This window comes from Anopheles nili, unplaced genomic scaffold (genome assembly GCF_943737925.1).
Source record: "Anopheles nili unplaced genomic scaffold, idAnoNiliSN_F5_01 scaffold_11, whole genome shotgun sequence".
NCBI classification, from domain to species: Eukaryota; Metazoa; Arthropoda; class Insecta; order Diptera; family Culicidae; genus Anopheles; species Anopheles nili.
The window spans coordinates 296,927-357,874 of NW_026525528.1; the positions used below are offsets into that span (position 1 = coordinate 296,927).

General features: G+C 38.4%; 3 protein-coding genes across 3 annotated transcripts; all 3 read right to left on the minus strand.

Moving 5' to 3' along the window:
• Positions 1–33,549: 33,549 nt before the first annotated feature.
• On the minus strand, positions 33,550–40,627 carry LOC128730031 (putative epidermal cell surface receptor). The gene is made up of 2 exons (XM_053823110.1): positions 37,884–40,627; positions 33,550–33,559 (listed from the first exon to the last, which is right to left on the minus strand). The coding sequence occupies exons 1-2, from the start codon at positions 40,625–40,627 to the stop codon at positions 33,550–33,552; spliced, it is 2,754 nt and encodes a 917-aa protein (XP_053679085.1).
• A 3-nt stretch (positions 40,628–40,630) lies between these two features.
• Positions 40,631–44,940, minus strand: LOC128730032 (putative epidermal cell surface receptor). The gene is made up of 2 exons (XM_053823111.1): positions 42,197–44,940; positions 40,631–40,679 (listed from the first exon to the last, which is right to left on the minus strand). Exons 1-2 carry the CDS (start codon positions 44,938–44,940, stop codon positions 40,631–40,633), a joined length of 2,793 nt encoding a protein of 930 aa, XP_053679086.1.
• Positions 44,941–44,943: 3 nt separating this feature from the next.
• LOC128730033 (putative epidermal cell surface receptor) lies at positions 44,944–49,245 on the minus strand. Its single transcript, XM_053823112.1, has 2 exons — positions 46,502–49,245; positions 44,944–44,992 (listed from the first exon to the last, which is right to left on the minus strand). Exons 1-2 carry the CDS (start codon positions 49,243–49,245, stop codon positions 44,944–44,946), a joined length of 2,793 nt encoding a protein of 930 aa, XP_053679087.1.
• Between the last annotated feature and the right edge of the window lie 11,703 nt (positions 49,246–60,948).

Below are 60,948 nucleotides of genomic sequence, written 5' to 3' on the forward strand. Positions count from 1 at the left end.
ACATTTGCTATGGATAAAAATCACATTTATATCATCACAAGGACTTTTAATTGATATCGCAGCATCGTTCCTAATTCAAAGCCAGATTGCGAGGCTTTTATAACTGAAATCATGGAATCATTTAGAAGCCCACAAACAAAAGTATTAGATTTAAAACCAACATGTAGATCAATCGATTTGATCGTATTGTTGAATGGTCATGGATTTAAAATCCAGTCTGCATGAAAATCTAATGCAACTAGCAACGTAGAACGTTTTCATTCAATCTTAATTGAATTGTTCAAGACAGCAGAATTCAAATGTCATAGCATTTCACTATCAGATCAATTAACTGTAATGATCGATAAATTCAGTAACACATTTTATGAAATCGACGCACACGTACAAACTTAAACAGTGTGGTGTTGATTTCATCATAAACTAAATCCGTGAACCATTTCTCAAACATTTGCTTCTGATTTAAATCACATTTATATCGTCATAAGGACTTTTGATGGATATGGCAACACCGTTTCCAATCCAAAACCAGATAGCGAAGCTGCTATAACTCAATACATGGGGTCATTTGGAAACCCACAAACAAAAGTAAAAGGTTAAACCATTTCAGAAGCATTTGCCATTCATTAAGAAGCCCACAAACAAAAGTAAAAGGTTAAACCATTTCTGAAACACTTACTAAGGATAGAAATCACATTTATATCATCACAAGGACTTTCAATGGATATCGCAACATCGTGCCTAATCCAAAGCCAGATAGCGAGGCTTTTATTACTGAAATCATGGGATCATTTAGAAGCCAACAAACAAAAGTATTAGATTTAAAACCAACATGTAGATCAATCGATTTGATCGGATTGTTGAATGTTCTTGGATTTAAAATCCAGTCTGCATGAAAATCTAATGCAACTAGCAACGTAGAACATTTTCATTCAATCTTAATTGAAATGTTCAAGACAGCAGAACTCAAATGTCATATCATTTCACCATCAGATCAATTAACTATAATGATCGATAAATTCAGTTAGACAGATTATGAAACCGATGCACACAAAAAAAATTAAACAGTTTGGTGTAAATTTAATCAGAAACTAAATCCGTGAAGCATTTCTCAAACATTTGCTTATTATAAAAATCACATTTATATCCTCATAAGGACGTTTGATAGATATGGAAACACCGTTCCCAATCCAAAACCAGATAGCGAAGCTGCTATAAGTTAATACATGGGGTCATTTGGAAGCCCACCAACAAAAGTAAAAGGTAAAACCGTTTCTGAAGCATTTGCCGTTCAGTTAGAAGCCAACAAACAAAAGTAAAAGGTAAAACCGTTGCTGAAACATTTGCTAAAGATTAAAAGCTTATTTATATCGTCACAAGGACTTTTAATGGATATCGCAACATCGTTCCTAATTCAAAGCCAGATTGCGAGGCTTTTATTACTGAAATCATGGGATCATTTAGAAGCCCACAAACAAAGGTTTATTATTTAAAACCAACATGTAGATCAATCGATTTGATCGGATTGTTGAATGATCTTGGATTAAAAATATAGTCTGCATGAAAATCTAATGCAACTAGCAACGTAGAACATTTTCATTCAATCTTAATTGAAATGTTCAAGACAGCAGAATTCAAATGTCATATCATTTCATTATCAGATCAATTAACTGTAATGATCGATAAATTCAGTAAGACATTTTATGAAATGGACGCACACGTACAAACTTAAACAATTTGGTGTTAATTTGATCAGAAACCTAATCCGTGAATCATTTTTCAAACATTTGCTAATGATTTAAATCACATTTATGTCGTCATAAGGACGTTTGATGAATATGGCAACAACGTTCCCAATCCAAAACCAGATAGCGAAGCTGCTATAAGTTAATACATGGGGTCATTTGGAAGCCCACAAACAAAAGTAAAAGGTTAAACCGTTTTTGAAACATTTGCTAAGGATTAAAATCACATTTATATCGTCACAAGGACTTTTAATGGATATCGCAACATCGTTCCTAATTCAAAGCCAGATAGCGAGGCTTTTATTACTGAAAACATGGGATCATTAAGAAGCCAACAAACAAAAGTATTAGATTTAAAACCGACATGTAGATCAATCGAATTGATCGGATTGTTGAATGATCTTGGATTTAAAATCCAGTCTGCATGAAAATCTAATGCAACTAGCAACGTAGAACATTTTCATTCAATCTTAATTGAAATGTTCAAGACAGCAGAATTCAAATGTCATATCATTTCACTATCAGATCAATTAACTGTAATGATCGATAAATTCAGTAAGACATTTTATGAAATCGACGCCCACGTACAAACTTAAACAGTGTCGTGTTAATTTGATCAGAAACTAATTCCGTGAACCATTTTTCAAACATTTGCTACTGATAAAAATCACATTTATATCGTCATAAGGAATTTTGATGGATATGGCAACACCGTTCCCAATCCAAAACCTGATAGCGATGCTGCTATAAGTTAATACATGGGGTCATTTGGAAGCCCACAAACAAAAGTAAAAGGTAAAACCGTTTTTGAAACATTTGCTAAGGATTAAAATCACATTTATATCGTCACAAGGACTTTTAATGGATATCGCAACATCGTTCCTAATTCAAAGCCAGATAGCGAGGCTTTTATTACTGAAATCATGGGATCATTTAGAAGCCCACAAACAAAGGTTTTATATTTAAAACCGACATGTAGATCAATCGATTTGATCGGATTGTTGAATGATCTTGGATTTAAAATCCAGTCTGCATGAAAATCTAATGCAACTAGCAACGTAGAACATTTTCATTCAATCTTAATTGAAATGTTCAAGACAGCAGAATTCAAATGTCATATCATTTCACCATCAGATCAATTAACTGTAATGATCGATAAATTCAGTAAGATATTTTATGAAATCGACGCACACAAACAAACTTACACAATTTGGTGTTAATTTTATCAGAAACTAAATCCGTGAACCATTTCTCAAACATTTGCTACTGATAAAAATCACATTTATATCGTCATAAGGACTTTTGATGGATATGGCAACACCGTTCCCAATCCAAAACCTGATAGCGATGCTGCTATAAGTTAATACATGGGGTCATTTGGAAGCCCACAAACAAAAGTAAAAGGTAAAACCGTTTTTGAAACATTTGCTAATGATTAAAATCACATTTATATCGTCACAAGGACTTTTAATGGATATCGCAACATCGTTCCTAATTCAAAGCCAGATAGCGAGGCTTTTATTACTGAAATCATGGGATCATTTAGAAGCCCACAAACAAAGGTTTTATATTTAAAACCGACATGTAGATCAATCGATTTGATCGGATTGTTGAATGATCTTGGATTTAAAATCCAGTCTGCATGAAAATCTAATGCAACTAGCAACGTAGAACATTTTCATTCAATCTTAATTGAAATGTTCAAGACAGCAGAATTCAAATGTCATATCATTTCACCATCAGATCAATTAACTGTAATGATCGATAAATTCAGTAAGATATTTTATGAAATCGACGCACACAAACAAACTTACACAATTTGGTGTTAATTTTATCAGAAACTAAATCCGTGAACCATTTCTCAAACATTTGCTACTGATAAAAATCACATTTATATCGTCATAAGGACTTTTGATGGATATGGCAACACCGTTCCCAATCCAAAACCAGATAGCGAAGCTGCTATAAGTTAATACATGGGGTCATTTGGAAGCCCACAAACAAAAGTAAAAGGTAAAACCGTTGCTGAAACATTTGTTAAAGATTAAAAGCACATTTATATCGTCACAAGGACTTTTAATGGATATCGCAACATCGTTCCTAATTCAAAGCCAGAAAGCGAGGCTTTTATAACTAAAATCATGGGATCATTTAGAAGCCCACAAACAAAAGTTTTAAATTTAAAACCAACATGTAGATCAATCGATTTGATCGGATTGCTGAATGGTCTTGGATTCAAAATCCAGTCTGCATGAAAATCTAATGCATCTAGCAACGTTGAACATTTTCATTCAATCTTAATTGAAATGTTTAAGCAGAATTCAAATGTCATATCATTTCACTATCAGATCAATTAACTGTAATGATCGATAAATTCAGTAAGACATTTTATGAAATCGACGCCCACGTACAAACTTAAACAGTGTCGTGTTAATTTGATCAGAAACTAAATCCGTGAACCATTTTTCAAACATTTGCTACTGATTAAAATCACATTTATATCCTCATAAGGACGTTTGATAGATATGGAAACACCGTTCCCAATCCAAAACCTGATAGCGATGCTGCTATAAGTTAATACATAGGGTCATTTGGAAGCCCACAAACAAAAGTAAAAGGTAAAACCGTTTTTGAAACATTTGCTAAGGATTTAAATCACAATTATGTCGTCACAAGGACTTTTAATGGATATCGCAACATCGTTCCTAATTCAAAGCCAGATAGCGAGGCTTTTATTACTGAAATCATGGGATCATTTAGAAGCCCACATACAAAAGTATAACATTTAAAACCAACATGTAGATCAATCGATTTGATCGGATTGTTGAATGATCTTGGATTTAAAATCCAGTCTGCGTGAAAATCTAATGCAACTAGCAACGTAGAACATTTTCATTCAATCTTAATTGAAATGTTCAAGACAGCAGAATTCAAATGTCATATCATTTCACCATCAGATCAATTAACTGTAATGATCGATAAATTCAGTAAGACATTTTATGAAATCGTCGCTCACGTACAAACTTAACCAGTTTGGTGTTATTTTCAACAGAAACTATATCCGTGAACCATTTCTCAAACATTTGCTATTGATACAAATCACATTTATATCGTCATAAGGACTTTTGATGGATATGGCAACACCGTTCCCAATCCAAAACCAGATAGCGAAGCTTCTATAACTCAATACATGGGGTCATTTAGAAACCCACAAACAAAAGTAAAAGGTTAAACCATTTCAGAAGCATTTGCCATTCATTTAGAAGCCCACAAACAAAAGTAAAAGGTTAAACCTTTTCTGAAACACTTACTAAGGATAGAAATCACATTTGTATCATCACAAGGACTTTTAATGGATATCGCAACATCGTTCCTAATCCAAAGCCAGAAAGCGAGGCTTTTATAACTAAAATCATGGGATCATTTAGAAGGCCACAAACAAAAGTATTAGATTTAAAACCAACATGTAGATCAATCGATTTGATCAGATTGTTGAATGGTCTTGGATTTAAAATCCAGTCTGCGTGAAAATCTAATGCAACTAGCAACGTAGAACATTTTCATTCAATCTTAATTGAATTGTTCAAGACAGCAGAATTCAAATGTCATATCATTTCACCATCAGATCAATTAACTGTAATGATCGATAAATTCAGTAAGACATTTTATGAAATCGTCGCTCACGTACAATCTTAAACAGTGTGGTTTTGATTTCATCAGAAACTAAATCCGTGAACCATTTCACAAACATTTGCTAATTATAAAAATCCCATTTATATCCTCATAAGGACTTTTGATGGATATGGCAACACCGTTCCCAATCCAAAACCAGATAGCGAAGCTGCTATAAGTTAATACATGGGGTCATTTGGAAGCCCACAAACAAAAGTAAAAGGTAAAACCGTTTTTGAAACATTTGCTAAGGATAAAAATCACATTTATATCGTCACAAGGACTTTTAATGGATATCGCAACATTGTTTCTAATTCAAAGCAAGATAGCGAGGCTTTTATTACTGCAATCATGGGATCATTTAGAAGCCCACAAACAAAGGTTTTATATTTAAAACCAACATGTAGATCAATCGATTTGATCGGATTGCTGAATGGTCTTGGATTCAAAATCCAGTCTGCATGAAAATCTAATGCAACTAGCAACGTAGAACATTTTCATTCAATCTTAATTGAAATGTTCAAGACAACAGAATTCAAATGTCATATCATTTCACCATCAGATCAATTAACTGTAATGATCGATAAATTCAGTAAGACATTTTATGAAATCGACGCACACGTACAAACTTAAACAATTTGGTGTTAATTTGATCAGAAACCTGATCCGTGAATCATTTTTCAAACATTTGCTAATGATTTAAATCACATTTATATCCTCATAAGGACGTTTGATAGATATGGCAACACCGTTCCCAATCCAAAACCAGATAGCGAAGCTGCTATAAGTTAATACATGGGGTCATTTGGAAGCCCACAAACAAAAGTAAAAGGTAAAACCGTTTTTGAAACATTTGCTAAGGATTAAAATCACATTTATATCATCACAAGGACTTTTAATGGATATCGCAACATCGTTCCTAATTCAAAGCCAGATAGCGAGGCTTTTATTACTGAAATCATGGGATCATTTAGAAGCCCACAAACAAAGGTTTAATATTTAAAACCAACATGTAGATCAATCGATTTGATCGGATTGTTGAATGATCTTGGATTAAAAATATAGTCTGCATGAAAATCTAATGCAACTAGCAACGTAGAACATTTTCATTCAATCTTAATTGAAATGTTCAAGACAGCAGAATTCAAATGTCATATCATTTCATTATCAGATCAATTAACTATAATGATCGATAAATTCAGTAAGACATTTTATGAAATCGTCGCACACGTACAATCTTAAACAAAGTGGTTTTGATTTCATCAGAAACTAAATCCGTGAACCATTTCACAAACATTTGCTAATTATAAAAATCACATTTATATCCTCATAAGGACGTTTGATAGATATGGCAACACCGTTCCCAATCCAAAACCAGATAGCGAAGCTGCTATAAGTTAATACATGGGGCCAATTGGAAGCCCACAAACAAAAGTAAAAGGTTACACCGTGTTTAAAACATTTGCTATGGATAGCAATCACATTTATATCATCACAAGAACTTTTAATGGATATCGCAACATCGTTCCTAATTCAAAGCCAGATAGCGAGGCTTTTATTACTGAAATCATGGGATCATTTAGAAGCCCACAAACAAAGGTTTAATATTTAAAACCAACATGTAGATCAATCGATTTGATCGGATTGTTGAATGATCTTGGATTAAAAATATAGTCTGCATGAAAATCTAATGCAACTAGCAACGTAGAACATTTTCATTCAATCTTAATTGAAATGTTCAAGACAGCAGAATTCAAATGTCATATCATTTCACCATCAGATCAATTAACTGTAATGATCGATAAATTCAGTAAGACATTTTATGAAATCGACGCACACGTACAATCTTAAACAGTGTGGTTTTGATTTCATCAGAAACTAAATCGTGAACCATTTCACAAACATTTGCTAATTATAAAAATCACATTTATATCCTCATAAGGACGTTTGATAGATATGGCAACACCGTTCCCAATCCAAAACCAGATAGCGAAGCTGCTATAAGTTAATACATGGGGTCATTTGGAAGCCCACAAAAAAAAGTAAAAGGTAAAACCGTTTTTGAAACATATGCTATGGATAGAAATCACATTTATATCATCACAAGGACTTTTAATGGATATCGCAACATCGTTCCTAATCCAAAGCCAGAATGCGAGGCTATTATAACTGAAATCATGGGATCATTTAGAAGCCCACAAACAAAGGTTTTATATTTAAAACCGACATGTAGATCAATCGAATTGATCGGATTGTTGAATGATCTTGGATTTAAAATCCAGTCTGCATGAAAATCTAATGCAACTAGCAACGTAGAACATTTTCATTCAATCTAAATTGAAATGTTCAAGACAGCAGAATTCAAATGTCATATCATTTCATTATCAGATCAATTAACTGTAATGATCGATAAATTCAGTAAGACATTTTATGAAATCGACGCACACAAACAAACTTAAACAGTTTGGTGTTACTTTCATCAGAAACTCAATCCGTGAACCATTTCTCAAACATTCGCTAATGATAAAAATCACATTTTTATCGTCATAAGGTCTCTTGATGGATATGGCAACAACATTTCCAATCCAAAACCAGATAGCGGAGCTGCTATATCTCACTACATGGGGTCATTTAGAAGCCCAAAACAAAAGTAAAAGGTTAAACCATTTCTGAAGCATTTGCCATTCATTTAGAAGCCCACAAACAAAAGAAAAAGGTTAAACCATTTCTGAAACATTTGCTAAGAATTAAAATCACATTAAAAACATCACAAGGACTTTTAATGGATATCGCAACATCGTTCCTAAATCAAAGCCAGTTAGCGAGGCTTTTATTACTGAAATCATGGGATCATTTAGAAGCCCACATACAAAAGTATAACATTTAAAACCAACATGTAGATCAATCGATTTGATCGGATTGTTGAATGATCTTGGATTCAAAATCCAGTCTGCATGAAAATCTAATGCAACTAGCAACGTAGAACATTTTCATTCAATCTTAATTGAAATGTTCAAGACAGCAGAACTCAAATGTCATATCATTTCACCATCAGATCAATTAACTGTAATGATCGATAAATTCAGTAAGACATTTAATGAAATCGACGCACACAAACAAACTTAAACAGTTTGGTGTTACTTTCATCAGAAACTCAATCCGTGAACCATTTCTCAAACATTCGCTAATGATAAAAATCACATTTTTATCGTCATAAGGTCTCTTGATGGATATGGCAACAACGTTTCCCAATCCAAAACCAGATAGCGGAGCTGCTATATCTCACTACATGGGGTAATTTAGAAGCCGAAAACAAAAGTAAAAGGTTAAACCATTTCTGAAGCATTTGCCATTCATTTAGAAGCCCACAAACAAAAGTAAAAGGTTAAACCATTTCTGAAACACTTACTAAGGATAGAAATCACATTTATATCATCACAAGGACTTTTAATGGATATCGCAACATCGTTCCTAATCCAAAGCTAGAAAGCGAGGCTTTTATAACTAAAATCATGGGATTATTTAGAAGGCCACAAACAAAAGTATTAGATTTAAAACCAACATATAGATCAATCGATTTGATCGGATTGTTGAATGGTCTTGGATTTAAAATCCAGTCTGCGTGAAAATCTAATGCAACTAGCAACGTAGAACATTTTCATTCAATCTAAATTGAATTGTTCAAGACAGCAGAATTCAAATGTCATATCATTTCACTATCAGATCAATTAACTGTGATGATCGATAAATTCAGTAAGACATTTTATGAAATCTACGCACACTTACAAACTTAAACATTGTGGTGTTGATTTCATCATAAACTAAATCCGTGAACCATTTCTCAAACATTTGCTAATGATGAAAATTACATTTATATCGTCATAAGGACTTTTGATGGATATGGAAACACCGTTCCCAATCCAAAACCAGATAGCGAAGCTGCTATAAATTAATACATGGGGTCATTTGGAAGCCCACAAACAAAAGTAAAAGGTAAAACCGTTTTTGAAACATTTGCTAAGCATTGAAATCACATTTATATCGTCACAAGGACTTTTAATGGATATCGCAACACGTTCCTAATTCAAAGCCAGATAGCGAGGCTTTTATTACTGAAATCATGGGATCATTTAGAAGCCCACAAACAAAGGTTTTATATTTAAAACCAACATGTAGATCAATCGATTTGATCGGATTGTTGAATGATCTTGGATTTAAAATCCAGTCTGCATGAAAATCTAATGCCATTAGCAACGTAGAACATTTTCATTCAATCTAAATTGAAATGTTCAAGACAGCAGAATTCAAATGTCATATCATTTCATTATCAGATCAATTAACTGTAATGATCGATAAATTCAGTAAGACATTTTATGAAATCGACGCACACAAACAAACTTAAACAGTTTGGTGTTACTTTCATCAGAAACTCAATCCGTGAACCATTTCTCAAACATTCGCTAATGATAAAAATCACATTTTTATCGTCATAAGGTCTCTTGATGGATATGGCAACAACGTTTCCCAATCCAAAACCAGATAGCGGAGCTGCTATATCTCACTACATGGGGTAATTTAGAAGCCGAAAACAAAAGTAAAAGGTTAAACCATTTCTGAAGCATTTGCCATTCATTTAGAAGCCCACAAACAAAAGTAAAAGGTTAAACCATTTCTGAAACATTTGCTAAGGATTAAAATCACATTAAAAACATCACAAGGACTTTTAATGGATATCGCAACATCGTTCCTAAATCAAAGCCAGTTAGCGAGGCTTTTATTACTGAAATCATGGGGTCATTTAGAAGCCCACATACAAAAGTATAACATTTAAAACCAACATGTAGATCAATCGATTTGATCGGATTGTTGAATGATCTTGGATTCAAAATCCAGTCTGCATGAAAATCTAATGCAACTAGCAACGTAGAACATTTTCATTCAATCTTAATTGAAATGTTCAAGACAGCAGAACTCAAATGTCATATCATTTCACCATCAGATCAATTAACTGTAATGATCGATAAATTCAGTAAGACATTTAATGAAATCGACGCACACAAACAAACTTAAACAGTTTGGTGTTACTTTCATCAGAAACTCAATCCGTGAACCATTTCTCAAACATTCGCTAATGATAAAAATCACATTTTTATCGTCATAAGGTCTCTTGATGGATATGGCAACAACGTTTCCCAATCCAAAACCAGATAGCGGAGCTGCTATATCTCACTACATGGGGTAATTTAGAAGCCGAAAACAAAAGTAAAAGGTTAAACCATTTCTGAAGCATTTGCCATTCATTTAGAAGCCCACAAACAAAAGTAAAAGGTTAAACCATTTCTGAAACACTTACTAAGGATAGAAATCACATTTATATCATCACAAGGACTTTTAATGGATATCGCAACATCGTTCCTAATCCAAAGCTAGAAAGCGAGGCTTTTATAACTAAAATCATGGGATTATTTAGAAGGCCACAAACAAAAGTATTAGATTTAAAACCAACATATAGATCAATCGATTTGATCGGATTGTTGAATGGTCTTGGATTTAAAATCCAGTCTGCGTGAAAATCTAATGCAACTAGCAACGTAGAACATTTTCATTCAATCTAAATTGAATTGTTCAAGACAGCAGAATTCAAATGTCATATCATTTCACTATCAGATCAATTAACTGTGATGATCGATAAATTCAGTAAGACATTTTATGAAATCTACGCACACTTACAAACTTAAACATTGTGGTGTTGATTTCATCATAAACTAAATCCGTGAACCATTTCACAAACATTTGCTAATTATAAAAATCCCATTTATATCCTCATAAGGACTTTTGATGGATATGGCAACACCGTTCCCAATCCAAAACCAGATAGCGAAGCTGCTATAAGTTAATACATGGGGTCATTTGGAAGCCCACAAACAAAAGTAAAAGGTAAAACCGTTTTTGAAACATTTGCTAAGGATAAAAATCACATTTATATCGTCACAAGGACTTTTAATGGATATCGCAACATTGTTTCTAATTCAAAGCAAGATAGCGAGGCTTTTATTACTGCAATCATGGGATCATTTAGAAGCCCACAAACAAAGGTTTTATATTTAAAACCAACATGTAGATCAATCGATTTGATCGGATTGCTGAATGGTCTTGGATTCAAAATCCAGTCTGCATGAAAATCTAATGCAACTAGCAACGTAGAACATTTTCATTCAATCTTAATTGAAATGTTTAAGCAGAATTCAAATGTCATATCATTTCACTATCAGATCAATTAACTGTAATGATCGATAAATTCAGTAAGACATTTTATGAAATCGACGCCCACGTACAAACTTAAACAGTGTCGTGTTAATTTGATCAGAAACTAAATCCGTGAACCATTTTTCAAACATTTGCTACTGATTAAAATCACATTTATATCCTCATAAGGACGTTTGATAGATATGGCAACACCGTTCCCAATCCAAAACCAGATAGCGAAGCTGCTATAAGTTAATACATGGGGTCATTTGGAAGCCCACAAACAAAAGTAAAAGGTAAAACCGTTTTTGAAACATTTGCTAAGGATTAAAATCACATTTATATCATCACAAGGACTTTTAATGGATATCGCAACATCGTTCCTAATTCAAAGCCAGATAGCGAGGCTTTTATTACTGAAATCATGGGATCATTTAGAAGCCCACAAACAAAGGTTTAATATTTAAAACCAACATGTAGATCAATCGATTTGATCGGATTGTTGAATGATCTTGGATTAAACATACAGTCTGCATGAAAATCTAATGCAACTAGCAACGTAGAACATTTTCATTCAATCTTAATTGAATTGTTCAAGACGGCAGAATTCAAATGTCATATCATTTCACCATCAGATCAATTAACTGTGATGATCGATAAATTCAGTAAGACATTTTATGAAATCGACGCACACTTACAAACTTAAACAGTGTGGTGTTGATTTCATCAGAAAATAAATCCGTGAACCATTTCTCAAACATTTGCTTCTGATTTAAATCACATTTATATCGTCATAAGGACGTTTGATAGATATGGCAACACCGTTCCCAATCCAAAACCAGATAGCGAAGCTGCTATAAGTTAATACATGGGGTCATTTGGAAGCCCACAAACAAAAGTAAAAGGTTAAACCGTTTCTGAAGCATTTGCCATTCAGTTAGAAGCCCACAAACAAAAGTAAAAGGTAAAACCGTTGGGGAAACATTTGCTAAAGATTCAAAGCACATTTATATCGTCACAAGGACTTTTAATGGATATCGCAACATCGTTCCTAATTCAAAGCCAGATAGCGAGGCTTTTATTACTGAAATCATGGGATCATTTAGAAGCCAACAAACAAAAGTATTAGATTTAAAACCAACATGTAGATCCATCGATTTGATCGGATTGTTGAATGATCTTGGATTAAACATACAGTCTGCATGAAAATCTAATGCAACTTGCAACGTAGAACATTTTCATTCAATCTTAATTGAAATGTTCAAGACAGCAGAATTCAAATATCATATCATTTCACCATCAGATCTATTAACTGTAATGATCGATAAATTCAGTTAGACAGTTTATGAAACCGACGCACACAAACAAACTTAAACAGTTTGGTGTTAATTTAATCAGAAACTAAATCCGTGAACCATTTTTCAAACATTTGTTAATGATGAAAATCACATTTATATCGTCATAAGGACTTTTGATGGATATGGCAACACCGTTCCCAATCCAAAACCAGATAGCGAAGCTGCTATAAGTTAATACATGGGGTCATTTGGAAGCCCACAAACAAAAGTAAAAGGTAAAACCGTTTTTGAAACATTTGCTAAGGATTGAAATCACATTTATATCGTCACAAGGACTTTTAATGGATATCGCAACATCGTTCCTAATTCAAAGCCAGATAGCGAGGCTTTTATTACTGAAATCATGGGATCATTTAGAAGCCCACAAACAAAGGTTTTATATTTAAAACCGACATGTAGATCAATCGAATTGATCGGATTGTTGAATGATCTTGGATTTAAAATGCAGTCTGCATGAAAATCTAATGCAACTAGCAACGTAGAACATTTTCATTCAATCTTAATTGAAATGTTCAAGACAGCAGAATTCAAATGTCATATCATTTCACTATCAGATCAATTAACTGTAATGATCGATAAATTCAGTTAGACATTTTATGAAATCGACACACACGTACAAACTTAAACAGTTTGGTGTTATTTTCAACAGAAACTATATCCGTGAACCATTTCTCAAACATTTGCTACTGATACAAATCACATTTATATCGTCATAAGGACTTTTGATGGATATGGCAACACCGTTCCCAATCCAAAACCAGATAGCGAAGCTTCTATAACTCCATACAAGGGAACATTTAGAAACCCACAAACGAAAGTAAAAGGTTAAAGCATTTCAGAAGCATTTGCCATTCATTAAGAAGCCCACAAACAAAAGTAAAAGGTTAAACCATTTCTGAAACACTTATTAAGAATTAAAATCACATTTATATCGTCACAAGGACTTTTAATGGATATCGCAACATCGTTCCTAATTCAATGCCAGATAGCGAGGCTTTTATTACTGAAATCATGGGATCATTTAGAAGCCCACAAACAAAGGTTTAATATTTAAAACCAACATGTAGATCAATCGATTTGATCGGATTGTTGAATGATCTTGGATTAAACATACAGTCTGCATGAAAATCTAATGCAACTAGCAACGTAGAACATTTTCATTCAATCTTAATGGAAATGTTCAAGACAGCAGAATTCAAATGTCATATCATTTCACCATCAGATCAATTAACTGTAATGATCGATAAATTCAGTAAGACATTTTATGAAATCGACGCACACAAACAAACTTAAACAATTTGGTGTGAATTTTATCAGAAACTAAATCCGTGAACCATTTCTCAAACATTTGCTAATGATGAAAATCACATTTATATCGTCATAAGGACTTTTGATGGATATGGAACCACCGTTCCCAATCCAAAACCAGATAGCGAAGCTGCTATAAGTTAATACATGGGGTCATTTGGAAGCCCACCAACAAAAGTAAAAGGTAAAACCGTTTCTGAAGCATTTGCCATTCAGTAAGAAGCCCACAAACAAAAGTAAAAGGTAAAACCGTTGCTGAAACATTTGCTAAAGATTAAAAGCACATTTATATCGTCACAAGGACTTTTAATGGATATCGCAACATCGTTCCTAATTCAAAGCCAGATAGCGAGGCTTTTATTACTGAAATCATGGGATCATTTAGAAGCCAACAAACAAAAGTATTAGATTTAAAACCAACATGTAGATCCATCGATTTGATCGGATTGTTGAATGATCTTGGATTTAAAATCCAGTCTGCATGAAAATCTAATGCCATTAGCAACGTAGAACATTTTCATTCAATCTAAATTGAAATGTTCAAGACAGCAGAACTCAAATGTCATATCATTTCACCATCAGATCAATTAACTGTAATGATCGATAAATTCAGTAAGACATTTAATGAAATCGACGCACACAAACAAACTTAAACAGTTTGGTGTTACTTTCATCAGAAACTCAATCCGTGAACCATTTCTCAAACATTCGCTAATGATAAAAATCACATTTTTATCGTCATAAGGTCTCTTGATGGATATGGCAACAACGTTTCCCAATCCAAAACCAGATAGCGGAGCTGCTATATCTCACTACATGGGGTAATTTAGAAGCCGAAAACAAAAGTAAAAGGTTAAACCATTTCTGAAGCATTTGCCATTCATTTAGAAGCCCACAAACAAAAGTAAAAGGTTAAACCATTTCTGAAACACTTACTAAGGATAGAAATCACATTTATATCATCACAAGGACTTTTAATGGATATCGCAACATCGTTCCTAATCCAAAGCTAGAAAGCGAGGCTTTTATAACTAAAATCATGGGATTATTTAGAAGGCCACAAACAAAAGTATTAGATTTAAAACCAACATATAGATCAATCGATTTGATCGGATTGTTGAATGGTCTTGGATTTAAAATCCAGTCTGCGTGAAAATCTAATGCAACTAGCAACGTAGAACATTTTCATTCAATCTAAATTGAATTGTTCAAGACAGCAGAATTCAAATGTCATATCATTTCACTATCAGATCAATTAACTGTGATGATCGATAAATTCAGTAAGACATTTTATGAAATCTACGCACACTTACAAACTTAAACATTGTGGTGTTGATTTCATCATAAACTAAATCCGTGAACCATTTCTCAAACATTTGCTAATGATGAAAATTACATTTATATCGTCATAAGGACTTTTGATGGATATGGAAACACCGTTCCCAATCCAAAACCAGATAGCGAAGCTGCTATAAATTAATACATGGGGTCATTTGGAAGCCCACAAACAAAAGTAAAAGGTAAAACCGTTTTTGAAACATTTGCTAAGCATTGAAATCACATTTATATCGTCACAAGGACTTTTAATGGATATTGCAACACGTTCCTAATTCAAAGCCAGATAGCGAGGCTTTTATTACTGAAATCATGGGATCATTTAGAAGCCCACAAACAAAGGTTTTATATTTAAAACCAACATGTAGATCAATCGATTTGATCGGATTGTTGAATGATCTTGGATTTAAAATCCAGTCTGCATGAAAATCTAATGCCATTAGCAACGTAGAACATTTTCATTCAATCTAAATTGAAATGTTCAAGACAGCAGAATTCAAATGTCATATCATTTCATTATCAGATCAATTAACTGTAATGATCGATAAATTCAGTAAGACATTTTATGAAATCGACGCACACAAACAAACTTAAACAGTTTGGTGTTACTTTCATCAGAAACTCAATCCGTGAACCATTTCTCAAACATTCGCTAATGATAAAAATCACATTTTTATCGTCATAAGGTCTCTTGATGGATATGGCAACAACGTTTCCCAATCCAAAACCAGATAGCGGAGCTGCTATATCTCACTACATGGGGTAATTTAGAAGCCGAAAACAAAAGTAAAAGGTTAAACCATTTCTGAAGCATTTGCCATTCATTTAGAAGCCCACAAACAAAAGTAAAAGGTTAAACCATTTCTGAAACATTTGCTAAGGATTAAAATCACATTAAAAACATCACAAGGACTTTTAATGGATATCGCAACATCGTTCCTAAATCAAAGCCAGTTAGCGAGGCTTTTATTACTGAAATCATGGGGTCATTTAGAAGCCCACATACAAAAGTATAACATTTAAAACCAACATGTAGATCAATCGATTTGATCGGATTGTTGAATGATCTTGGATTCAAAATCCAGTCTGCATGAAAATCTAATGCAACTAGCAACGTAGAACATTTTCATTCAATCTTAATTGAAATGTTCAAGACAGCAGAACTCAAATGTCATATCATTTCACCATCAGATCAATTAACTGTAATGATCGATAAATTCAGTAAGACATTTAATGAAATCGACGCACACAAACAAACTTAAACAGTTTGGTGTTACTTTCATCAGAAACTCAATCCGTGAACCATTTCTCAAACATTCGCTAATGATAAAAATCACATTTTTATCGTCATAAGGTCTCTTGATGGATATGGCAACAACGTTTCCCAATCCAAAACCAGATAGCGGAGCTGCTATATCTCACTACATGGGGTAATTTAGAAGCCGAAAACAAAAGTAAAAGGTTAAACCATTTCTGAAGCATTTGCCATTCATTTAGAAGCCCACAAACAAAAGTAAAAGGTTAAACCATTTCTGAAACACTTACTAAGGATAGAAATCACATTTATATCATCACAAGGACTTTTAATGGATATCGCAACATCGTTCCTAATCCAAAGCTAGAAAGCGAGGCTTTTATAACTAAAATCATGGGATTATTTAGAAGGCCACAAACAAAAGTATTAGATTTAAAACCAACATATAGATCAATCGATTTGATCGGATTGTTGAATGGTCTTGGATTTAAAATCCAGTCTGCGTGAAAATCTAATGCAACTAGCAACGTAGAACATTTTCATTCAATCTAAATTGAATTGTTCAAGACAGCAGAATTCAAATGTCATATCATTTCACTATCAGATCAATTAACTGTGATGATCGATAAATTCAGTAAGACATTTTATGAAATCTACGCACACTTACAAACTTAAACATTGTGGTGTTGATTTCATCATAAACTAAATCCGTGAACCATTTCACAAACATTTGCTAATTATAAAAATCCCATTTATATCCTCATAAGGACTTTTGATGGATATGGCAACACCGTTCCCAATCCAAAACCAGATAGCGAAGCTGCTATAAGTTAATACATGGGGTCATTTGGAAGCCCACAAACAAAAGTAAAAGGTAAAACCGTTTTTGAAACATTTGCTAAGGATAAAAATCACATTTATATCGTCACAAGGACTTTTAATGGATATCGCAACATTGTTTCTAATTCAAAGCAAGATAGCGAGGCTTTTATTACTGCAATCATGGGATCATTTAGAAGCCCACAAACAAAGGTTTTATATTTAAAACCAACATGTAGATCAATCGATTTGATCGGATTGCTGAATGGTCTTGGATTCAAAATCCAGTCTGCATGAAAATCTAATGCAACTAGCAACGTAGAACATTTTCATTCAATCTTAATTGAAATGTTCAAGACAACAGAATTCAAATGTCATATCATTTCACCATCAGATCAATTAACTGTAATGATCGATAAATTCAGTAAGACATTTTATGAAATGGACGCACACGTACAAACTTAAACAATTTGGTGTTAATTTGATCAGAAACCTGATCCGTGAATCATTTTTCAAACATTTGCTAATGATTTAAATCACATTTATATCCTCATAAGGACGTTTGATAGATATGGCAACACCGTTCCCAATCCAAAACCAGATAGCGAAGCTGCTATAAGTTAATACATGGGGTCATTTGGAAGCCCACAAACAAAAGTAAAAGGTAAAACCGTTTTTGAAACATTTGCTAAGGATTAAAATCACATTTATATCATCACAAGGACTTTTAATGGATATCGCAACATCGTTCCTAATTCAAAGCCAGATAGCGAGGCTTTTATTACTGAAATCATGGGATCATTTAGAAGCCCACAAACAAAGGTTTAATATTTAAAACCAACATGTAGATCAATCGATTTGATCGGATTGTTGAATGATCTTGGATTAAACATACAGTCTGCATGAAAATCTAATGCAACTAGCAACGTAGAACATTTTCATTCAATCTTAATTGAATTGTTCAAGACGGCAGAATTCAAATGTCATATCATTTCACCATCAGATCAATTAACTGTGATGATCGATAAATTCAGTAAGACATTTTATGAAATCGACGCACACTTACAAACTTAAACAGTGTGGTGTTGATTTCATCAGAAAATAAATCCGTGAACCATTTCTCAAACATTTGCTTCTGATTTAAATCACATTTATATCGTCATAAGGACGTTTGATAGATATGGCAACACCGTTCCCAATCCAAAACCAGATAGCGAAGCTGCTATAAGTTAATACATGGGGTCATTTGGAAGCCCACAAACAAAAGTAAAAGGTTAAACCGTTTCTGAAGCATTTGCCATTCAGTTAGAAGCCCACAAACAAAAGTAAAAGGTAAAACCGTTGGGGAAACATTTGCTAAAGATTCAAAGCACATTTATATCGTCACAAGGACTTTTAATGGATATCGCAACATCGTTCCTAATTCAAAGCCAGATAGCGAGGCTTTTATTACTGAAATCATGGGATCATTTAGAAGCCAACAAACAAAAGTATTAGATTTAAAACCAACATGTAGATCCATCGATTTGATCGGATTGTTGAATGATCTTGGATTAAACATACAGTCTGCATGAAAATCTAATGCAACTTGCAACGTAGAACATTTTCATTCAATCTTAATTGAAATGTTCAAGACAGCAGAATTCAAATATCATATCATTTCACCATCAGATCTATTAACTGTAATGATCGATAAATTCAGTTAGACAGTTTATGAAACCGACGCACACAAACAAACTTAAACAGTTTGGTGTTAATTTAATCAGAAACTAAATCCGTGAACCATTTTTCAAACATTTGTTAATGATGAAAATCACATTTATATCGTCATAAGGACTTTTGATGGATATGGCAACACCGTTCCCAATCCAAAACCAGATAGCGAAGCTGCTATAAGTTAATACATGGGGTCATTTGGAAGCCCACAAACAAAAGTAAAAGGTAAAACCGTTTTTGAAACATTTGCTAAGGATTGAAATCACATTTATATCGTCACAAGGACTTTTAATGGATATCGCAACATCGTTCCTAATTCAAAGCCAGATAGCGAGGCTTTTATTACTGAAATCATGGGATCATTTAGAAGCCCACAAACAAAGGTTTTATATTTAAAACCGACATGTAGATCAATCGAATTGATCGGATTGTTGAATGATCTTGGATTTAAAATGCAGTCTGCATGAAAATCTAATGCAACTAGCAACGTAGAACATTTTCATTCAATCTTAATTGAAATGTTCAAGACAGCAGAATTCAAATGTCATATCATTTCACTATCAGATCAATTAACTGTAATGATCGATAAATTCAGTTAGACATTTTATGAAATCGACACACACGTACAAACTTAAACAGTTTGGTGTTATTTTCAACAGAAACTATATCCGTGAACCATTTCTCAAACATTTGCTACTGATACAAATCACATTTATATCGTCATAAGGACTTTTGATGGATATGGCAACACCGTTCCCAATCCAAAACCAGATAGCGAAGCTTCTATAACTCCATACAAGGGAACATTTAGAAACCCACAAACGAAAGTAAAAGGTTAAAGCATTTCAGAAGCATTTGCCATTCATTAAGAAGCCCACAAACAAAAGTAAAAGGTTAAACCATTTCTGAAACACTTATTAAGAATTAAAATCACATTTATATCGTCACAAGAACTTTTAATGGATATCGCAACATCGTTCCTAATTCAATGCCAGATAGCGAGGCTTTTATTACTGAAATCATGGGATCATTTAGAAGCCCACAAACAAAGGTTTAATATTTAAAACCAACATGTAGATCAATCGATTTGATCGGATTGTTGAATGATCTTGGATTAAACATACAGTCTGCATGAAAATCTAATGCAACTAGCAACGTAGAACATTTTCATTCAATCTTAATGGAAATGTTCAAGACAGCAGAATTCAAATGTCATATCATTTCACCATCAGATCAATTAACTGTAATGATCGATAAATTCAGTAAGACATTTTATGAAATCGACGCACACAAACAAACTTAAACAATTTGGTGTGAATTTTATCAGAAACTAAATCCGTGAACCATTTCTCAAACATTTGCTAATGATGAAAATCACATTTATATCGTCATAAGGACTTTTGATGGATATGGAACCACCGTTCCCAATCCAAAACCAGATAGCGAAGCTGCTATAAGTTAATACATGGGGTCATTTGGAAGCCCACAAACAAAAGTAAAAGGTAAAACCGTTTTTGAAACATTTGCTAAGGATTGAAATCACATTTATATCGTCACAAGGACTTTTAATGGATATCGCAACATCGTTCCTAATTCAAAGCCAGATAGCGAGGCTTTTATTACTGAAATCATGGGATCATTTAGAAGCCCACAAACAAAGGTTTTATATTTAAAACCGACATGTAGATCAATCGAATTGATCGGATTGTTGAATGATCTTGGATTTAAAATGCAGTCTGCATGAAAATCTAATGCAACTAGCAACGTAGAACATTTTCATTCAATCTTAATTGAAATGTTCAAGACAGCAGAATTCAAATGTTATATCATTTCACTATCAGATCAATTAACTGTAATGATCGATAAATTCAGTTAGACATTTTATGAAATCGACACACACGTACAAACTTAAACAGTTTGGTGTTATTTTCAACAGAAACTATATCCGTGAACCATTTCTCAAACATTTGCTACTGATACAAATCACATTTATATCGTCATAAGGACTTTTGATGGATATGGCAACACCGTTCCCAATCCAAAACCAGATAGCGAAGCTTCTATAACTCAATACATGGGGTCATTTAGAAACCCACAAACAAAAGTAAAAGGTTAAACCATTTCAGAAGCATTTGCCATTCATTAAGAAGCCCACAAACAAAAGTAAAAGGTTAAACCATTTCTGAAACACTTACTGAGAATTAAAATCACATTTATATCGTCACAAGGACTTTTAATGGATATCGCAACATCGTTCCTAATTCAAAGCCAGATAGCGAGGCTTTTATTACTGAAATCATGGGATCATTTAGAAGCCCACAAACAAAGGTTTAATATTTAAAACCAACATGTAGATCAATCGATTTGATCGGATTGTTGAATGATCTTGGATTAAACATACAGTCTGCATGAAAATCTAATGCAACTAGCAACGTAGAACATTTTCATTCAATCTTGATTGAATTGTTCAAGACGGCAGAATTCAAATGTCATATCATTTCACCATCAGATCAATTAACTGTGATGATCGATAAATTCAGTAAGACATTTTATGAAATCGACGCACACTTACAAACTTAAACAGTGTGGTGTTGATTTCATCATAAACTAAATCCGTGAACCATTTCTCAAACATTTGCTTCTGATTTAAATCACATTTATATCGTCATAAGGACGTTTGATAGATATGGCAACACCGTTCCCAATCCAAAACCAGATAGCGAAGCTGCTATAAGTTAATACATGGGGTCATTTGGAAGCCCACCAACAAAAGTAAAAGGTAAAACCGTTTCTGAAGCATTTGCCATTCAGTTAGAAGCCCACAAACAAAAGTAAAAGGTAAAACCGTTGCTGAAACATTTGCTAAAGATTAAAAGCACATTTATATCGTCACAAGGACTTTTAATGGATATCGCAACATCGTTCCTAATTCAAAGCCAGATAGCGAGGCTTTTATAACTAAAATCATGGGATCATTAAGAAGCCAACAAACAAAAGTATTAGATTTAAAACCAACATGTAGATCAATCGATTTGATCGGATTGTTGAATGTTCTTGGATTTAAAATCCAGTCTGCATGAAAATCTAATGCAACTAGCAACGTAGAACATTTTCATTCAATCTTAATTGAATTGTTCAAGACAGCAGAATTCAAATGTCATATCATTTCACCATCAGATCAATTAACTGTGATGATCGATAAATTCAGTAAGACATTTTATGAAATCGACGCACACTTACAAACTTAAACAGTGTCGTGTTGATTTCATCAGAAACTAAATCCGTGAACCATTTCTCAAACATTTGCTACTGATTTAAATCACATTTATATCGTCATAAGGACTTTTGATGGATATGGCAACACCGTTCCCAATCCAAAACCAAATAGCGAAGTTGCTATAAGTTAATACATGGGGTCATTTGGAAGCCCACAAACAAAAGTAAAAGATAAAACCGTTTTTGAAACATTTGCTATGGATAAAAATCACATTTATATCATCACAAGGACTTTTAATTGATATCGCAGCATCGTTCCTAATTCAAAGCCAGATAGCGAGGCTTTTATAACTGAAATCATGGAATCATTTAGAAGCCCACAAACAAAAGTATTAGATTTAAAACCAACATGTAGATCAATCGATTTGATCGTATTGTTGAATGGTCATGGATTTAAAATCCAGTCTGCATGAAAATCTAATGCAACTAGCAACGTAGAACGTTTTCATTCAATCTTAATTGAATTGTTCAAGACAGCAGAATTCAAATGTCATAGCATTTCACTATCAGATCAATTAACTGTAATGATCGATAAATTCAGTAACACATTTTATGAAATCGACGCACACGTACAAACTTAAACAGTGTGGTGTTGATTTCATCATAAACTAAATCCGTGAACCATTTCTCAAACATTTGCTTCTGATTTAAATCACATTTATATCGTCATAAGGACTTTTGATGGATATGGCAACACCGTTTCCAATCCAAAACCAGATAGCGAAGCTGCTATAACTCAATACATGGGGTCATTTGGAAACCCACAAACAAAAGTAAAAGGTTAAACCATTTCAGAAGCATTTGCCATTCATTAAGAAGCCCACAAACAAATGTAAAAGGTTAAACCATTTCTGAAACACTTACTAAGGATAGAAATCACATTTATATCATCACAAGGACTTTCAATGGATATCGCAACATCGTGCCTAATCCAAAGCCAGAAAGCGAGGCTTTTATAACTAAAAAGCATGGGATCATTTAGAAGCCAACAAACAAAAGTATTAGATTTAAAACCAACATGTAGATCAATCGATTTGATCGGATTGTTGAATGTTCTTGGATTTAAAATCCAGTCTGCATGAAAATCTAATGCAACTAGCAACGTAGAACATTTTCATTCAATCTTAATTGAAATGTTCAAGACAGCAGAACTCAAATGTCATATCATTTCACCATCAGATCAATTAACTATAATGATCGATAAATTCAGTTAGACAGATTATGAAACCGATGCACACAAAAAAAAATAAACAGTTTGGTGTAAATTTAATCAGAAACTAAATCCGTGAAGCATTTCTCAAACATTTGCTTATTATAAAAATCACATTTATATCCTCATAAGGACGTTTGATAGATATGGAAACACCGTTCCCAATCCAAAACCAGATAGCGAAGCTGCTATAAGTTAATACATGGGGTCATTTGGAAGCCCACCAACAAAAGTAAAAGGTTAAACCGTTTCTGAAGCATTTGCCGTTCAGTTAGAAGCCAACAAACAAAAGTAAAAGGTAAAACCGTTGCTGAAACATTTGCTAAAGATTAAAAGCTTATTTATATCGTCACAAGGACTTTTAATGGATATCGCAACATCGTTCCTAATTCAAAGCCAGATTGCGAGGCTTTTATTACTGAAATCATGGGATCATTTAGAAGCCCACAAACAAAGGTTTATTATTTAAAACCAACATGTAGATCAATCGATTTGATCGGATTGTTGAATGATCTTGGATTAAAAATATAGTCTGCATGAAAATCTAATGCAACTAGCAACGTAGAACATTTTCATTCAATCTTAATTGAAATGTTCAAGACAGCAGAATTCAAATGTCATATCATTTCATTATCAGATCAATTAACTGTAATGATCGATAAATTCAGTAAGACATTTTATGAAATGGACGCACACGTACAAACTTAAACAATTTGGTGTTAATTTGATCAGAAACCTAATCCGTGAATCATTTTTCAAACATTTGCTAATGATTTAAATCACATTTATGTCGTCATAAGGACGTTTGATGAATATGGCAACAACGTTCCCAATCCAAAACCAGATAGCGAAGCTGCTATAAGTTAATACATGGGGTCATTTGGAAGCCCACAAACAAAAGTAAAAGGTTAAACCGTTTTTGAAACATTTGCTAAGGATTAAAATCACATTTATATCGTCACAAGGACTTTTAATGGATATCGCAACATCGTTCCTAATTCAAAGCCAGATAGCGAGGCTTTTATTACTGAAAACATGGGATCATTAAGAAGCCAACAAACAAAAGTATTAGATTTAAAACCGACATGTAGATCAATCGAATTGATCGGATTGTTGAATGATCTTGGATTTAAAATCCAGTCTGCATGAAAATCTAATGCAACTAGCAACGTAGAACATTTTCATTCAATCTTAATTGAAATGTTCAAGACAGCAGAATTCAAATGTCATATCATTTCACTATCAGATCAATTAACTGTAATGATCGATAAATTCAGTAAGACATTTTATGAAATCGACGCCCACGTACAAACTTAAACAGTGTCGTGTTAATTTGATCAGAAACTAATTCCGTGAACCATTTTTCAAACATTTGCTACTGATAAAAATCACATTTATATCGTCATAAGGACTTTTGATGGATATGGCAACACCGTTCCCAATCCAAAACCTGATAGCGATGCTGCTATAAGTTAATACATGGGGTCATTTGGAAGCCCACAAACAAAAGTAAAAGGTAAAACCGTTTTTGAAACATTTGCTAAGGATTAAAATCACATTTATATCGTCACAAGGACTTTTAATGGATATCGCAACATCGTTCCTAATTCAAAGCCAGATAGCGAGGCTTTTATTACTGAAATCATGGGATCATTTAGAAGCCCACAAACAAAGGTTTTATATTTAAAACCGACATGTAGATCAATCGATTTGATCGGATTGTTGAATGATCTTGGATTTAAAATCCAGTCTGCATGAAAATCTAATGCAACTAGCAACGTAGAACATTTTCATTCAATCTTAATTGAAATGTTCAAGACAGCAGAATTCAAATGTCATATCATTTCACCATCAGATCAATTAACTGTAATGATCGATAAATTCAGTAAGATATTTTATGAAATCGACGCACACAAACAAACTTACACAATTTGGTGTTAATTTTATCAGAAACTAAATCCGTGAACCATTTCTCAAACATTTGCTACTGATAAAAATCACATTTATATCGTCATAAGGACTTTTGATGGATATGGCAACTCCGTTCCCAATCCAAAACCTGATAGCGATGCTGCTATAAGTTAATACATGGGGTCATTTGGAAGCCCACAAACAAAAGTAAAAGGTAAAACCGTTTTTGAAACATTTGCTAAGGATTAAAATCACATTTATATCGTCACAAGGACTTTTAATGGATATCGCAACATCGTTCCTAATTCAAAGCCAGATAGCGAGGCTTTTATTACTGAAATCATGGGATCATTTAGAAGCCCACAAACAAAGGTTTTATATTTAAAACCGACATGTAGATCAATCGATTTGATCGGATTGTTGAATGATCTTGGATTTAAAATCCAGTCTGCATGAAAATCTAATGCAACTAGCAACGTAGAACATTTTCATTCAATCTTAATTGAAATGTTCAAGACAGCAGAATTCAAATGTCATATCATTTCACCATCAGATCAATTAACTGTAATGATCGATAAATTCAGTAAGATATTTTATGAAATCGACGCACACAAACAAACTTACACAATTTGGTGTTAATTTTATCAGAAACTAAATCCGTGAACCATTTCTCAAACATTTGCTACTGATAAAAATCACATTTATATCGTCATAAGGACTTTTGATGGATATGGCAACACCGTTCCCAATCCAAAACCAGATAGCGAAGCTGCTATAAGTTAATACATGGGGTCATTTGGAAGCCCACAAACAAAAGTAAAAGGTAAAACCGTTGCTGAAACATTTGTTAAAGATTAAAAGCACATTTATATCGTCACAAGGACTTTTAATGGATATCGCAACATCGTTCCTAATTCAAAGCCAGAAAGCGAGGCTTTTATAACTAAAATCATGGGATCATTTAGAAGCCCACAAACAAAAGTTTTAAATTTAAAACCAACATGTAGATCAATCGATTTGATCGGATTGCTGAATGGTCTTGGATTCAAAATCCAGTCTGCATGAAAATCTAATGCATCTAGCAACGTTGAACATTTTCATTCAATCTTAATTGAAATGTTTAAGCAGAATTCAAATGTCATATCATTTCACTATCAGATCAATTAACTGTAATGATCGATAAATTCAGTAAGACATTTTATGAAATCGACGCCCACGTACAAACTTAAACAGTGTCGTGTTAATTTGATCAGAAACTAAATCCGTGAACCATTTTTCAAACATTTGCTACTGATTAAAATCACATTTATATCCTCATAAGGACGTTTGATAGATATGGAAACACCGTTCCCAATCCAAAACCTGATAGCGATGCTGCTATAAGTTAATACATAGGGTCATTTGGAAGCCCACAAACAAAAGTAAAAGGTAAAACCGTTTTTGAAACATTTGCTAAGGATTTAAATCACAATTATGTCGTCACAAGGACTTTTAATGGATATCGCAACATCGTTCCTAATTCAAAGCCAGATAGCGAGGCTTTTATTACTGAAATCATGGGATCATTTAGAAGCCCACATACAAAAGTATAACATTTAAAACCAACATGTAGATCAATCGATTTGATCGGATTGTTGAATGATCTTGGATTTAAAATCCAGTCTGCGTGAAAATCTAATGCAACTAGCAACGTAGAACATTTTCATTCAATCTTAATTGAAATGTTCAAGACAGCAGAATTCAAATGTCATATCATTTCACCATCAGATCAATTAACTGTAATGATCGATAAATTCAGTAAGACATTTTATGAAATCGTCGCTCACGTACAAACTTAACCAGTTTGGTGTTATTTTCAACAGAAACTATATCCGTGAACCATTTCTCAAACATTTGCTATTGATACAAATCACATTTATATCGTCATAAGGACTTTTGATGGATATGGCAACACCGTTCCCAATCCAAAACCAGATAGCGAAGCTTCTATAACTCAATACATGGGGTCATTTAGAAACCCACAAACAAAAGTAAAAGGTTAAACCATTTCAGAAGCATTTGCCATTCATTTAGAAGCCCACAAACAAAAGTAAAAGGTTAAACCTTTTCTGAAACACTTACTAAGGATAGAAATCACATTTGTATCATCACAAGGACTTTTAAAGGATATCGCAACATCGTTCCTAATCCAAAGCCAGAAAGCGAGGCTTTTATAACTAAAATCATGGGATCATTTAGAAGGCCACAAACAAAAGTATTAGATTTAAAACCAACATGTAGATCAATCGATTTGATCAGATTGTTGAATGGTCTTGGATTTAAAATCCAGTCTGCGTGAAAATCTAATGCAACTAGCAACGTAGAACATTTTCATTCAATCTTAATTGAATTGTTCAAGACAGCAGAATTCAAATGTCATATCATTTCACCATCAGATCAATTAACTGTAATGATCGATAAATTCAGTAAGACATTTTATGAAATCGTCGCTCACGTACAATCTTAAACAGTGTGGTTTTGATTTCATCAGAAACTAAATCCGTGAACCATTTCACAAACATTTGCTAATTATAAAAATCCCATTTATATCCTCATAAGGACTTTTGATGGATATGGCAACACCGTTCCCAATCCAAAACCAGATAGCGAAGCTGCTATAAGTTAATACATGGGGTCATTTGGAAGCCCACAAACAAAAGTAAAAGGTAAAACCGTTTTTGAAACATTTGCTAAGGATAAAAATCACATTTATATCGTCACAAGGACTTTTAATGGATATCGCAACATTGTTTCTAATTCAAAGCAAGATAGCGAGGCTTTTATTACTGCAATCATGGGATCATTTAGAAGCCCACAAACAAAGGTTTTATATTTAAAAATAACATGTAGATCAATCGATTTGATCGGATTGCTGAATGGTCTTGGATTCAAAATCCAGTCTGCATGAAAATCTAATGCAACTAGCAACGTAGAACATTTTCATTCAATCTTAATTGAAATGTTCAAGACAACAGAATTCAAATGTCATATCATTTCACCATCAGATCAATTAACTGTAATGATCGATAAATTCAGTAAGACATTTTATGAAATGGACGCACACGTACAAACTTAAACAATTTGGTGTTAATTTGATCAGAAACCTGATCCGTGAATCATTTTTCAAACATTTGCTAATGATTTAAATCACATTTATATCCTCATAAGGACGTTTGATAGATATGGCAACACCGTTCCCAATCCAAAACCAGATAGCGAAGCTGCTATAAGTTAATACATGGAGTCATTTGGAAGCCCACAAACAAAAGTAAAAGGTAAAACCGTTTTTGAAACATTTGCTAAGGATTAAAATCACATTTATATCATCACAAGGACTTTTAATGGATATCGCAACATCGTTCCTAATTCAAAGCCAGATAGCGAGGCTTTTATTACTGAAATCATGGGATCATTTAGAAGCCCACAAACAAAGGTTTAATATTTAAAACCAACATGTAGATCAATCGATTTGATCGGATTGTTGAATGATCTTGGATTAAAAATATAGTCTGCATGAAAATCTAATGCAACTAGCAACGTAGAACATTTTCATTCAATCTTAATTGAAATGTTCAAGACAGCAGAATTCAAATGTCATATCATTTCATTATCAGATCAATTAACTATAATGATCGATAAATTCAGTAAGACATTTTATGAAATCGTCGCACACGTACAATCTTAAACAAAGTGGTTTTGATTTCATCAGAAACTAAATCCGTGAACCATTTCACAAACATTTGCTAATTATAAAAATCACATTTATATCCTCATAAGGACGTTTGATAGATATGGCAACACCGTTCCCAATCCAAAACCAGATAGCGAAGCTGCTATAAGTTAATACATGGGGCCAATTGGAAGCCCACAAACAAAAGTAAAAGGTTACACCGTGTTTAAAACATTTGCTATGGATAGCAATCACATTTATATCATCACAAGAACTTTTAATGGATATCGCAACATCGTTCCTAATTCAAAGCCAGATAGCGAGGCTTTTATTACTGAAATCATGGGATCATTTAGAAGCCCACAAACAAAGGTTTAATATTTAAAACCAACATGTAGATCAATCGATTTGATCGGATTGTTGAATGATCTTGGATTAAAAATATAGTCTGCATGAAAATCTAATGCAACTAGCAACGTAGAACATTTTCATTCAATCTTAATTGAAATGTTCAAGACAGCAGAATTCAAATGTCATATCATTTCACCATCAGATCAATTAACTGTAATGATCGATAAATTCAGTAAGACATTTTATGAAATCGACGCACACGTACAATCTTAAACAGTGTGGTTTTGATTTCATCAGAAACTAAATCGTGAACCATTTCACAAACATTTGCTAATTATAAAAATCACATTTATATCCTCATAAGGACGTTTGATAGATATGGCAACACCGTTCCCAATCCAAAACCAGATAGCGAAGCTGCTATAAGTTAATACATGGGGTCATTTGGAAGCCCACAAAAAAAAGTAAAAGGTAAAACCGTTTTTGAAACATATGCTATGGATAGAAATCACATTTATATCATCACAAGGACTTTTAATGGATATCGCAACATCGTTCCTAATCCAAAGCCAGAATGCGAGGCTATTATAACTGAAATCATGGTATCATTTAGAAGCCCACAAACAAAGGTTTTATATTTAAAACCGACATGTAGATCAATCGAATTGATCGGATTGTTGAATGATCTTGGATTTAAAATCCAGTCTGCATGAAAATCTAATGCAACTAGCAACGTAGAACATTTTCATTCAATCTAAATTGAAATGTTCAAGACAGCAGAATTCAAATGTCATATCATTTCATTATCAGATCAATTAACTGTAATGATCGATAAATTCAGTAAGACATTTTATGAAATCGACGCACACAAACAAACTTAAACAGTTTGGTGTTACTTTCATCAGAAACTCAATCCGTGAACCATTTCTCAAACATTCGCTAATGATAAAAATCACATTTTTATCGTCATAAGGTCTCTTGATGGATATGGCAACAACATTTCCAATCCAAAACCAGATAGCGGAGCTGCTATATCTCACTACATGGGGTCATTTAGAAGCCCAAAACAAAAGTAAAAGGTTAAACCATTTCTGAAGCATTTGCCATTCATTTAGAAGCCCACAAACAAAAGAAAAAGGTTAAACCATTTCTGAAACATTTGCTAAGGATTAAAATCACATTAAAAACATCACAAGGACTTTTAATGGATATCGCAACATCGTTCCTAAATCAAAGCCAGTTAGCGAGGCTTTTATTACTGAAATCATGGGATCATTTAGAAGCCCACATACAAAAGTATAACATTTAAAACCAACATGTAGATCAATCGATTTGATCGGATTGTTGAATGATCTTGGATTCAAAATCCAGTCTGCATGAAAATCTAATGCAACTAGCAACGTAGAACATTTTCATTCAATCTTAATTGAAATGTTCAAGACAGCAGAACTCAAATGTCATATCATTTCACCATCAGATCAATTAACTGTAATGATCGATAAATTCAGTAAGACATTTAATGAAATCGACGCACACAAACAAACTTAAACAGTTTGGTGTTACTTTCATCAGAAACTCAATCCGTGAACCATTTCTCAAACATTCGCTAATGATAAAAATCACATTTTTATCGTCATAAGGTCTCTTGATGGATATGGCAACAACGTTTCCCAATCCAAAACCAGATAGCGGAGCTGCTATATCTCACTACATGGGGTAATTTAGAAGCCGAAAACAAAAGTAAAAGGTTAAACCATTTCTGAAGCATTTGCCATTCATTTAGAAGCCCACAAACAAAAGTAAAAGGTTAAACCATTTCTGAAACACTTACTAAGGATAGAAATCACATTTATATCATCACAAGGACTTTTAATGGATATCGCAACATCGTTCCTAATCCAAAGCTAGAAAGCGAGGCTTTTATAACTAAAATCATGGGATTATTTAGAAGGCCACAAACAAAAGTATTAGATTTAAAACCAACATATAGATCAATCGATTTGATCGGATTGTTGAATGGTCTTGGATTTAAAATCCAGTCTGCGTGAAAATCTAATGCAACTAGCAACGTAGAACATTTTCATTCAATCTAAATTGAATTGTTCAAGACAGCAGAATTCAAATGTCATATCATTTCACTATCAGATCAATTAACTGTGATGATCGATAAATTCAGTAAGACATTTTATGAAATCTACGCACACTTACAAACTTAAACATTGTGGTGTTGATTTCATCATAAACTAAATCCGTGAACCATTTCTCAAACATTTGCTAATGATGAAAATTACATTTATATCGTCATAAGGACTTTTGATGGATATGGAAACACCGTTCCCAATCCAAAACCAGATAGCGAAGCTGCTATAAATTAATACATGGGGTCATTTGGAAGCCCACAAACAAAAGTAAAAGGTAAAACCGTTTTTGAAACATTTGCTAAGCATTGAAATCACATTTATATCGTCACAAGGACTTTTAATGGATATCGCAACACGTTCCTAATTCAAAGCCAGATAGCGAGGCTTTTATTACTGAAATCATGGGATCATTTAGAAGCCCACAAACAAAGGTTTTATATTTAAAACCAACATGTAGATCAATCGATTTGATCGGATTGTTGAATGGTCTTGGATTTAAAATCCAGTCTGCGTGAAAATCTAATGCAACTAGCAACGTAGAACATTTTCATTCAATCTAAATTGAAATGTTCAAGACAGCAGAATTCAAATGTCATATCATTTCATTATCAGATCAATTAACTGTAATGATCGATAAATTCAGTAAGACATTTTATGAAATCGACGCACACAAACAAACTTAAACAGTTTGGTGTTACTTTCATCAGAAACTCAATCCGTGAACCATTTCTCAAACATTCGCTAATGATAAAAATCACATTTTTATCGTCATAAGGTCTCTTGATGGATATGGCAACAACGTTTCCCAATCCAAAACCAGATAGCGGAGCTGCTATATCTCACTACATGGGGTAATTTAGAAGCCGAAAACAAAAGTAAAAGGTTAAACCATTTCTGAAGCATTTGCCATTCATTTAGAAGCCCACAAACAAAAGTAAAAGGTTAAACCATTTCTGAAACATTTGCTAAGGATTAAAATCACATTAAAAACATCACAAGGACTTTTAATGGATATCGCAACATCGTTCCTAAATCAAAGCCAGTTAGCGAGGCTTTTATTACTGAAATCATGGGATCATTTAGAAGCCCACATACAAAAGTATAACATTTAAAACCAACATGTAGATCAATCGATTTGATCGGATTGTTGAATGATCTTGGATTCAAAATCCAGTCTGCATGAAAATCTAATGCAACTAGCAACGTAGAACATTTTCATTCAATCTTAATTGAAATGTTCAAGACAGCAGAACTCAAATGTCATATCATTTCACCATCAGATCAATTAACTGTAATGATCGATAAATTCAGTAAGACATTTATTGAAATCGACGCACACAAACAAACTTAAACAGTTTGGTGTTACTTTCATCAGAAACTCAATCCGTGAACCATTTCTCAAACATTCGCTAATGATAAAAATCACATTTTTATCGTCATAAGGTCTCTTGATGGATATGGCAACAACGTTTCCCAATCCAAAACCAGATAGCGGAGCTGCTATATCTCACTACATGGGGTAATTTAGAAGCCGAAAACAAAAGTAAAAGGTTAAACCATTTCTGAAGCATTTGCCATTCATTTAGAAGCCCACAAACAAAAGTAAAAGGTTAAACCATTTCTGAAACACTTACTAAGGATAGAAATCACATTTATATCATCACAAGGACTTTTAATGGATATCGCAACATCGTTCCTAATCCAAAGCTAGAAAGCGAGGCTTTTATAACTAAAATCATGGGATTATTTAGAAGGCCACAAACAAAAGTATTAGATTTAAAACCAACATATAGATCAATCGATTTGATCGGATTGTTGAATGGTCTTGGATTTAAAATCCAGTCTGCGTGAAAATCTAATGCAACTAGCAACGTAGAACATTTTCATTCAATCTAAATTGAATTGTTCAAGACAGCAGAATTCAAATGTCATATCATTTCACTATCAGATCAATTAACTGTGATGATCGATAAATTCAGTAAGACATTTTATGAAATCTACGCACACTTACAAACTTAAACATTGTGGTGTTGATTTCATCATAAACTAAATCCGTGAACCATTTCACAAACATTTGCTAATTATAAAAATCCCATTTATATCCTCATAAGGACTTTTGATGGATATGGCAACACCGTTCCCAATCCAAAACCAGATAGCGAAGCTGCTATAAGTTAATACATGGGGTCATTTGGAAGCCCACAAACAAAAGTAAAAGGTAAAACCGTTTTTGAAACATTTGCTAAGGATAAAAATCACATTTATATCGTCACAAGGACTTTTAATGGATATCGCAACATTGTTTCTAATTCAAAGCAAGATAGCGAGGCTTTTATTACTGCAATCATGGGATCATTTAGAAGCCCACAAACAAAGGTTTTATATTTAAAACCAACATGTAGATCAATCGATTTGATCGGATTGCTGAATGGTCTTGGATTCAAAATCCAGTCTGCATGAAAATCTAATGCAACTAGCAACGTAGAACATTTTCATTCAATCTTAATTGAAATGTTCAAGACAGCAGAATTCAAATGTCATATCATTTCACGATCAGATCAATTAACTGTAATGATCGATAAATTCAGTAAGACATTTTATGAAATCGACGCACACGTACAAACTTAAACAATTTGGTGCTAATTTGATCAGAAACCTAATCCGTGAATCATTTTTCAAACATTTGCTAATGATTTAAATCACATTTATGTCGTCATAAGGACGTTTGATGAATATGGAAACAACGTTCCCAATCCAAAACCAGATAGCGAAGCTGCTATAAGTTAATACATGGGGTCATTTGGAAGCCCACCAACAAAAGTAAAAGGTTAAACCGTTTCTGAAGCATTTGCCATTCAGTTAGAAGCCAATAAACAAAAGTAAAAGGTAAAACCGTTGCTGAAACATTTGCTAAAGATTAAAAGCTTATTTATATCGTCACAAGGACTTTTAATGGATATCGCAACATCGTTCCTAATTCAAAGCCAGATTGCGAGGCTTTTATTACTGAAATCATGGGATCATTTAGAAGCCCACAAACGAAGGTTTATTATTTAAAACCAACATGTAGATCAATCGATTTGATCGGATTGTTGAATGATCTTGGATTAAAAATATAGTCTGCATGAAAATCTAATGCAACTAGCAACGTAGAACATTTTCATTCAATCTTAATTGAATTGTTCAAGACAGCAGAATTCAAATGTCATATCATTTCATTATCAGATCAATTAACTGTAATGATCGATAAATTCAGTAAGACATTTTATGAAATCGACGCACACGTACAAACTTAAACAATTTGGTGTTAATTTTATCAGAAACTAAATCCGTGAACCATTTCTCAAACATTTGCTAATGATTTAAATCACATTTATGTCGTCATAAGGACGTTTGATGAATATGGCAACAACGTTCCCAATCCAAAACCAGATAGCGAAGCTGCTATAAGTTAATACATGGGGTCATTTGGAAGCCCACAAACAAAAGTAAAAGGTTAAACCGTTTTTGAAACATTTGCTAAGGATAAAAATCACATTTATATCGTCACAAGGACTTTTAATGGATATCGCAACATCGTTCCTAATTCAAAGCCAGATTGCGAGGCTTTTATAACTGAAATCATGGGATCATTTAGAAGCCCACAAACAAAGGTTTAATATTTAAAACCAACATATAGATCAATCGATTTGATCGGATTGTTGAATGATCTTGGATTAAAAATATAGTTTGCATGAAAATCTAATGCAACTAGTAACGTAGAACATTTTCATTCAATGTTAATTGAAATGTTCAAGACAGCAGAATTCAAATGTCATATCATTTCATTATCAGATCAATTAACTGTAATGACCGATAAATTCAGTAAGACATTTTATGAAATGGACGCACACGTACAAACTTAAACAATTTGGTGTTAATTTGATCAGAAACCTAATCCGTGAATCATTTTTCAAACATTTGCTAATGATTTAAATCACATTTATGTCATCATAAGGACGTTTGATGAATATGGCAACACCGTTCCCAATCCAAAACCAGATAGCGAAGCTACTATAAGTTAATACATGGGGTCATTTGGAAGCCCACAAACAAAAGTAAAAGGTAAAACCGTTGCTGAAACATTTGCCATTCAGTTAGAAGCCCACAAACAAAAGTAAAAGGTAAAACCGTTGCTGAAACATTTGCTTAGGATTAAAAGCACATTTATATCGTCACAAGGACTTTTAATGGATATCGCAACATCGTTCCAAATTCAAAGCCAGATAGCGAGGCTTTTATAACTGAAATCATGGGATCATTTAGAAGCCCACAAACAAAGGTTTTATATTTAAAACCGACATGTAGATCAATCGAATTGATCGGATTGTTGAATGATCTTGGATTTAAAATCCAGTCTGCATGAAAATCTAATGCAACTAGCAACGTAGAACATTTTCATTCAATCTTAATTGAAATGTTCAAGACAGCAGAATTCAAATGTCATATCATTTCACTATCAGATCAATTAACTGTGATGATCGATAAATTCAGTAAGACATTTTATGAAATCGACACACACGTACAAACTTAAACAGTTTGGTGTTATTTTCAACAGAAACTATATCCATGAACCATTTCTCAAACATTTGCTAATGATACAAATCACATTTATGTCGTCATGAGGACTTTTGATGGATATGGCAACACCGTTCCCAATCCAAAACCAGATAGCGAAGCTTCTATAACTCAATACATGGGGTCATTTAGAAACCCACAAACAAAAGTAAAAGGTTAAACCATTTCAGAAGCATTTGCCATTCATTAAGAAGCCCACAAAAACAAAAGTAAAAGGTTAAACCATTTCTGAAACACTTACTAAGGATAGAAATCACATTTATATCATAACAAGGACTTTTAATGGATATCGCAACATCGTTCCTAATCCAAAGCCAGAAAGCGAGGCTTTTATAACTAAAATCATGGGATCTGTTGGAGTTCGGCTCCAACTTAAAGTTCGTAATAATAAATTCTACTGACGTGTTCTTTTAACTGATTCCACTAACACTTTATTCAAGTTAATTCGGTTGGGTCGTTCTTTAAACGCGCGCGGTGCGATGGTGCGATGGTGCGATGGTGCGATGGTGCGATGGTGTTAAAACAATTCACGTCTTCTCTCTGGCGTTTTTCCGTTGAAAACCGTTCAAATCCAATGGCCTCCTCGCGATGGCCGTTTTTTACCGCGTCATCTCTGCGATGTTTCCCTGTCCCTTCGGTAACGGCACTCTTATCCTGTCTCCTACCTGTCAGTGCCGTTACGTCAGGTAAACAAACAAACACGCGCCGAATTGTCTGTAACATTCTCCCACCCGGTACTTTGCTCGGATGGGCAATTTACCCTGTTTCAAGTGCGCAATCTGTTCGATAAACAATTCGGCAGCACTCCCTATCGCCTTATCAGTCCGTCTACTTTGGTAAGCTTGGTTGTACCGTGCCTATCCTCGGTCTACTTCCGTACTTCCAACACCGCTATTTTTGTTGCAGGTCGTTCCATCAATCCGCTAGCGGTCTGCACAGTTGCTCGCCTTACCTGTCCGTCGGCGGCTCTGACGACAGCCACTACTCTTCCCTTAGTGAGCGGTCCTGTCGTGGTCTTTTTCCCGTTTCTTCTGTGCATACAATTATTCGAAAACCGAATAACGTATCCAACAGATCTGAGCAGCCTGTTCCAATTAGAGAATCGGTCGATCTGAATAAGTGATTTAGTGCTGGAATGATGCAGGAGGTTGCGGCGTAGTTCTTCCGTCGTATCATGCGGTAGCGTCGATGAAGTTGGCCATTCCTTTTCCGTCTGCCATAGAAAGCTCGGTCCTTTGATGTACTTGTCCTCAGGGTAGGGCACACCCAACCAGCTCACCTCGACGCTGGTGGCTTTGATCTTGCTGGCGTTCACCACCATCTCGAATCCGTACACGTCGATCCGCTCGGCGGTGGTGATCGGTAGCATGTCACCAGCCCGCACCTCTTCACCGTGACCCGGAAACGGTATGAAGAAAATGCCCACCTCGTAACGCGTTTGTGGCTGCAAACCCTCCACGGTGTATTCACTCAACGCCCGGTGGATGAGTGGGGTCGCATGGTACACGACACTGTCGATCTCACGGTACCGTAGCTGTATACCGTCCACGTAATCGAGCTCCTCATCATCCAGCTTGCGCCATGCGATCTTCGCCCAAGTCGCGTTCACCTCGGCAGCTCGCAGCTCCGGATCCTGGATGATCTCCTTGAGAAAGTTCGTTGGGTGGCTCATGTGCGGGAAGTGTCCGGAACCGATCGCGGGTGGTGGCGTGATCACACGATCCGAGGGCGTACGGACGGTGTAGATCTGACTAGACGGTTGCGAGTTGACGTCTCGCAGGATAAGCGTGATCTTCACGCGATACTCCGTGTTGGCGTTCAGTCCTGGCAGCTCGAACTCGAGCTGTGGTGTCGCGATCAGATCGTCCGGTGGTGCGAACACCTGCGATTGCCATGTGGCGGTGTCGTTGTTGCGAGTGCGCGTGTATCGCAGCTCAACGCGACCATGCAGTCCCACGTACACCTGCGGCACGAGGAAAATGACACGCACAGTGTTCGCATCGATCGCGTCCAGGGGGAGCACTTTCAGGTCGACTTGCAGTCCGGAGAACGCTAGCCCACCAGCGGGTGTGCCGGCACCGTACTGGTTGTAGTTGATGCCGTTGCCCGTCGATGGTTGCGATCCAACCGGCCCAAAGGGCGGCCCATTCGGGAGGCTCTGGCCATGCAACAATGGAGGTCCTTGCGGTGGCAGATTCGGATCCTGCCCGTGGATGTGCTGCAGCAGCTGCTCGATGCGGATGTTGGGCGGTAAACTACCCGGTCCGTTTGGTCCCAGCACGTTCAACAGCTGCTTATCGAGCGCACTCGCCTGATGCTGGCCAGGATGTAGTCCCGGCTGACCGGGTGCCGTCGGAACGGGTTGTCCGGCCGGTTGGACGCCTGCCGAAGCCGGGTGCAGATACAGGTGAAAATCAGCACCGTAGTGGGGCTTGATTTCCGGCCCATAGTACCCGGGCGGACCGGGACGTTGCACACCGAGCGTGGCCGGTTTCATCGCGTCCTCGTAGCTGCCGTAATCGTACTTGCCATCGTCCAGCTCGGGCTCCTCAGGTTGGGCGCCACCGAAGATGTTGTTGAAGTGATCCTTCTTACCGGCGTCCTCCTTGGTGTACTTTTTGTGGGGTTTGTCCTGCGGTACCTTCGGTGGTTTTCCGTCCACCGTCGGGTAGAAGGGCGTCGGTTCCTTCCCGGGCGCGTCCGGTGGGGGTTTCGCGTCCGTGCGAGGCGGTTTCGTTGGCAGGAATTGCCCGATCGTGCCCGGCATAAGCAGCGGCTTCAACACGTCGCTGCCGCTGGCCAGACCGTTATCGGTGTTGACACTGCAAGTCCAGTGCTGGCAGCATTCTTCACCCGGAATCGGCATCAACCGGGCGTTCCGTGGGCTACACGGTAGATGAGAAGGTGGCGTCGCTGGCACGGCAGGACACGCCGGTCGACATTCGACGATGCCGGTATCACAGTAACAGTGCTGCTCGCAACCCGTCAAATTGCTCGGTATATCCGACCAGTTATCGAAGAACTGACCCTTATACTCGCACGTCCCATTGTCGATGCAACGCATCCGCTCCGGGCAACAGCGGGGTGCGATCGCACGGAATGTGGCCGGATCCGGACCCCACTTGAGGCAGTGCGGATCCAGCACGTCCAACCCAAACTCAGACGGGCACTCGATCTTGGCACAGTGCACACCAGCCTCCGTACACAGACACAGCGCGTTGCACTCGTCGTGGAACTGATCATTCAGCTGGTACGTGCGGCCTTTGAACTCACATCCGGTGGACCGGTGGTCAGCTTCCGGTCCGGGTGTTTTTCCATCCCGTTCCGGCACCACCGTCGTCGAAGGTGACGATGAAGATGAAGCCGGTGCCATCATCATCATCACACCGCTGCTCTGCTCGTGGTCGTCCAGCGTGACATCGCAGAACTCGCGCTTACAGCAAGGATCGTGTGGGTCAGGCAGGACGACGCACTGTTCTGGGCGGGTCGAGTTAAGTGGAGCACAGCGTGGAGCACACTCCATCTCACCATCGCTGTTGCAGGTACAGATCTGCTCGCAACCGATCTCCATCCGTTCGTTGATGTCGTACGAGCGGTTCTTGTAGATGCAGCTCGTCACGATCGCCTTGGCGGTGGTCGGTTCCTCCGAGACGGGCGTCGGTTCGACACGTCCATCGGTGAACCGCTCTGAAGGGCAGATTAGCGTGGCACAGCACTCGTCCGTTTTGGAGGGATTCTCGTAGCAACCGGCTGCCAGAGCCGTTTTGCCGCGTTTCACGAATGGCCGGCCGCAACGGGCCTCGCAGCGCCATTTGCCGTCCTCCTCGCAGTGGCACCGTTCGTCGCAACCCTTGTCCACGGTGGCGTTGGTACGTGATGGCGGGTGAGTCCTTCTCTGGTGATCCGTTGCTTCGAAGGATTGGATCAAGCGGTTTTGCTCCCGAAGATGCTCGATCTCCATGTCTTACAGGGCACGCCGAAGATCACGTTCACCCTGGGAGGGTACGGTTGTCCTTCTCCCAGTGGTACCACGCCGTTCTGCTTCGCTGTGCTGAACCGATGACGGGCCGACTTGCGCGTCGTAGCGCAAAGAGTCGGTAAACGCAAAGGCCGGTGGCGGCGACGCGTTAACAGCTTCACGCTCTGTATCGGTATTGTATGGCGTCCTTAGCGTCGATCTTCCTGACGGGCCGGCTTGCACGTCGTAACGAAGGAAATCTGGAAACGCAATGGCCGGTCGCGACGATGCGCTCCCAGGTTCACGGTCGGTGCCGCCGACGTAAGGCGTCCCAAGCGTCGATCTCCGCGGCAGGGTGGCGGCCGAAGGAAATGTCACTTCTTCGACGGTTCCTGTGCGGATGCACGGGGATATCGCGCCTACACGTTGCTCGTTCAGCGACACTCCGAGCCCTCTCGACACGCTTGGGCTCAACTGAGCGATCTGCGCGGTCAGCCTGACGAAGCTTTCGTTCGCTTCCCTGGCTTGCTGTACCAACTCCTGAATCGAAACAGTGTCTTCCACTAGCTGAACTGCGGAAAGTTGTCGCACTGTGGAATTCGCGGTGGGGTTTGGTACATCGTTTTCGCGATTCATTCTCAGTCTGGTGTTCACCGATTCACAAGTAGAAAGCGAGTGAATTTTTTTAAAATGTTGGAGTTCGGCTCCAACTTAAAGTTCGTAATAATAAATTCTACTGACGTGTTCTTTTAACTGATTCCACTAACACTTTATTCAAGTTAATTCGGTTGGGTCGTTCTTTAAACGCGCGCGGTGCGATGGTGCGATGGTGCGATGGTGCGATGGTGCGATGGTGCGATGGTGCGATGGTGTTAAAACAATTCACGTCTTCTCTCTGGCGTTTTTCCGTTGAAAACCGTTCAAATCCAATGGCCTCCTCGCGATGGCCGTTTTTTACCGCGTCATCTCTGCGATGTTTCCCTGTCCCTTCGGTAACGGCACTCTTATCCTGTCTCCTACCTGTCAGTGCCGTTACGTCAGGTAAACAAACAAACACGCGCCGAATTGTCTGTAACATTCTCCCACCCGGTACTTTGCTCGGATGGGCAATTTACCCTGTTTCAAGTGCGCAATCTGTTCGATAAACAATTCGGCAGCACTCCCTATCGCCTTATCAGTCCGTCTACTTTGGTAAGCTTGGTTGTACCGTGCCTATCCTCGGTCTACTTCCGTACTTCCAACACCGCTATTTTTGTTGCAGGTCGTTCCATCAATCCGCTAGCGGTCTGCACAGTTGCTCGCCTTACCTGTCCGTCGGCGGCTCTGACGACAGCCACTACTCTTCCCTTAGTGAGCGGTCCTGTCGTGGTCTTTTTCCCGTTTCTTCTGTGCATACAATTATTCGAAAACCGAATAACGTATCCAACAGATCTGAGCAGCCTGTTCCAATTAGAGAATCGGTCGATCTGAATAAGTGATTTAGTGCTGGAATGATGCAGGAGGTTGCGGCGTAGTTCTTCCGTCGTATCATGCGGTAGCGTCGATGAAGTTGGCCATTCCTTTTCCGTCTGCCATAGAAAGCTCGGTCCTTTGATGTACTTGTCCTCAGGGTAGGGCACACCCAACCAGCTCACCTCGACGCTGGTGGCTTTGATCTTGCTGGCGTTCACCACCATCTCGAATCCGTACACGTCGATCCGCTCGGCGGTGGTGATCGGTAGCATGTCACCAGCCCGCACCTCTTCACCGTGACCCGGAAACGGTATGAAGAAAATGCCCACCTCGTAACGCGTTTGTGGCTGCAAACCCTCCACGGTGTATTCACTCAACGCCCGGTGGATGAGTGGGGTCGCATGGTACACGACACTGTCGATCTCACGGTACCGTAGCTGTATACCGTCCACGTAATCGAGCTCCTCATCATCCAGCTTGCGCCATGCGATCTTCGCCCAAGTCGCGTTCACCTCGGCAGCTCGCAGCTCCGGATCCTGGATGATCTCCTTGAGAAAGTTCGTTGGGTGGCTCATGTGCGGGAAGTGTCCGGAACCGATCGCGGGTGGTGGCGTGATCACACGATCCGAGGGCGTACGGACGGTGTAGATCTGACTAGACGGTTGCGAGTTGACGTCTCGCAGGATAAGCGTGATCTTCACGCGATACTCCGTGTTGGCGTTCAGTCCTGGCAGCTCGAACTCGAGCTGTGGTGTCGCGATCAGATCGTCCGGTGGTGCGAACACCTGCGATTGCCATGTGGCGGTGTCGTTGTTGCGAGTGCGCGTGTATCGCAGCTCAACGCGACCATGCAGTCCCACGTACACCTGCGGCACGAGGAAAATGACACGCACAGTGTTCGCATCGATCGCGTCCAGGGGGAGCACTTTCAGGTCGACTTGCAGTCCGGAGAACGCTAGCCCACCAGCGGGTGTGCCGGCACCGTACTGGTTGTAGTTGATGCCGTTGCCCGTCGATGGTTGCGATCCAACCGGCCCAAAGGGCGGCCCATTCGGGAGGCTCTGGCCATGCAACAATGGAGGTCCTTGCGGTGGCAGATTCGGATCCTGCCCGTGGATGTGCTGCAGCAGCTGCTCGATGCGGATGTTGGGCGGTAAACTACCCGGTCCGTTTGGTCCCAGCACGTTCAACAGCTGCTTATCGAGCGCACTCGCCTGATGCTGGCCAGGATGTAGTCCCGGCTGACCGGGTGCCGTCGGAACGGGTTGTCCGGCCGGTTGGACGCCTGCCGAAGCCGGGTGCAGATACAGGTGAAAATCAGCACCGTAGTGGGGCTTGATTTCCGGCCCATAGTACCCGGGCGGACCGGCACGTTGCACACCGAGCGTGGCCGGTTTCATCGCGTCCTCGTAGCTGCCGTAATCGTACTTGCCATCGTCCAGCTCGGGCTCCTCAGGTTGGGCGCCACCGAAGATGTTGTTGAAGTGATCCTTCTTACCGGCGTCCTCCTTGGTGTACTTTTTGTGGGGTTTGTCCTGCGGTACCTTCGGTGGTTTTCCGTCCACCGTCGGGTAGAAGGGCGTCGGTTCCTTCCCGGGCGCGTCCGGTGGGGGTTTCGCGTCCGTGCGAGGCGGTTTCGTTGGCAGGAATTGCCCGATCGTGCCCGGCATAAGCAGCGGCTTCAACACGTCGCTGCCGCTGGCCAGACCGTTATCGGTGTTGACACTGCAAGTCCAGTGCTGGCAGCATTCTTCACCCGGAATCGGCATCAACCGGGCGTTCCGTGGGCTACACGGTAGATGAGAAGGTGGCGTCGCTGGCACGGCAGGACACGCCGGTCGACATTCGACGATGCCGGTATCACAGTAACAGTGCTGCTCGCAACCCGTCAAATTGCTCGGTATATCCGACCAGTTATCGAAGAACTGACCCTTATACTCGCACGTCCCATTGTCGATGCAACGCATCCGCTCCGGGCAACAGCGGGGTGCGATCGCACGGAATGTGGCCGGATCCGGACCCCACTTGAGGCAGTGCGGATCCAGCACGTCCAACCCAAACTCAGACGGGCACTCGATCTTGGCACAGTGCACACCAGCCTCCGTACACAGACACAGCGCGTTGCACTCGTCGTGGAACTGATCATTCAGCTGGTACGTGCGGCCTTTGAACTCACATCCGGTGGACCGGTGGTCAGCTTCCGGTCCGGGTGTTTTTCCATCCCGTTCCGGCACCACCGTCGTCGAAGGTGACGATGAAGATGAAGCCGGTGCCATCATCATCATCACACCGCTGCTCTGCTCGTGGTCGTCCAGCGTGACATCGCAGAACTCGCGCTTACAGCAAGGATCGTGTGGGTCAGGCAGGACGACGCACTGTTCTGGGCGGGTCGAGTTAAGTGGAGCACAGCGTGGAGCACACTCCATCTCACCATCGCTGTTGCAGGTACAGATCTGCTCGCAACCGATCTCCATCCGTTCGTTGATGTCGTACGAGCGGTTCTTGTAGATGCAGCTCGTCACGATCGCCTTGGCGGTGGTCGGTTCCTCCGAGACGGGCGTCGGTTCGACACGTCCATCGGTGAACCGCTCTGAAGGGCAGATTAGCGTGGCACAGCACTCGTCCGTTTTGGAGGGATTCTCGTAGCAACCGGCTGCCAGAGCCGTTTTGCCGCGTTTCACGAATGGCCGGCCGCAACGGGCCTCGCAGCGCCATTTGCCGTCCTCCTCGCAGTGGCACCGTTCGTCGCAACCCTTGTCCACGGTGGCGTTGGTACGTGATGGCGGGTGAGTCCTTCTCTGGTGATCCGTTGCTTCGAAGGATTGGATCAAGCGGTTTTGCTCCCGAAGATGCTCGATCTCCATGTCTTACAGGGCACGCCGAAGATCACGTTCACCCTGGGAGGGTACGGTTGTCCTTCTCCCAGTGGTACCACGCCGTTCTGCTTCGCTGTGCTGAACCGATGACGGGCCGACTTGCGCGTCGTAGCGCAAAGAGTCGGTAAACGCAAAGGCCGGTGGCGGCGACGCGTTAACAGCTTCACGCTCTGTATCGGTATTGTATGGCGTCCTTAGCGTCGATCTTCCTGACGGGCCGGCTTGCACGTCGTAACGAAGGAAATCTGGAAACGCAATGGCCGGTCGCGACGATGCGCTCCCAGGTTCACGGTCGGTGCCGCCGACGTAAGGCGTCCCAAGCGTCGATCTCCGCGGCAGGGTGGCGGCCGAAGGAAATGTCACTTCTTCGACGGTTCCTGTGCGGATGCACGGGGATATCGCGCCTACACGTTGCTCGTTCAGCGACACTCCGAGCCCTCTCGACACGCTTGGGCTCAACTGAGCGATCTGCGCGGTCAGCCTGACGAAGCTTTCGTTCGCTTCCCTGGCTTGCTGTACCAACTCCTGAATCGAAACAGTGTCTTCCACTAGCTGAACTGCGGAAAGTTGTCGCACTGTGGAATTCGCGGTGGGGTTTGGTACATCGTTTTCGCGATTCATTCTCAGTCTGGTGTTCACCGATTCACAAGTAGAAAGCGAGTGAATTTTTTTAAAATGTTGGAGTTCGGCTCCAACTTAAAGTTCGTAATAATAAATTCTACTGACGTGTTCTTTTAACTGATTCCACTAACACTTTATTCAAGTTAATTCGGTTGGGTCGTTCTTTAAACGCGCGCGGTGCGATGGTGCGATGGTGCGATGGTGCGATGGTGCGATGGTGCGATGGTGTTAAAACAATTCACGTCTTCTCTCTGGCGTTTTTCCGTTGAAAACCGTTCAAATCCAATGGCCTCCTCGCGATGGCCGTTTTTTACCGCGTCATCTCTGCGATGTTTCCCTGTCCCTTCGGTAACGGCACTCTTATCCTGTCTCCTACCTGTCAGTGCCGTTACGTCAGGTAAACAAACAAACACGCGCCGAATTGTCTGTAACATTCTCCCACCCGGTACTTTGCTCGGATGGGCAATTTACCCTGTTTCAAGTGCGCAATCTGTTCGATAAACAATTCGGCAGCACTCCCTATCGCCTTATCAGTCCGTCTACTTTGGTAAGCTTGGTTGTACCGTGCCTATCCTCGGTCTACTTCCGTACTTCCAACACCGCTATTTTTGTTGCAGGTCGTTCCATCAATCCGCTAGCGGTCTGCACAGTTGCTCGCCTTACCTGTCCGTCGGCGGCTCTGACGACAGCCACTACTCTTCCCTTAGTGAGCGGTCCTGTCGTGGTCTTTTTCCCGTTTCTTCTGTGCATACAATTATTCGAAAACCGAATAACGTATCCAACAGATCTGAGCAGCCTGTTCCAATTAGAGAATCGGTCGATCTGAATAAGTGATTTAGTGCTGGAATGATGCAGGAGGTTGCGGCGTAGTTCTTCCGTCGTATCATGCGGTAGCGTCGATGAAGTTGGCCATTCCTTTTCCGTCTGCCATAGAAAGCTCGGTCCTTTGATGTACTTGTCCTCAGGGTAGGGCACACCCAACCAGCTCACCTCGACGCTGGTGGCTTTGATCTTGCTGGCGTTCACCACCATCTCGAATCCGTACACGTCGATCCGCTCGGCGGTGGTGATCGGTAGCATGTCACCAGCCCGCACCTCTTCACCGTGACCCGGAAACGGTATGAAGAAAATGCCCACCTCGTAACGCGTTTGTGGCTGCAAACCCTCCACGGTGTATTCACTCAACGCCCGGTGGATGAGTGGGGTCGCATGGTACACGACACTGTCGATCTCACGGTACCGTAGCTGTATACCGTCCACGTAATCGAGCTCCTCATCATCCAGCTTGCGCCATGCGATCTTCGCCCAAGTCGCGTTCACCTCGGCAGCTCGCAGCTCCGGATCCTGGATGATCTCCTTGAGAAAGTTCGTTGAGTGGCTCATGTGCGGGAAGTGTCCGGAACCGATCGCGGGTGGTGGCGTGATCACACGATCCGAGGGCGTACGGACGGTGTAGATCTGACTAGACGGTTGCGAGTTGACGTCTCGCAGGATAAGCGTGATCTTCACGCGATACTCCGTGTTGGCGTTCAGTCCTGGCAGCTCGAACTCGAGCTGTGGTGTCGCGATCAGATCGTCCGGTGGTGCGAACACCTGCGATTGCCATGTGGCGGTGTCGTTGTTGCGAGTGCGCGTGTATCGCAGCTCAACGCGACCATGCAGTCCCACGTACACCTGCGGCACGAGGAAAATGACACGCACAGTGTTCGCATCGATCGCGTCCAGGGGGAGCACTTTCAGGTCGACTTGCAGTCCGGAGAACGCTAGCCCACCAGCGGGTGTGCCGGCACCGTACTGGTTGTAGTTGATGCCGTTGCCCGTCGATGGTTGCGATCCAACCGGCCCAAAGGGCGGCCCATTCGGGAGGCTCTGGCCATGCAACAATGGAGGTCCTTGCGGTGGCAGATTCGGATCCTGCCCGTGGATGTGCTGCAGCAGCTGCTCGATGCGGATGTTGGGCGGTAAACTACCCGGTCCGTTTGGTCCCAGCACGTTCAACAGCTGCTTATCGAGCGCACTCGCCTGATGCTGGCCAGGATGTAGTCCCGGCTGACCGGGTGCCGTCGGAACGGGTTGTCCGGCCGGTTGGACGCCTGCCGAAGCCGGGTGCAGATACAGGTGAAAATCAGCACCGTAGTGGGGCTTGATTTCCGGCCCATAGTACCCGTGCGGACCGGGACGTTGCACACCGAGCGTGGCCGGTTTCATCGCGTCCTCGTAGCTGCCGTAATCGTACTTGCCATCGTCCAGCTCGGGCTCCTCAGGTTGGGCGCCACCGAAGATGTTGTTGAAGTGATCCTTCTTACCGGCGTCCTCCTTGGTGTACTTTTTGTGGGGTTTGTCCTGCGGTACCTTCGGTGGTTTTCCGTCCACCGTCGGGTAGAAGGGCGTCGGTTCCTTCCCGGGCGCGTCCGGTGGGGGTTTCGCGTCCGTGCGAGGCGGTTTCGTTGGCAGGAATTGCCCGATCGTGCCCGGCATAAGCAGCGGCTTCAACACGTCGCTGCCGCTGGCCAGACCGTTATCGGTGTTGACACTGCAAGTCCAGTGCTGGCAGCATTCTTCACCCGGAATCGGCATCAACCGGGCGTTCCGTGGGCTACACGGTAGATGAGAAGGTGGCGTCGCTGGCACGGCAGGACACGCCGGTCGACATTCGACGATGCCGGTATCACAGTAACAGTGCTGCTCGCAACCCGTCAAATTGCTCGGTATATCCGACCAGTTATCGAAGAACTGACCCTTATACTCGCACGTCCCATTGTCGATGCAACGCATCCGCTCCGGGCAACAGCGGGGTGCGATCGCACGGAATGTGGCCGGATCCGGACCCCACTTGAGGCAGTGCGGATCCAGCACGTCCAACCCAAACTCAGACGGGCACTCGATCTTGGCACAGTGCACACCAGCCTCCGTACACAGACACAGCGCGTTGCACTCGTCGTGGAACTGATCATTCAGCTGGTACGTGCGGCCTTTGAACTCACATCCGGTGGACCGGTGGTCAGCTTCCGGTCCGGGTGTTTTTCCATCCCGTTCCGGCACCACCGTCGTCGAAGGTGACGATGAAGATGAAGCCGGTGCCATCATCATCATCACACCGCTGCTCTGCTCGTGGTCGTCCAGCGTGACATCGCAGAACTCGCGCTTACAGCAAGGATCGTGTGGGTCAGGCAGGACGACGCACTGTTCTGGGCGGGTCGAGTTAAGTGGAGCACAGCGTGGAGCACACTCCATCTCACCATCGCTGTTGCAGGTACAGATCTGCTCGCAACCGATCTCCATCCGTTCGTTGATGTCGTACGAGCGGTTCTTGTAGATGCAGCTCGTCACGATCGCCTTGGCGGTGGTCGGTTCCTCCGAGACGGGCGTCGGTTCGACACGTCCATCGGTGAACCGCTCTGAAGGGCAGATTAGCGTGGCACAGCACTCGTCCGTTTTGGAGGGATTCTCGTAGCAACCGGCTGCCAAAGCCGTTTTGCCGCGTTTCACGAATGGCCGGCCGCAACGGGCCTCGCAGCGCCATTTGCCGTCCTCCTCGCAGTGGCACCGTTCGTCGCAACCCTTGTCCACGGTGGCGTTGGTACGTGATGGCGGGTGAGTCCTTCTCTGGTGATCCGTTGCTTCGAAGGATTGGATCAAGCGGTTTTGCTCCCGAAGATGCTCGATCTCCATGTCTTACAGGGCACGCCGAAGATCACGTTCACCCTGGGAGGGTACGGTTGTCCTTCTCCCAGTGGTACCACGCCGTTCTGCTTCGCTGTGCTGAACCGATGACGGGCCGACTTGCGCGTCGTAGCGCAAAGAGTCGGTAAACGCAAAGGCCGGTGGCGGCGACGCGTTAACAGCTTCACGCTCTGTATCGGTATTGTATGGCGTCCTTAGCGTCGATCTTCCTGACGGGCCGGCTTGCACGTCGTAACGAAGGAAATCTGGAAACGCAATGGCCGGTCGCGACGATGCGCTCCCAGGTTCACGGTCGGTGCCGCCGACGTAAGGCGTCCCAAGCGTCGATCTCCGCGGCAGGGTGGCGGCCGAAGGAAATGTCACTTCTTCGACGGTTCCTGTGCGGATGCACGGGGATATCGCGCCTACACGTTGCTCGTTCAGCGACACTCCGAGCCCTCTCGACACGCTTGGGCTCAACTGAGCGATCTGCGCGGTCAGCCTGACGAAGCTTTCGTTCGCTTCCCTGGCTTGCTGTACCAACTCCTGAATCGAAACAGTGTCTTCCACTAGCTGAACTGCGGAAAGTTGTCGCACTGTGGAATTCGCGGTGGGGTTTGGTACATCGTTTTCGCGATTCATTCTCAGTCTGGTGTTCACCGATTCACAAGTAGAAAGCGAGTGAATTTTTTTAAAATGTTGGAGTTCGGCTCCAACTTAAAGTTCGTAATAATAAATTCTACTGACGTGTTCTTTTAACTGATTCCACTAACACTTTATTCAAGTTAATTCGGTTGGGTCGTTCTTTAAACGCGCGCGGTGCGATGGTGCGATGGTGCGATGGTGCGATGGTGCGATGGTGCGATGGTGTTAAAACAATTCACGTCTTCTCTCTGGCGTTTTTCCGTTGAAAACCGTTCAAATCCAATGGCCTCCTCGCGATGGCCGTTTTTTACCGCGTCATCTCTGCGATGTTTCCCTGTCCCTTCGGTAACGGCACTCTTATCCTGTCTCCTACCTGTCAGTGCCGTTACGTCAGGTAAACAAACAAACACGCGCCGAATTGTCTGTAACAGGATCATTTAGAAGCCCACAAACAAAAGTATTAGATTTAAAACCAACATGTAGATCAATCGATTTGATCGGATTGTTGAATGTTCTTGGATTTAAAATCCAGTCTGCGTGAAAATCTAATGCAACTAGCAACGTAGAACATTTTCATTCAATCTTAATTGAAATGTTCAAGACAGCAGAACTCAAATGTCATATCATTTCACCATCAGATCAATTAACTATAATGATCGATAAATTCAGTTAGACAGTTTATGAAACCGACGCACACAAACAAACTTAAACAGTTTGGTGTTAATTTAATCAGAAACTAAATCCGTGAACCATTTCTCAAACATTTGCTAATGATGAAAATCACATTTATATCCTCATAAGGACGTTTGATAGATATGGAAACACCGTTCCCAATCCAAAACCAGATAGCGAAGCTGCTATAAGTTAATACATGGGGTCATTTGGAAGCCCACAAACAAAAGCAAAAGGTTAAACCGTTTTTGAAACATTTGCTAAGGATTAAAATCACATTTATATCGTCACAAGGACTTTTAATGGATATCGCAACATCGTTCCTAATTCAAAGCCAGATAGCGAGGCTTTTATTACTGAAATCATGGGATCATTTAGAAGCCCACAAACAAAGGTTTAATATTTAAAACCAACATGTAGATCAATCGATTTGATCGGATTGTTGAATGGTCTTGGATTCAAAATCCAGTGAACGTTCGCGTAAGTTTCGGATCACTTTATCAATAATTTCGCTGCTAGTGGTGTCGAAAGGCAAAGATAGCAAAGAGAGGCCATTCCTTTAATTTTCTTAGTTTTTATACAATTTTTGAGTGCCACTCACGGGAGTGGCAACTCACTATTCACTCAAATCATCACTCGCTGGACTGTCAAACAAATAACTCCTTAACGAAACCAATTGTTCGTTAAGGTTGAACATCTTGGGCGAACATCCAGTCTGCATGAAAATCTAATGCAACTAGCAACGTAGAACATTTTCATTCAATCTTAATTGAAATGTTTAAGCAGAATTCAAATGTCATATCATTTCACCATCAGATCAATTAACTGTAATGATCGATAAATTCAGTAAGACATTTTATGAAATCGTCGCACACGTACAATCTTAAACAGTGTGGTTTTGAGTTCATCAGAAACTAAATCCGTGAACCATTTCACAAACATTTGCTTATTATAAAAATCACATTTATATCCTCATAAGGACGTTTGATAGATATGGAAACACCGTTCCCAATCCAAAACCAGATAGCAAAGCTGCTATAAGTTAATACATGGGGTCATTTGGAAGCCCACAAACAAAAGTAAAAGGTTAAACCGTTTCTGAAGCATTTGCTAAGGATTAAAATCACATTTATATTGTCACAAAGACTTTTAATGGATATCGCAACATCGTTCCTAATTCAAAGCCAGATAGCGAGGCTTTTATTACTGAAATCATGGGATCATTTAGAAGCCCACAAACAAAGGTTTAATATTTAAAACCAACATGTAGATCAATCGATTTGATCGGATTGTTGAATGATCTTGGATTAAAAATATAGTCTGCATGAAAATCTAATGCAACTAGCAACGTAGAACATTTTCATTCAATCTTAATTGAAATGTTCAAGACAGCAGAATTCAAATGTCATATCATTTCATTATCAGATCAATTAACTGTAATGATCGATAAATTCAGTAAGACATTTTATGAAATGGACGCACACGTACAAACTTAATCAATTTGGTGTTAATTTGATCAGAAACCAAATCCGTGAATCATTTTTCAAACATTTGCTAATGATTTAAATCACATTTATGTCGTCATAAGGACGTTTGATAGATATGGAAACACCGTTCCCAATCCAAAACCATATAGCGAAGCTGCTATAAGTTAATACATGGGGTCATTTGGAAGCCCACCAACAAAAGTAAAAAGTTAAACCGTTTCTGAAGCATTTGCCATTCAGTTAGAAGCCAACAAACAAAAGTAAAAGGTAAAACCGTTGCTGAAACATTTGCTAAAGATTAAAAGCTTATTTATATCGTCACAAGGACTTTTAATGGATATCGCAACATCGTTCCTAATTCAAAGCCAGATTGCGAGGCTTTTATTACTGAAATCATGGGATCATTTAGAAGCCCACAAACAAAGGTTTATTATTTAAAACCAACATGTAGATCAATCGATTTGATCGGATTGTTGAATGATCTTGGATTAAAAATATAGTCTGCATGAAAATCTAATGCAACTAGCAACGTAGAACATTTTCATTCAATCTTAATTGAAATGTTCAAGACAGCAGAATTCAAATGTCATATCATTTCACTATCAGATCAATTAACTGTAATGATCGATAAATTCAGTAAGACATTTTATGAAATCGACGCACACGTACAAACTTAAACAGTGTGGTGTTGATTTCATCAGAAACTAAATCCGTGAACCATTTCTCAAACATTTGCTACTGATTTAAATCACATTTATGTCGTCATAAGGACGTTTGATGAATATGGCAACAACGTTCCCAATCCAAAACCAGATAGCGAAGCTGCTATAAGTTAATACATGGGGTCATTTGGAAGCCCACAAACAAAAGTAAAAGGTTAAACCGTTTTTGAAACATTTGCTAAGGATTAAAATCACATTTATGTCGTCACAAGGACTTTTAATGGATATCGCAACATCGTTCCTAATTCAAAGCCAGATAGCGAGGCTTTTATTACTGAAATCATGGGATCATTTAGAAGCCCACATACAAAAGTATAACATTTAAAACCAACATGTAGATCAATCGATTTGATCGGATTGTTGAATGATCTTGGATTTAAAATGCAGTCTGCGTGAAAATCTAATGCAACTAGCAACGTAGAACATTTTCATTCAATCTTAATTGAAATGTTCAAGACAGCAGAATTCAAATGTCATATCATTTCACGATCAGATCAATTAACTGTATTGATCGATAAATTCAGTAAGACATTTTATGAAATCGACGCACACGTACAAACTTAAACAATTTGGTGCTAATTTGATCAGAAACCTAATCCGTGAATCATTTTTCAAACATTTGCTAATGATTTAAATCACATTTATGTCGTCATAAGGACGTTTGATGAATATGGAAACAACGTTCCCAATCCAAAACCAGATAGCGAAGCTGCTATAAGTTAATACATGGGGTCATTTGGAAGCCCACCAACAAAAGTAAAAGGTTAAACCGTTTCTGAAGCATTTGCCATTCAGTTAGAAGCCAATAAACAAAAGTAAAAGGTAAAACCGTTGCTGAAACATTTGCTAAAGATTAAAAGCTTATTTATATCGTCACAAGGACTTTTAATGGATATCGCAACATCGTTCCTAATTCAAAGCCAGATTGCGAGGCTTTTATTACTGAAATCATGGGATCATTTAGAAGCCCACAAACGAAGGTTTATTATTTAAAACCAACATGTAGATCAATCGATTTGATCGGATTGTTGAATGATCTTGGATTAAAAATATAGTCTGCATGAAAATCTAATGCAACTAGCAACGTAGAACATTTTCATTCAATCTTAATTGAATTGTTCAAGACAGCAGAATTCAAATGTCATATCATTTCATTATCAGATCAATTAACTGTAATGATCGATAAATTCAGTAAGACATTTTATGAAATGGACGCACACGTACAAACTTAAACAATTTGGTGTTAATTTTATCAGAAACTAAATCCGTGAACCATTTCTCAAACATTTGCTAATGATTTAAATCACATTTATGTCGTCATAAGGACGTTTGATGAATATGGCAACAACGTTCCCAATCCAAAACCAGATAGCGAAGCTGCTATAAGTTAATACATGGGGTCATTTGGAAGCCCACAAACAAAAGTAAAAGGTTAAACCGTTTTTGAAACATTTGCTAAGGATTAAAATCACAATTATATCGTCACAAGGACTTTTAATGGATATCGCAACATCTTTCCTAATTCAAAGCCAGATAGCGAGGCTTTTATTACTGAAAACATGGGATCATTAAGAAGCAAACAAACAAAAGTATTAGATTTAAAACCGACATGTAGATCAATCGAATTGATCGGATTGTTGAATGATCTTGGATTTAAAATCCAGTCTGCATGAAAATCTAATGCAACTAGCAACGTAGAACATTTTCATTCAATCTTAATTGAAATGTTCAAGACAGCAGAATTCAAATGTCATATCATTACACCATCAGATCAATTAACTGTAATGATCGATAAATTCAGTAAGACATTTTATGAAATCGACACACACGTACAAACTTAACCAGTTTGGTGTTATTTTCAACAGAAACTATATCCGTGAACCATTTCTCAAACATTTGCTAATGATACAAATCACATTTATATCGTCATAAGGACTTTTGATGGATATGGCAACACCGTTCCCAATCCAAAACCAGATAGCGAAGCTTCTATAACTCAATACATGGGGTCATTTAGAAACCCACAAACAAAAGTAAAAGGTTAAACCATTTCAGAAGCATTTTCCATTCATTAAGAAGCCCACAAACAAAAGTAAAAGGTTAAACCATTTCTGAAACACTTACTAAGGATAGAAATCACATTTATATCATCACAAGGACTTTTAATGGATATCGCAACATCGTTCCTAATCCAAAGCCAGAAAGCGAGGCTTTTTTAACTAATATCATGGGATCATTTAGAAGGCCACAAACAAAAGTATTAGATTTAAAACCAACATATAGATCAATCGATTTGATCGGATTGTTGAATGGTCTTGGATATAAAATTCAGTCTGCGTGAAAATCTAATGCAACTAGCAACGAAGAACATTTTCATTCAATCTTAATTGAATTGTTCAAGACAGCAGAATTCAAATGTCATATCATTTCACTATCAGATCAATTAACTGTGATGATCGATAAATTCAGTAAGACATTTTATGAAATCGACGCACACAAACAAACTTAAACAATTTGGTGTAAATTTTATCAGAAACTAAATCCGTGAACCATTTCACAAACATTTGCTAATTATAAAAATCCCATTCATATCCTCATAAGGACGTTTGATAGATATGGAAACACCGTTCCCAATCCAAAACCAGATAGCGAAGTTGCTATAAGTTAATACATGGGGTCATTTGGAAGCCCACCAACAAAAGTAAAAGGTTAAACCGTTTCTGAAGCATTTGCCATTCAGTTAGAAGCCCACAAACAAAAGTAAAAGCTAAACCCGTTTTTGAAACATTTGCTAAGGATTAAAATCACATTTGTATCGTCACAAGGACTTTTAATGGATATCGCAACATCGTTCCTAATTCAAAGCAAGATAGCGAGGCTTTTTTAACTGAAATCATGGGATCATTTAGAAGCCCACATACAAAAGTATAACATTTAAAACCAACATGTAGATCAATCGATTTGATCGGATTGTTGAATGATCTTGGATTTAAAATCCAGTCTGCATGAAAATCTAATGCAACTAGCAACGTAGAACATTTTCATTCAATCTTAATTGAAATGTTCAAGACAGCAGAATTCAAATGTCATATCATTTCACCATCAGATCAATTAACTATAATGATCGATAAATTCAGTTAGACAGTTTATGAAACCGACGCACACAAACAAACTTAAACAGTTTGGTGTTAATTTAATCAGAAACTAAATCCGTGAACCATTTCTCAAACATTTGCTAATGATGAAAATCACATTTATATCGTCATAAGGACTTTTGATGGATATGGAACCACCGTTCCCAATCCAAAACCAGATAGCGAAGCTGCTATAAGTTAATACATGGGGTCATTTGGAAGCCCACCAACAAAAGTAAAAGGTTAATCCGTTTCTGAAGCATTTGCCATTCATTAAGAAGCCCACAAACAAAAGTAAAAGGTTAAACCATTTCTGAAACACTTACTAAGGATAGAAATCACATTTATATCATCACAAGGACTTTTAATGGATATCGCAACATCGTGCCTAATCCAAAGCCAGATAGCGAGGCTTTTATTACTGAAATCATGGGATCATTTAGATGCCAACAAACAAAAGTTTTATATTTAAAACCAACATGTAGATCAATCGATTTGATCGGATTGTTGAATGATCTTGGATTTAAAATCCAGTCTGCATGAAAATCTAATGCAACTAGCAACGTAGAACATTTTCATTCAATCTTAATTGAAATGTTCAAGACAACAGAATTCAAATGTCATATCATTTCACCATCAGATCAATTAACTGTAATGATCGATAAATTCAGTAAGACATTTTATGAAATCGACGCACACAAACAAACTTAAACAATTTGGTGTTACTTTCATCAGAAACTCAATCCGTGAACCATTTCTCAAACATTTGCTAATGATAAAAATCACATTTTTATCGTCATAAGGTCTCTTGATGGATATGGCAACAACGTTTCCAATCCAAAACCAGATAGCGGAGCTGCTATATCTCAATACATGGGGTCATTTAGAAGTCCAAAACAAAAGTAAAATGTTAAACCATTTCTGAAGCATTTGCCATTCATTTAGAAGCCCACAAACAAAAGTAAAAGGTTAAACCATTTCTGAAACACTAACTAACGATAGAAATCACATTTATATCATCACAAGGACTTTTAATGGATATCGCAACATCGTTCCTAATTCAAAGCCAGATAGCGAGGCTTTTATTACTGAAATCATGGGATCATTTAGAAGCCAACAAACAAAAGTATTAGATTTAAAACCAACATGTAGATCAATCGATTTGATCGGATTGTTGAATGTTCTTGGATTTAAAATTAAGTCTGCATGAAAATCTAATGCAACTAGCAATGTAGAACATTTTCATTCAATCTAAATTGAAATGTTCAAGACAACAGAATTCAAATGTCATTTCACCATCAGATCAATTAACTGTAATGATCGATAAATTCAGTAAGACATTTTATGAAATCGACGCACACAAAAAAACTTGAACAATTTGGTGTTAATTTTATCAGAAACTAAATCCGTGAACCATTTCTCAAACATTTGCTAATGATAAAAATGACATTTATATCGTCATAAGGACTTTTGATGGATATGGCAACACCGTTCCCAATCCAAAACCAGATAGCGAAGCTGCTATAAGTTAATACATGGGGTCATTTGGAAGCCCACAAACAAAAGTAAAAGGTTAAACCGTTTTTGAAACATTTGCTAAGGATTAAAATCACATTTATATCGTCATAAGGACTTTCAATGGATATCGCAACACGTTCCTAATTCAAAGCCAGATAGCGAGGCTTTTATTACTGAAATCATGGGATCATTTAGAAGCCCACAAACAAAAGTATTAGATTTAAAACCAACATGTAGATCAATCGATTTGATCGGATTGTTGATTGTTCTTGGATTTAAAATCCAGTCTGCATGAAAATCTAATGCAACTAGCAACGTAGAACATTTTCATTCAATCTAAATTGAAATGTTCAAGACAGCAGAACTCAAATGTCAAATCATTTCACCATCTGATCAATTAACTATAATGATCGATAAATTCAGTTAGACAGTTTAAGAAACCGACGCACACAAACAAATTTTAACAGTTTCGTGTTAATTTAATCAGAAACTAAATCCGTGAACCATTTCTCAAACATTTGCTAATGATGAAAATCACATTTATATCGTCATAAGGACGTTTGATGAATATGGCAACAACGTTCCCAATCCAAAACCAGATAGCGAAGCTGCTATAAGTTAATACATGGGGTCATTTGGAAGCCCACAAACAAAAGTAAAAGGTTAAACCGTTGCTGAAACATTTGCTAAGGATTAAAATCACATTTATATCGTCACAAGGACTTTTAATGGATATCGCAACATCGTTCCTAATTCAAAGCCAGATAGCGAGGCTTTTATTACTGAAATCATGGGATCATTTAGAAGCCCACAAACAAAGGTTTAATATTTAAAACCAACATGTAGATCAATCGATTTGATCGGATTGTTGAATGATATTGGATTAAAAATATAGTCTGCATGAAAATCTAATGCAACTAGCAACGTAGAACATTTTCATTCAATCTTAATTGAAATGTTCAAGACAGCAGAATTCAAATGTCATATCATTTCATTATCAGATCTATTAACTGTAATGATCGATAAATTCAGTAAGACATTTTATGAAATCGACACACACGTACAAACTTAAACAGTTTGGTGTTATTTTCAACAGAAACTATATCCTTGAACCATTTCTCAAACATTTGCTACTGATACAAATCACATTTATATCGTCATAAGGACTTTTGATGGATATGGCAACACCGTTCCCAATCCAAAACCAGATAGCGAAGCTTCTATAACTCAATACATGGGGTCATTTAGAAACCCACAAACAAAAGTAAAAGGTTAAACCATTTCAGAAGCATTTGCCATTCATTAAGAAGCCCACAAACAAAAGTAAAAGGTTAAACCATTTCTGAAACACTTACTAAGAATAGAAATCACATTTATATCATCACAAGGACTTTTAATGGATATCGCAACATCGTTCCTAATCCAAAGCCAGAAAGCGAGGCTTTTATAACTAAAATCATGGGATCATTTAGAAGGCCACAAACAAAAGTATTAGATTTAAAACCAACATATAGATCAATCGATTTGATCGGATTGTTGAATGGTCTTGGATTTAAAATCCAGTCTGCGTGAAAATCTAATGCAACTAGCAACGTAGAACATTTTCATTCAATCTTAATTGAATTGTTCAAGACAGCAGAATTCAAATGTCATATCATTTTACTATCAGATCAATTAACTGTGATGATCGATAAATTCAGTAAGACATTTTATGAAATCGACGCACACTTACAAACTTAAACAGTGTGGTGTTAATTTTATCAGAAACTATATCCGTGAACCATTTCTCAAACATTTGCTACTAATTAAAATCACATTTATATCGTCAAGGACTTTTGATGGATATGGCAACACCGTTCCCAATCCAAAATCAGATAGCGAAGTTGCTATAAGTTAATACATGGGGTCATTTGGAAGCCCACAAACAAAAGTAAAAGGTTAAACCGTTTTTGAAACATTTGCTAAGGATTAAAATCACATTTATATCGTCACAAGGACTTTTAATGGATATCGCAACATCGTCCCTAATTCAAAGCCAGATAGCGAGGCTTTTATTACTGAAATCATGGGATCATTAAGAAGCCAACAAACAAAAGTATTATATTTAAAACCAACATGTAGATCAATCGATTTGATCGGATTGTTGAATGTTCTTGGATTTAAAATCCAGTCTGCATGAAAATCTAATGCAACTAGCAACGTAGAACATTTTCATTCAATCTTAATTGAAATGTTCAAGACAGCAGAACTCAAATGTCATATCATTTCACCATCAGATCAATTAACTATAATGATCGATAAATTCAGTTAGACAGTTTATGAAACCGACGCACACAAACAAACTTAAACAGTTTGGTGTTAATTTAATCAGAAACTAAATCCGTGAACCATTTTTCAAACATTTGCTTATGATAAAAATCACATTTATATCGTCATAAGGACTTTTGATGGATATGGCAACACCGTTCCCAATCCAAAACCAGATAGCGAAGCTGCTATAAGTTAATACATGGGGTCATTTGGAAGCCCACAAACAAAAGTAAAAGGTAAAACCGTTTTTGAAACATTTGCTAAGGATTGAAATCACATTTATATCGTCACAAGGACTTTTAATGGATATCGCAACATCGTTCCTAATTCAAAGCCAGATAGCGAGGCTTTTATTACTGAAATCATGGGATCATTTAGTAACCAACAAACAAAAGTATTAGATTTAAAACCAACATGTAGATCAATCGATTTGATCGGATTGTTGAATGGTCTTGGATTTAAAATCCAGTCTGCATGAAAATCTAATGCAACTAGCAACGTAGAACATTTTCATTCAATCTTAATTGAAATGTTCAAGACAGCAGAATTCAAATGTCATATCATTTCACCATCAGATCAATTAACTGTAATGATCGATAAATTCAGTAAGACATTTTATGAAATCGACGCACACAAACAAACTTAAACAATTTGGTGTAAATTTTATCAGAAACTAAATCCGTGAACCATTTCTCAAACATTTGCTAATGATAAAAATCACATTTTTATCGTCGTAAGGTCTCTTGATGGATATGGCAACACCGTTCAAAATCCAAAACCAGATAGCGAAGCTGCTATAAGTTAATACATGGGGTTATTTGGAAGCCCACAAACAAAAGTAAAAGGTTAAACCGTTGCTGAAACATTTGCTAAGGATTAAAAGCACATTTATATCGTCACAAGGACTTTTAATGGATATCGCAACACGTTCCTAAATCAAAGCCAGATAGCGAGGCTTTTATTACTGAAATCATGGGATCATTTAGAAGCATACAAACAAAAGTATTAGATTTAAAACCAACATGTAGATCAATCGATTTGATCAGATTGTTGAATGGTCTTGGATTTAAAATCCAGTCTGCATGAAAATCTAATGCAACTTGCAACGTAGAACATTTTCATTCAATCTTAATTGAAATGTTCAAGACAGCAGAATTCAAACGTCATATCATTTCACCATCAGATCAATTAACTGTAATGATCGATAAATTCAGTAAGACATTT

Coding starts and splice junctions, on each gene's coding strand:
- LOC128730031 (XM_053823110.1), bottom strand. CDS start 40,627: ATGGAGATCGAGCATCTTCGGGAGCAAAACCGCTTGATCCAATCCTTC.
- LOC128730032 (XM_053823111.1), bottom strand. CDS start 44,940: ATGGAGATCGAGCATCTTCGGGAGCAAAACCGCTTGATCCAATCCTTC. Junction 40,680..42,196: donor AAAGGACCGAGCTTTCTATG/GCAGACGGAAAA, acceptor CACTGGGAGAAG/GACAACCGTACCCTCCCAGG.
- LOC128730033 (XM_053823112.1), bottom strand. CDS start 49,245: ATGGAGATCGAGCATCTTCGGGAGCAAAACCGCTTGATCCAATCCTTC. Junction 44,993..46,501: donor AAAGGACCGAGCTTTCTATG/GCAGACGGAAAA, acceptor CACTGGGAGAAG/GACAACCGTACCCTCCCAGG.